The sequence below is a fragment of the Saccopteryx bilineata genome, chromosome 2 (genome assembly GCF_036850765.1).
Source record: "Saccopteryx bilineata isolate mSacBil1 chromosome 2, mSacBil1_pri_phased_curated, whole genome shotgun sequence".
Classification (NCBI taxonomy): domain Eukaryota; kingdom Metazoa; phylum Chordata; class Mammalia; order Chiroptera; family Emballonuridae; genus Saccopteryx; species Saccopteryx bilineata.
In genome coordinates this window covers 374278866-374349608 of record NC_089491.1, presented here as the reverse complement: position 1 = coordinate 374349608, position 70743 = coordinate 374278866, and the positions used below count along the sequence as shown (strand labels likewise).

Sequence of the window (70743 nt, the reverse complement as noted above, 5' to 3'; positions counted from 1 at the left end):
ACGCCCCGGAGGGCTGGAGCATCACCCCCTGGTGGGCAGAGCATCGCCCCTGGTGGGCGAGCCGGGTGGATCCTGGTGGGGCGTATGCAGGAGTCTGTCTGACTGTCTCTCCCTGTTTCCAGCTTCAGAAAAAAAGAAATGGTAGATGAAGGACTACTCCGTACTGTCTCTTGTCTTAACAGGTATGTATCACCCGTATTGACATGAGGGCGGGAAAGAGTCCAGGTTCCCATCTCAGTTCTGTCATTGTTCAACATGTCACCAATGAAGTCACCTGAGCCCAGTCACTTCATTGGTTGGCCATTACTTATTGAAGATTTTCTGGGAGCAGTCTATGTGCTCGGTGTAGGGAAACAAAGATGAAATCATATCTCTGCCTTCAAGAAGTTCACGGACTAGTTTGGGAGGCAGATCTTCAGGTTAACAATGATTACTTCATGGAGTCCTTACGCTAAAGGAGGATGTGTAAGATACAGTGGAAGTGTGGGGGAAAGGGAAATCCAGGTGGGCTTTCCAGAGGAGGCAAGGCCAAGCTGAGACTAGAAGGGCTATCGGCCAGGTGAACAAAGCAGAGGTTATTGAGATTAGAGAGTGGGTTCAGCAAGTACAAAGAATGGATACGTATAAGGGGAACGAGGAACAACTTAGAATAGATGGAGCATATGAGGTGGGAGGTGGTAATGACGGCGTGGGGAAATTCAGTGGGCTAGGTAGGGGGTGATACTAGATGGGAAAGACTCTATACCATACAGAGGTGTTTGGATTTCAGCCTCGGGGAGGTGGGGAGGCATGAACGATTTTGATCCTGGGGCTGACAACCAGATCTGTGTTTTGGAAGGTTCACCTGGGCTGCATCAGGGATAGCCTGGTGGGGGCTGGGGAGGGCAGCCAGGGAGCCAAGGCAGCGACCTGGGAGGTGGGGGGTGCGACACCCTCAGGCTGGGCAGTGATGGAGAGGATGGAGGAGAGACAGAATTGATGGCCTGTGATCGATTGGTTGTGAGCAGTGGGGAGAAGGGTGTTGGTTTCTGGCTTGGGTGACTGGGTCATTGTGTGCCATTAACCCCAAATGAAAATCAGATTTGTAGACTGGACAGTGGGAGCTGGAATTCATATGAGTGAAGTTTAGGGCCTGATGATTTGAGGTGATCATGGAACATCCAAAGGGAAACATATAGGTGGTGGCTGGTTGATATAAGGATTTGGAAACCAGAAGAAAAGTTAGGGCTGAAGTTAGAGATTTTGGGGTTAATACCCTAAATCAAATGCAGATGAGCGAAGGAACTGCAGACTGCTCTGAATGCGGTGTAGAAAGGACCAGTGCCCTGCCTGTCTCCCCTTGCCCTGCAGCCTTGCACCTTGCCAGAGGACTTTCTCTGCAGCAGGTGTGTGCCATAAAATGAGTCACCCGAATTTCTTGGTTTCCCAAGTGCATATAAAAGTTATATGGACACTGCACTGTAGTTTATTAAGCATGAAATAGTATTATGTCTAAAAAAATACATACCTTAATTTAAAATACGTTATTGCTAAAAAATGCTAGCCATCATTTGAGTCTTCAGCCAGTAATAATCTTTTTGCTGGGGGAGCTTATTGCCTTCAAGTTGTAAAAAACACACATCTGTGAAGTGCAATGAAACAGTGTAGCCTGTATATAACTGAAACAATGCTTAGCTTTATTATGTGGGACACAATGGGATTTTCCATTACATTCCATCTCATCTCATTTCATTCCACTGTGTATTTCTTTCTTTTTTTTTTTTAAATACCGGCTGTGACTCACTAAATGGATTGCTGGCTTGAAGGTTGAAAACCAGTCTGGACACTAAGTTGGATGCCTGTAGACACAGGAGAGTGGGGGCCGACCCACTTTTACTCACCACCGTATCCCCAGTGCCTGCCACACAGAAAGGTGCTCCATGGATATTTGCTGAATGACTGTAGGATAACGTACAAATAGTGAATGAATGGTTTGCCCCACCCAGACAGGAAAGTGTGGCTTTGATCAGATTCTTCAGTTACTGAAAGAAACCAGCCCACTTCCTGAGGCTTTGATCTTAGCCTTCATTCTAAACTGCCCTGCCTCAGCCAACAGCTCCCCACATCTCATTTCCTGCTCCTTGGCCACCTTATCTGTCTCTCCAAACACTCCCCAGCTCTCCCTTTCAGGGAGAGTGTGCACACCCCTGAATTTTTCCTCCCCACACCCTTTGGCTGGAAGTGGGGCTGACCTTTTGGGTCAAGAACTTCCCAAGTCTCAGCCCCTCGGGCGCAGGACATTTCTGGGTCAGGCATGTCCCTCTGTTAGGGCTGGACATTGGTCCACATCTTGCTGATGATCTTTGGGGCAGGAGAGGGAGGGTATGGGGGATAGACATTGATGAAACAACCACGCAAAGTATAATTACAAACTGAAAAATGATTACAGAGGGCAAGTCACGGTTGCCTTGAGAATCTTTTTTTTTTTTTTTAATTTTTTATTTATTCATTTTAGAAAGGAGAGGGAGAGAGAGAGAGAGAGAGAGAGAGAGAGAGAGAGAGAGAGAGACAGAGAGAGGGAGGAGCTGGAAACATCAACTCCCATATGTGCCTTGACCAGGCAAGCCCAGGGTTTCGAACCGGCGACCTCAGCATTTCCAGGTCGACGCTTTATCCACTGCGCCACCACAGGTCAGGCCAACACGGTTGCCTTGAGAATGTGTTAACAGGAACCTGCCCCTGGGGGACCTGGGAGGGCTTCCCCGAGAAACAGACAACCTGAGACCTGAAGACGTGGGAGTTAGAGAGGCAGCGAGGGTAAAAGAGAAAGAGCGGACAGGTGGTGAGAACTGCAGTTGCAAAGGTCCTGAGGTAGGAACAATAGTACTGTAGTCTCTTTGAGCTGAAAAAAAAAACACCTAAGTGCATCTGGTACTCCAAGAATGAGGGGCTCATAGTGACCGAGGCTAGAGAGGTAGCCAGCGGCTGGAGCTCGTGGGCCAGGTTAGAGATTTTGGATTTGTCCCAAGAGCATTGGGAAGCAACAGTGTTTGAAGAATTATATGACACTTTAGAAAGCTCTGTTGTTGGCTGTAACATGGCTGGAGGTTGGGGGTGGTGATCAGGCGAGGAAGCTGGGAGACGGGTTCCGAGGCTGTGGCAGCTCTGATAGACGGGCCCCTTTGGGGCGGCGGTGGTGGAAGTGCAAGCCCGGGATCTGCCTTAGGAAATACTGTCCTTCGTAGCTCATCCGTTCATTCAATGCTTTTCAACACCTACTGGGAGTCTGTCTGTTCTGCACTAAACTCCCTGGGGAGCCAGGCAGTGCGCACGCTGCCTTGAGGCAGCTCAGTTTCTCTGGGAGGACAAGTCATGGGGCAGATCAGCCAGGTTGAAAGTGCAAGAGCTCTGGGAGGGTCAGATGACACATGCCCCGTGGCTCATGCCCAGAGGGCGCGCGGGCACCTCTAGTGGGTGCTCTCCTGCAATTGCTGTTTGAGTTGGGTGAGAAGGCAGGGCTCTTCAATGTTCGTTCAGGTCTCCTCCCCCACAACGGCCTCATTTACAGAACTTTAGGCCCCAGGAATATTCCCTGTATCCCCAGAGGGCCCGTCTCCCTTTGCAAAGGCACAGAAGTCTTCCCAAGTGTCTCCAGGCCAGGTGAGGGCAGGAATCCAGCCCCGGGGTTCTCATTTTCCTCTTCCTGCCTCTGAGTCACTTTTCCTTGGAAGCAGAGTCCTTTTTGACCCTGCTGACTCAGGGAGTTTCCGTCCCCACACTCAGCCCTGCCCTGCCCTGGGGGCGGGAGTCCTGGAGGAGCCCTGAGATGTCTGGTGAACCAGCCTAGTCACCCTGCCAACCCCCAAGTAGGGCCTGGGTCTCCCCCTTTGGAGTGGGTGCTCCCTGAGAGCAGGGATATTGCTTTGCCTTGAAACTGGGGCTCCTGCACAGCTTTGAGGAGTGTCCTCCTCTTGTTGACAGTAACATCCCTGCAAGCCCCAGGCCCCTCAAAAGGCCGAGAGGAACCCTCCCACGTACAAGATGGCGCCCGGTGGGGCAGGCTTGTGAGGCTGCAGCTGCTGACCCCGACGTGTCCTCCTGGTGCTGAGGACTGTCGGGCGTTCCAGCAAGGCCCCCACCTGCGGGGGCTGTTCTCAGGTTTTGAGGTGCTCCCTCATCGAGCTCCAGGGCCCAGTCCTTGCTCTGCCTGGGAACACGGGGAGGATGGATGGGGCCGCCGGGGACACACAGAGTTCAGGCTTCTGCTCTCTGGGCTGGTTTTCCTGTCTGCCCTGCGGTGCCCACAGCACGTGCTCCCTCTTCTGCCTCCTGTCCGGCCTCACGGTCGGCCTCACAGACCAGGCGACCGACTTGCGGAGGAGGGGAGGGGCTGCCTCCTGGGAGCTCAGGGGGAGAGGAGACTGCTCCCCAGCACCAGGGGCTCGGGGGCCACCTCACCATTGGTCCCCAGGGCTGAGAGCTCAAGGTCATCCAGTCCAGCCTCCTCCTTTCCTGTTTGGGAAGGAGCCTCTGCAATGTGAGCTGTGAACTAAAGCAGCCCCCAGTCCTTGCTCTGGTCTTACTACCTCTGGGAGTTTCCCCCAAACCCCCTCAGGTCATGGGGAGGGGTGCTCGGGAGAGCAGGACACCTGCTTTCTCCGGCCCGGGTCCATTCCAGCCCTCAGTCTTGGATGGGGTTTCATGGGATCGTGAGACTTCCAAGGTAGTGGGGTTTTAACAGCTGTGCAGAGGTAACCAAGAGAAAAGGCAGCTAATTGCCAACGAGCATCCTAAGTGGAATCTTCTACAACTGGTAGGACCGGGAGACAGCTCCACAGGCGCTAACGGGCCGGACCGGTGAAGCAGAAAGGCCTCGTGGGATCCGAGGAGGCATTAGGGCTGGGAGAAGGTCAGAGGGCGCAGGCGCAGCCGAGGTCGTCGAGGGCCTCAGAAACTTCCCACACAAACTCCCTTCCAGAAGGACTGAACCGATTGGGCAGAACCAAGCAGGGTAAGAGAGAGGGGTCCAGTTACTGAGGGGGGAGGTGTCCAGTGAAGGTGGCCTCAAAGAGAGACTTCTGGGGCCAATACCAGGGAACCCAGGAGCCTGAACGTGAGAAAACTCTCTTGTTTTCCCTCCATCCTCCACCTAGGAACTTCCTCCTAAATCCCGACTTAAACACACACAACAGAAAAGGATTGCAAACAGATCCTGTAGAAAGGTATTCCTAAGACAGAAGGTAGGCTTGCCAAGCCTTTTCTTCAAACAGAGGTTTGCCAACGTGTCTACTGATAAAACATTGAGTCAAAGCTAATCCAGTTGAAGGGGTTGGGCATGGAGGAAGAGGATAAGCACCCTAACTGTTCAGCCCCTCCACCCTCCTACACGCCCACCCCCCAGGGTCCTATACAGTGTGATATAGTCTCACCTCCTCCTGGGCAGTGAGGGAAGCCCATCCTGGCATTGGTTTGTGGCATATCAGAAAGAGGTCTCTGATGGATTCCTGCCGGTCTGCTGTCATTGCCTGAACCCCTCCATTCACTGAGTCCCCCTTTCTTGCCAAACTCTGAAGAAGGAGCCAGAACAGGTTGCCCTGGGTCCCTCCCCAGGAGCCCAGGTCCGGGGTCACTGAGTGGCCCCAGAAGGAAAAACGTGTCAAAGCCCTGGCTCAGTTGTCCTTTATGGGTGGATTGGGGGACATGGGAATGGGGTGTAGCACTTCCTCCTCCTCTGGGGCCGCCTGGGCTGGCTGCAGGGTGCGGTGGGGGGTCAGAAGGTTCTGGTGGAAGCCTGGCCTGACTTCCCTAGGGCGGCAAAACTTCTTAGGGCCTCAGTTTTCTCCCATGTACTCCGGGGTGCTGCTTTCTGCTCCGCCAGCCTCACAGACAGGACCTTCACGTTCTGTGACAAGATGTCCTGAATAAATGGCACTCTCAGCCTGGCCTCCGGAGTTCTCTGGTTCGCTCTGACCCTTAATGTGAACCCCCTGGGGTCTTCCTCAGGGTTGGGGCACATCCTCACAGTCCTTCCTGAGCCTCTTCAGACAGAGTGCTCCCCAAGGAATGTCCTCCCACACTGCGAGCTGTAGGAAGTGGACCAAGACCGAAGGGAACTCCCTGTGGTCACCTCACCTATGTCCCAGACACACACACACACACACACACACACACACACACACACACGCACACACACGCGCACGCGCACGCGCGCACACACACACGTCTTGAGATATTGAAGAATCCGCCACACCCTGGACAATGTTTTCTACAGAGCGTTCCTTCAAAGCCCTGAGTCACCTAGCTCCTTCACTCTGGGTTCCCTGCTAACTGATGTTTGTCTTTTCAGTGATCCTATCTTCCCATGGACAGAAGTCAGAAGTCATGGGTTCAAGTCCTTGTCGCGTCAGTAATGGCATGCCTTTGGTCATGTGCCACTTGCTAAACTCTGTTTTTTTTGGTTCACGGAATAAGAACAATAGCACCAACCTTATCAGGAGGCTGTGAACCTTGAGGGAGATAAGATGTGTGTGACAGGACGATATTAACTGGCGTGTGAGAGCTCCTCCCTAGCTGCTCCCTCTTCCCTGCCTTTTGGAGCAGATTCAGCTTCTTGGCTTACTCAGTTCCATTGCTCCGCTCAGCGTCTAAGGAGGTGCTGACTGTCGGAACCATCCTGAGGTGAGGCAGAATTGGAAGGAAGGAGAGAAAGGATCAAGGGCAAGACTAAAGGCAGAGGGAGGTCTGAGAGCAGCCATGATTGTAGCGAGGAGGGTGGGGGGAGATAGATTTAAGGAGCACGGCTGTGACCTGTGGATCCTTTTGTTAGGGTTAAGGGGCTCAAGTAAACTGACTTATTTTATTTTATTTTATTTATTCATTTTTAGAGAGGAGAGAGAGAGAGAGACAAAGAGGGAGAGAGAGGAGAGAGAGACAGAGAGAGAGAAGGGGGGAGGAGCTGGAAGCATCAACTCCCATATGTGCCTTGACCAAGTAAGCCCAGGGTTTCGAACCGGCAACCTAAGCATTTCCAGGTCGACGCTTTATCCACTACGCCACCACAGGTCAAACTGACTTATTTTGAAATGATTGTTTATTAGTCGTCATCTTTGATGATGACACAACTTTGAGGCTGGACCACTGGGTGACGACCTTGTAGGTGATACATGTCAGATGCTTGGCATGCAGTAGGGACACAGTGGGCACCTTGACTGGTGCTGTGTCTGCTCAGTTATGCTTGATGCTTGTGTGCACTGTCTCCCACATCAGACTGGGTATCTCCTGAGTGTGGGTGTGACCACATCAGCCTGGAAGCTATTGGAGGGATGGGACTATACTTTGTCTCCCCACCCCCACCCCACCCCCTATTAGACTAGGGGCTCCTTGAGGACAGACACATTGCATTCTTTATTAGACCCAGTGACTCCCAGTGTGGGCAGTGTTCTTCCACCCCTAGGACCCAGGACAGGGTCCTGCTTACAAATTGGGTCATACCTCTATTTGCCTGACTAATGGCCTGACCCTGTCTGGGTGGGAGGTGAAGGTGGAGGGTGAAAGAGGGGAGAGGTCAGTGCCCAAGATGTTTTCTTCTGCTGTGTTGCCCAAGAAGGTAAAGAGAAGAATAACAAAGAAAGCATCCTGCCCCTGCCCAGCCCCAGAGCTAAACATTCATTCTCCCCACCCAGTGGGTTCCCATAAATCCAGGTGAGCTCTGTCTGGTCCTCCTGACTCTGTCTCATGGGGCGGGGCAAAGGATGAGCCAAACCAAGGTTCTGTCTTGTGGAGCTGAACGTGTTTACTGGTGTTTGGCAAAGTGGCAGAGTAGGGGGCGGAGGTCATTATGACAACAGCTCAGAAACTCCTGCAAGAAAAGAACAAGGTGTTTGCACTGCGGACAAGTTAGAATCTGTCTGTCTGGGTCATGGCTTGTTTTTCATATCCCAGCCTGGCAGTTGGTTTAGGCTCTCCATAATCTGCGAAACCTTAGTTGTTCATTGATTGCTTTCTCATATGTGCCCTGACCATGGTGGGGGGAGGCTTTCCATAATCTGGTTTAGTTTGTTGCAATTCAATTTCACTCTATCATTTATTGAGTGCCTACTATGTGCCAGCTACTGTACTGGGTGCCAGAGGGCATCTGAGGAACAAGATCAGGATGCTGCCTTTAAGGAATTCTTTTCCACCAGAGAGACAGAAGTGTACAGCTCTTTCTGTTGCAGAAAGATTGGAGCTATCACAGAGGTGTGAACAGATGCAGGGAGACAGTGAAGACAGAACAATGAATCTTCTGGTTTGGAGAAGCCTTCATAAATGTGGGAAGGCCTGATTTGAAACGTAAAGGCTGAGCAGGCACTCAAGGAGTGGAGAAAGAGTGAGGTGGAAATAGCATGAACAAAGTGGGGCATGTGAGTAACTCAGTATGAAGTGGGGAGGAGGAATAGTAACTAGCATGTACTGAGCAACCAACGATAGCCAGGCTCTGTGCTAGGTGCTTTGCCTGAGTGTTATCTCATTTAATCCCCTCAGTAATCTGAGGAGGAGTGCCTGGTGCAGGCGCTAACACTTGGAAAGAACAGATGGATCTGGACCAGGATATGAATCAGGTTTGTCTGACTCCAAATTCCATGATCTTTTTACTAGGCTAGTGGCTTCCTGAATATATTCTATGAAACTTTTAGGATTCTGAGAAGGTGCTTTAGGGACATGTCTAATTTTAGCTTCATATTTAAAATATATTTTAATCAACACTCATAAAAAAAAAGTTTTCCTTCCATCTCTGTGCATATTTTTGAATTTCTTGTAAATGTGTCATTGATGAGAAAGACTGCACAGTCTGCTCAGGTTTATCCCTGTAAAACTGTGGAAGAGAACACACCCCCATGCCTACCACCTGACATGGCAAGGCAGGTGAGACTTCCGGTCCATCACGGCCGACTAAATGCATGTGGGCTTATCTCTCTTTTCTCCAGAAATGTCTTAGGGATAAATAATAGACATATAAACTTTCCAAAAAGAAGAGTTATGGGAAGGGCATCTGTAGACAAGAGAAATCTCAACAAGTTTCTGGAGGAGTGGTGACTGAGGAAGCAGGACAGAGGGACATGCAGTCTGGAATGCACATAGCAGTGTCTGCAGCCACAGAGGAGCTGGCCTGTCCATGGGAGCTGGAGACTTGGATATGCTGGATGCAATGGAAGGAGGAAAGGGATGCTGTGGCTGAAAACAGGGGCTTAGTGGAAAGTCTATAAACGGAATAATAAACTTCTCTGCCTCTTGTATAAGAAATGGGATGATATGACTCTTTATTGCCCCTTCCCCTAAAATGGAAGGCCTTTAAAGAAATCAAACTGTCCAAGCAAAAGTAGGAGAGCTGGGTTTTAAGGTGGCATCCGAGAATATAAAGCACATTGCTGCTGGCTGACGTTCCGAAGTCCCAAGCAAGAAGATCAGCTCCCTCTGAAACAAAGACTGTCCGTCATCTTCTCTTATCTGTGTACACAAAGCTTCTAGAAAATTTCTACTGCTTTATTTTAAAATATGAATGTGCAACCATAAGCCAGAAGTTACTTGAGGAAACCTGAAAAATGAAATAGGAAGATTGAGATGAACAAACTAAAAATAAGACCTCTGAGGAAACAGAAACAATTTATAGGTAAAAGAGAACTTAAGAGAATTCAAGAAGATGCTGTATCTATAAGATATGAGTAGCCTGACCTGTGGTGGCGCAGTGGATAAAGTGTTGACCTGGGAACACTGAGGTCACCGGTTCAGAGCCCTGGGCTTGCCTGGTCAAGGCACATATGGGAGTTGATGCTTCCTGCTCCTCCTTTCTGTCTGTCTGTCTCTCTCCTCTCTAAAATGAATAATAAAAAATATTAAAAAAAAAAGATATGAGTAATGTTATGAAAAAGAAACAGAGAGCAAAAAAGCCCCTAGGCATAAAAATATAACTAAAATTCAGAGTAATGTTGAAAGATAAAGTAATCCCTCAGAAAATAAAGTGAAAAGGGAAAGAAACAAAATTTTATTAGAAAAAAGATGAGAGAAAAGATAAACTATGCAAGAGGTCCATGTTTGATTAATAAGCATTTTAAGGAAAAGAGAGGAAGCAGGGAAAAGAATTTTCAAATAAACAATTGACTAAAATTTCCCAGACCAAAAAGATTCAAGTCTTCAGACTAATGGAGTGCTCATCAAGCCGCCAACATAAAGAAAACACAAAAATTTTGAAATTTCAGAATACCCAGGAAAACGAGAAGACATCTCTTAAAAGTTTCCACAGAGAGAAAAAAAGTCTCTTGTAAAAGAATAAAAACCAGATTTTTCACTAGCAGTGTTGGATGCCAAAAGACAATAAAAAAATATCTTCAAAATTCTGATGGAAAATGACTGTTAATTTAGAATTGAATACCCAGCTAAACTGTCTATTAGGAATCAGGTCAGATCAAAGATATTTGTAGATACATAAAGAGTAAGAGAATTCAACTTCTCATATACTCTTTCTTGGTAAGTTATTTGAAGATGTGCTGCCTAAAACAAAGGAAAAACCAAGAAAAGTTAAAACGTGTCAGCTTGCAACTTAGCTTGCTTTGCCATTTTATTAATTTATTTGTGTATTTAGTTTGTGTTTTTTCTGTTAGGTTTAGGTATCAGGGTTATGCTAGCTCTATAAAATAAACTAAGTTTTCTATCTTTTTATTCTCTGAAAGTGTTTGCACAGGGAATAACATCTTTCCTCAGTGTTTGCCAAAAAGAAAAAAAACTAAACAAAACAAACCAAACCATTTAGATCTTTAAAAAAAAAACAAACCCAAACAATTCTTTGACAATATTTTCTGTGTTTTCTTTCATCGTTGTTTTGTAACCTTTGTGGCAGTTCATTTTGCTATCCAACATTCATTCTTTTTCTTTCTTTATTTGAAATAATTCAATTTGCCAAGTTAGAAATTAAATTTCATAGGCCCTGTTGCAGAGAGTGTGGGTAAGCAATACAGTTCTGGTCAATGAGAAAACACACATGTACTGAATGGAGTTTCCAGAAAACGGATTTAGCTGATCCTTTCCCCTTCTCCTTTCCTCCTGCCTGGAATGTAGATAAAATGCTTAGAAGTGGGGGAAAAAAATCCTATGAGCAGGGGGACAAAAGCCACATGCTAAAGATGGTACAAAATAAGGACAGAAGGAGCTTTGGCCCTGGGTGGCATCACAGAGCTTCTTATCAACCCAGGGCTGCTTCCCTCTGCATTTCCTGTTGCATAGGAAAAATATGTCCCTTATTAGTGTAATTTACCAACTGTTCAATTTTCTGTCTTTCTTCCCCCCACCGCCCCTCAGCAAATTCACCTTCAGCTGACACAGCCTTTAATCTCAGAGCAGCTGCCTGGAGCACAGAGGCCTTCAGATTCTATGCAAAGATATTGAGTAAATTGAAGGCTGTCACTAGCCCTATTAGTCCTCTCCCCATTCGCCTATCAGCTCATAAGAGAGGAACTTATATCCTCTTGGAAGTATTGGGAAGAAACCTGTTGACTTTCTAGGTACTCCCTTCCTGGTTCCTCACTGTGCTCTCAGTAATGACCCCTTGGGTTGTTAAGAAAAGCTATCAAGTGTGCATTACTCAGCCCACTCCTGGCTCTCTCTCTGGGACTGACCTAACCTCAGCAGCACGTGCTCTCTCTGCTCCTGCCTCCTCCAGGCAATGAGCACCTGGGCAGGCTTAGCCCCTGCTTTGGAGGACTTCAATAGTCCAGCTGCTCTGCTGGGAGTGGGTGGATGAGGTCAAATCAAGGGAAAAGGAAAAGGAAGCCTGTTTGGGCCTTGGGTCTAAGCCACATCCTCGTCTACCTGGACCAGCAATAAAGCTGACATTTTAATTCCTACTTGTCTCCCGTAACTATTTCTCAATTGGATCAGAACTCAGGGAAGGCCCTGTCTGGTTGGCTCAGTAGTAGACTGTTGGCCCGGCATGTGGAAGTCCCGGGTTAGATTTCTGGTCAGGGCACACAGGAGAAGTGACCATCTGCTCCCCGACCCTTTCCCTACCCTCTTCTTTCTCTCTTTCACTCTCTCTCTCTCTTCCCCTCCTGCAGCCATGGCTCGATTGGTTCAAGTGCATTGCCCCCAGGTGCTGAGGATGGCCCTGTGGAGCCTCCACCTCAGGTGCTAAAAATAGCTTCTATGCATGGCCCCAGATGGCAGAGCATCGGCCCCAGACGGGGGTTGCCGGGTGGATCCCGGTTGGGGCACATGCGGGAGTCTGTCTCGCTATCGTTCCTCATCTCACTTGGAAAAGAAGAAAAAAGAAAAAAGAAAAAGAACGCAGAGAAGTGAGGGGTGTGATTAACTGGCATCTGCAGACCCGAACACCTGCTGAATACTCAGCCCCAGCAGGAAAAATTGCAGTTTGATGAAAATAATGGTTTAAAATTTTGATCATTATTAGACAGCATTTTTCTATACTTAACTAATTATGTCTTTTCATATCACTATAAAATGTGTATCACATTATTGTTTATTTTCCTAGATAGGAGCCTGGATTGACAGTGATAAGAGCCTCCTAGGCTTCACTACCACTAACTTGCCCTGTGGCTTGACTTTTCTGGACTGCAGTTTTATCAGTTATAAAATGAGAGAGTTAGACTAGGTGATAGATAAGGGCCATTTAAGCTTTGATATTCTTTCACTCATTTGACATACTTTTACTGTGTATCTAGTTATATAACATTGTACAAAATAAATATGAACCCAGCATCTTGGAGTTCAGAGTCCAGTGGGAGAGATGAACATCAACTGAACACATAAATAAATCTCTAATTACATTTCACTCTTTTACTCAATGTAATTTTTTTTTTTTTTTGTATTTTTCTGAAGCTGGAAACGGGGAGAGACAGTCAGACAGACTCCTGCATGCGCCCATCCGGGATCCACCCGGCACGCCCACCAGGGGCGACGCTCTGCCCACCAGGGGGCGATGCTCTGCCCCTCTGGGGCGTTGCTCTGCCGCGACCAGAGCCACTCTAGCGCCTGGGGCAGAGGCCAAGGAGCCATCTCCAGTGCCCGGGCCATCTTTGCTCCAATGGAGCCTTGGCTGCGGGAGGGGAAGAGAGAAACAGAGAGAAAGGATGGGGGGGGGGATGGAGAAGCAAATGGGCGCTTCTCCTGTGTGCCCTGGCCGGGAATCGAACCCAGGTCCCCCGCACGCCAGGCCACGCTCTACCGCTGAGCCAACCGGCCAGGGCCTACTCAATGTAATTTTAATAAATGAGCGATTGGGTTGTATATGACATTCCTACAAGTCCTCACTTACCCACACTGAGGGAAAGCCTTGCTGGTTGGTCCAACAGCCACACATGGTGGTGCTACTGTGTCAGAGCCACTGAGCTCAGAGTGACATAACAAAGAAACTTTCAAAGGGCTGGCCTTCTGGATTAAAATCTGGTGAAATGTTTTTTTAAAGTTACAAATTAATAACATGCTTTCTATAAAAATTCAAGCAGTACAGAAATTAAAAAGGAAATGTCTTTTCCTTTTCCCCTCCAAGCTCACTTGAAAATAGAAAGAATGGTTAGATGTATATCCTTCTAGCAAGCTACAAAGTTAATTTTAGGCTCCAGGAGGGCAGGGACGAGACCTGCCTGATTCATTGCAGTATCCCTTTTGGGAGCTCAGTAAATATTTGTTGACTGAATACATGAATAAGTAACAATCACACATAAAGACTCATATGTAAGTTTTTTTTTTTTTTTTTTTAGTTCAGTGAGAGGAGGGGAGGCAGAGACAGAGCCCCACATGTACCCCGACTGGGATCCACCTGGCAAGCTTACTAGGGGGCAATGCTCTGCCCATCTAGGGCATTGCTCCATTGCTCAGCAACCGAGCTCTTCTTAGCACTCGAGGCAAGGCCATCAAGCCATCCTCAGTGGCTGGGGCCAACTCACTCCAATTGAGCCATGGCTGCAGGAGGGGAAGAGAGAGAGAGAGAGAGAGAGAGAGAGAGAGAGAAAAGCGAGAGGGGGAGGGGTGGAGAAGCAGATGGGCGCTCCTCCTGTGTGCCCTAATCGGGAATCAAACCCGGGACATCCACACACTGGGGTGATGCTCTACCACTGAGCCAACCAGCCAGGGCCTGTAAGTTTTTTTAATCAGAGAGAGAATCATGCCTTTTATACCTTTTTTTTTTTTTTGTATTTTTCTGAAGCTGGAAACGGGGAGAGACAGTCAGACAGACTCCCGCATGCGCCCGACCGGGATCCACCCGGCACGCCCACCAGGGGTGACGCTCTGCCCACCAGGGGGCGATGCTCTGCCCCTCTGGGGCGTCGCTCTGTCGCGACCAGAGCCACTCTAGTGCCTGGGGCAGAGGCCAAGGAGCCATCCCCAGCGCCCAGGCCATCTTTGCTCCAATGGAGCCTTGGCTGCGGGAGGGGAAGAGAGAGACAGAGAGGAAGGAGGGGAGGTGGAGAAGCAAATGGGCGCTTCTCCTATGTGCCCTGGCCTGGAATCGAACCCGGGTCCCCCGCACGCCAGGCCGACGCTCTACCGCTGAGCCAACCGGCCAGGGCCTATACCTTTTTTTTTTTAACTTAAATATTCATAGTGAACAGTCTTCTATGTATCAATGTCTAATTATCCATTCTGCTTGTTATGAGTTGAACTGTGTCCTCCCAAAAAGATATGTTGAAGTCTCCTACTGCCGGGTACCTGTGAATGCAACCTTCTTTGGAAATAAGATCATAGCAGATGTAATAGAGTTTGGATGAGCCCTCATTCAAAATGACTGGTGTCTTTATAAGAAGACAAGAAACAGAGACATGGAGGATGCCACGTGACGAAGGAGGTGGCAACTGGTACTATAAGCCAAGGAACACCAAGGCTTGATGGCCACCACCAGAAGCTAGGAAAAGGCAAGGAGAGATTCTTCCCAGAGCCTTGGAGGGAGCCTGGCCCCAAATGAACTTCCAGCTTCTAGAACTGTGAGACAATCAATTTCTGTTGCTTGAAGCCACCCAGGTTGTGGCATTTGTTACAGCCGCCCTGGGAAACGAATATACCCCTCTTGAAGGATATTCAGGCTGTGGCCAACGTTGAGCTATTATAATAATGATGACTGAGCAGTGTGGCTGGGGCCTGGCCTGTCTGGAGAGGTGAGCCCTAGGATGTGTTCTTTTTCCCAGAAATCCCTTGGAACAATCATGGACCCCAGCCCTGGTGCCTCAGCCTCAAATCAGACTGTGGCGGGGTTGCCAGAGAAAACACAAGACGCCTGTGTCATTTTTGGGACATACCTATTTTAAAACAGTCTTTGTTGCTTATTTGACATTCAGATTTTACGGAGCACCCGCATTTTTATTTGTTAACCCTGGCAACCCTAACTCTTCAGCTTCCCAACAATGATCCCAAACAGTAGGGTTGTGGGCAAGTCGCCGTGAACCGGAAGGAGGCCAGAGATCCTGGCTTTCGGCAGCAGCTCCAGCAGATCTCTCCGAGTCCTGGGCCCCCCGGCTCTCCCCTAGCACCCCTATTGTTGTCCTGCAGTGCTTGCCTCCCCCCAGAACCAAGCCAAACCCCTCCCCTGCCCACATCAGACACAACATGCTCACTCACTCCATCCCACCTTTAAACTGGCCGTTCACATCCCTCTCCCTCCAGCCTGTCCTCTCCTCTCCCCTCTCCCCCCCACTGGGCTCAGACAAGACAGATATGGCCCTGGCCTTTAGGGAACTAGCTAATCAGTTCCAGATGTGCTGAGTGAGACGGGAGAAGGAAGAGCCTGTGAGGCTGCGGGCAGGGTCTCCCAAACCTGCACTATTTAAAAAATCGCCAGGGCCTTGTTGAAAATGCAATTTCTGGTCAGATCAGAAATCTCCAGAGGGTGGAGTGGGGGGCTGACCTGGTCTGGAGGCCCTGGGAAGGCCTCTGCGAGGAGGTGATGGCCAAGGCCAGGCTGAAAGCTCAGTAGGAGTTAGGCAGGTAAGGCTTTGGGGGGCAGGGCCGGGGTCCAGGAGAGGAAAGATCACAAGCAAATGCAGCTCGGAGGGAAAGGCGGGTGTGGCTGGAGTTGGGAGTAGCGAAGAAAGCGGTGAGCGTGCCTGGAGAGGAGACAGGCCCCTTCTGGCCAGGCCTTCTGTGCTTGTTAAAAACAAAAGCAATGAGATCACCCGTAAAGCAGGGACCACCTGAACCTTTTGCAAAGGCAGAGCCGAGCCCTGGGTTGCCTCCCACACCCGACACTTGGCTTCTGGAAGTGTCTGCATTGCCCCCATCCTCACATAGCACCCTGGTGGGAGTCTGGTGGGAGTAAGACGCCGTGGATGTTAACATCATGAAGGAAGGGGACAGGAACACTTGAGAGAAGTAGGTGTGGGAGTTCACCACCAGATTTGGAAAATCTCCACAGTAGACAAGTAATGCTCGAGAATGCTGTGTTTGTTATTGAGAAGGTGTTGGAAGGGTTCAAGTCCGTGCGAGGCACGCCACACACCCACGTGTCATCTCCTCCTTCTGAGCAGACTTGCTTCTAATGAACAAAATACGGCAAAAGTGAGAAGATGTCACTCTTGAGGTCGGGCTACGAGACACTGTGACTTCCGTGGTGCTTGCACTCTCTGTGACTCCTGTCTCTTGTCTGCTCTGATAAAGCCCGTTGATGTTGGGAGCTGCCCCGTGGAGAGGCCCATGTGCCGGTGATCAGAGAGAGTTTCCCCTGGCCAACAGGCAGCGAGGAACTGTAGTCTAACAACCACATGAGCGAGCTTGGACAGGGGTTCCTCCCCACTGAAGCCTTGGGATGACTGCGGCCCTGCATATGACCTTGATTTCAGCCTGAGAGACCCTGAAATACTGGACTCAGCTGAGCTGCTCCTGGCTTCACGATCTTCAGAAACTGGGAGAGAATCACAGTTGTTTTCAGACACTTAAATGTTAGGGAACACTTCGTTCCTCTGTTTTGCAGCAATAGGGAACTAATACAAAATATAATTTGAAAAAGGCCAGTTATACTTACCATTATTTAACATATGTAGCCACATAGGTTGAGATCAAGTTAGGCATACTAATTTTGAAGTCTTTTTTATATTACTTATCAGTGTGGGGAAGAGACTGTACATCAGGGTCCATGGTCTGTGTATGTGTCCAGCTGGGTCCAGTCAGAAAAGAGAAAGCACACCAGTTATCTTCATAGAATTTAATAGGAAGAATCGCTCACTTAACTGTAGCACAGTACAATGTGAAAGGTGAAAATCACCGATGACCAACAATCAAAATCACTCTCCGAAAATCCTGTACATCTTTAGGACCTGGGGCCCTGGAAACTCAAAAGCCAAGAATGATTTGGTTTGATATTGTTGCATTTATGCTTCTATTTCCTTACTTCGGGGGCAGTGGAGGCTAAGAATCTATTTTGAACATGAACAAAGAGCTCTCTCTTTCTGATAAACAAGAGTAGTTGAATTAGCTAGTTCAGTGGGAGTGTGATGGTGACACATTATGTAGTAAAAGCATTTCCCCCGTTCCCGTCACAGTCACACAGCTGTGGGTTTCCAGGCCTGATTGCCCATTGTGTAAATGTCCCTATTTACTAAACCGCTTCCCTCGTCTGGCTTCCAGTTTCTGACCTTTAAAGAAAGACTTCAGCGCATGCATTTATGCAGATAACAGTTGGCTTCCGTTTGAATTATTTCCTTGGAATAAGTTCCCAGGAATGAAATTATTGGGTCAAAGGAACAGGAACAGCTTTACGGGTGTTGCTGGGAATTGCTTTATTGCTTTCAACTCAATATCAACAATTTAGGAGCATCTGAGGGGGTAGCTTCAGGGCAACAAGTTATTAACTCCTAGGAAATCGGCCTCTAGGTCCTTCAAAAACTACCCGAAAGGGCTTGAAGATGAGGGCACTAGGGGTCCATTGCGAGTTCTGGGTTGAGGAGTAAGGAGGTCTGAAGGCTTAGTGTCAGGGGAACAGAGTGAGCAGTCAACTGTGGGCAACTGGCTCTGAGTTCAGATTCTGGCTTCGTTACTTAATCTTTCTGAGACACTTATTTTGTCATCTATGAAACAGGAATTCTAGGGGGGATGGTAGAAGAAGGTGAGGGGGGTAAGTGGTGATGGAAAGAGACTTGACTTGGGATGGTGACCATGTAGTGCAATATACAGGTAATGAATTGTTGAATGCCTGAAATCTATGTAATTTTTATTAATCAATGTCACCCCCATAAATTCAATAAAAAATAAAACAGGAACGAACTATAGTAATACTGACTTCCCAGAGGTGAGATGAAGATTAAATAAGTTATTAATTGGTCAATGATTAGATCAGCATACGGGACAGTACATTTCTATTATTTAGTGCCTGAGTCTGGGTTTCCATCTCTCAGACCTGTTTTTCCAGGAGCTGACCATCTCTTCCTCTGCGTTTCTTCATAATACCCTCCCCACACTCTGCCTCAGCTTTTCCTTGTGAGTCTGTCTCCTTGTCTCTCCGAGGCCAAATAGATAGCATTCTTGGCTTTGAGACATTGAGTCGGACGGTCTGTGGATGCCCCCTTGTGGACAATCAGCTTTCTTTTGCACCCCTCTGGGCTAAAGGGGAAAACCAGACCTGCCTTTGGGAGGGACCAGGTGTGTGTGTCTTTGTGTGTGTGTGTGTGTGTGTGTGTGTGTGTGTGTGGCCTCTGCTTCTGCAGATAAAACAGGAAATATAGCACATCCTGTCATCCTCCTCACTGGCTGGCCAGGGGATGGGTCTGTATGTCTCTGTACACTTGCACATGTACACAGATGGGAGCTGCATGTATGTGTGTGCACATGTGCATAGGCTTGATGTCACCTCTTTTTTAAAATTAAAAAATTATTTATTGATTTTTAGAGAGATAGAGAGGAAGGAAGAGAGAGAGAGAGACAGAGAGAGAGAAAGAGAAGCATCAACATGTTGTTCCACCTATTTATGCATTCATTGGTTGCTTCTTGTATGTGCTCTGATTGGGGACTGAACCTGCAACTCTAGTGTATTAGGACAATGCTCTAACCCAGTGGTCCCCAACCTTTTTTGGGCCACGGACTGGTTTAATGTCAGAAAATATTTTCATGGACTGGCCTTTAGGGTGGGATGGATAAATGTATCACATGACCGAGACAAGCGTCAAGAGTGAGTTTTAGATGGATGTAACAGAGGGAATCTGGTCATTAAAAAAAATAATAAAACATTGTTTAGACTTAAATATAAATAAAATGGAAATAATGTAAGTTATTTATTCTTCCTCTGCGGACCGGTACCAAATGGCCCACGGACCGGTACTGGTCTGTGGCCTGGGGGTTGGGGACCACTGCTCTAACCAACTGAGCTACCCGGCCAAAGCCAATGCCACTTTTCTTGTTACAGGGTTCTCATGAGGTTCCATTGAGACTACATGTTTCAAGAAATGAAAGCACTATGTGATGTGAGGCCAATATTATGTATAGTAGCATGTAAAGTCACCTATACTCAGTTTATCTATTTACTCATTTGACTATTCAGTTCCAATAAATTTATTGAGTGCCTACTATGTGCCCTGTCTCCAGAGGTCTGGGGAGGCAAGAGTGACAGAGACAAAAACTGTTTCTGCTGTCTCCCAGTCTAGTGGGTGAGAGAGATGAGTGAGTAAACTATTGCAGTACAGGGGAGTGGTGAAGATGCCATGGGAGGCTGCCTGGAGGAGGTGATGTCTGAGCTGAGCCATGAAACTGTGGGTGTTCTAGCGTCTCCCAGCTTTGAGGCAGAGGGGTTGGTACAAAGAGCACTGGTGGGGTTTAGAATGTTAAGTTTTAACCCTAATGCACTGAGAAAGTTTCTTTCTTTGGGTCTGTTTCCTCTTGGGTTAAGCCAGAGAGAGGGGTTGGCCATAGTACTTACAGCATCTATTGACTTTGATAGTTTATGATCTTTTTTCCCCTAGCCTGAAAAATTCTCTTTCCTTCCACTCTTCTTTCATACTCCACCTCCTTCTCTAAAGAAATGAAATCCAGACGGAGTGATGGAAAACAGAAAAATATTAATATACTCACATAGGACATGTGCGTGCAAGTGGCTGCACACAGGCGTGCACACACGCCTTCCCTCGCCCTCTCCCTGCCCTGCTGGAAACCCCCAGCTGACTCCCAGGTCAGAAGTGACCTAACAAGGGAGGGGTAGAATGCAGGTGATGTCACAGCAGACCAAGACCCTTCAATACTTAGTTACTTGGGCAGGACACTTAGCTTCCCAGGGCTTGCTTCCAGATTAGCAGAGTGCCCGCCTGGCAAGTCTTCTGTGACGATCACAGTTGACAGATGTGAAGGGCTCCCCACTCTCTGTAGCACTTAGTGGGCTTGCAGAAAATGGGAACTAAAAAGCAATTGCATTTAAAAATATCTAGTATGGGCCAACACTTGTCTCTGCTGGTGGGGGGCGGGGTTTGACTGGAACACCACTCTGACCTCCCTGATGACAATAACCTGGGGAGGGATTTCAGACATGCATCATACTCACTCTAGCTGGCTATGCATTCTGGTTCCAGTTAGAATGCAGCTTATTAACTGGGTAATTTTGGCCAAATTACTTAACCTTTCTAAGCCTCAATTTCTCATCTTTAAAATGGGGACTTGATAGAAGCTCCCGCATCCTAGTGCTGTGAAGGTTACCTGAGACAACGAGTGTAAAAAACACTAAATATATATAGTTCCTGGCAAATAGGAAGTGCTCCATAAATTGGTAGTTACTGGTATTGGTCAGGGTAGCCTTACTGATGTAACAAATAGGCCCAAGAATGAACAATGGCTTAGAGATGATAGTTGGTTGTCTCTTGTTCTTGTAATGGTCTCAGGAAATACCAGTGTGGCTCATTCAGAGACCAGGTGGCTGACAGCTGTTCCTCCTCCTCCTCCCTCCCCCCTCCTCTTCTTCTTCTTCTTCTCTTCCTCCTCCTCCCTCCCCCCTCCTCTTCTTCTTCTTCTTCTTCTCTTCCTCCTCCTCCTCCTCCTCCTCTTCTTCTTCTTCTTCTTCTTCTTCTTCTTCTTCTTCTTCTTCTTCTTCTTCTTCTTCTTCTTCTTCTTCTCCTTCTTCTCCTCCTTCTCCTCCCCCTCTTCTTCTTCTCCTCCTCCTCCCTTCCCCCTCCTCCTCCTCTCCTCCTCCTCCTCCTCCTCCTTCTTCTCCTTCTCTTCCTCCTTCTCCTCTTCCTCCTCCTCCTTCTCCTCCTTCTTCTTCTACCTCTCTTCCTCCTCCTTCTCCTTCTTCGGAACATTGAGCTGCTCCTGTATGTGCCCTGACCAGGGAATTCAACCAGCAACCTCTGTGCTCCAGGAGGATGCTCCAACCAACTGAACTATCCAGCAAGGGCTTAATATATTTATTTTAGAGACAGAAAGAGAGGAGGGGGAAGGGAAGCATTCATTTGTTGTTCCACTCAGTTGTGCATTCATTGGTCGCTTTCCATGTGTCTTGACCAAGGATCGAACCTGCAACCTTGTTGTTTCAGGACTACACTCTTAACTGACTGAGCTAATCAGCCAGGGCTGTGCCATCTTCAAATATGTCTTCCAAGATCATTTTGGAATGTCAAGATACGGGGGTAGAAAACTAGGGTCATGTGTGGCCTTTCTGCAATGGGGTCCAGGGGAGTGGGTGGTCATGGAGACAAAAGAATGAGGGATGGGGGAGGAGGAGGCAAGGAAAGAGAAAGAGAAGAGTGTGGAAGAAAGTCGGGTTCACAGAGGAAAGACTGAAAGAAACGGAGGAAGGGAAGGAGTCTTTGACTGACCCTATCTCCATCCTTCTTCCAGGGGCCCCAGGTCCGCAGCTGCCACCTGGCAGCTTAGCTTCCCAGAGGTCGGCCCACTCAGGGCCCAGACCTCCACACCCTTTGTGCGGGGAGAGGCTTAATCTCCTATTTCTACTTTGTTTTCCTTCCAGGAAGGAAGTTGCTCCAGATGCTGTGGGTGGGACATTCCTTGGCTGTGCTCACTGTTCCCAGATTTCTCATGATTTCTGGTGACAGAGCTGGCCCCTCTAACCAACCTCAGAGAGCGCTAGACCCTTGCTTAAGAACACCCCGCACCCCAGGAAATCTGAGTCTCATTTTGAGCCACCCGAGCCTTCTAGGTGCAAGAACTGTCTCCAGGGAGATGCTATTACAATTCAATTCCACCCAGGCCTGCTAGGCAGCTGCTGCGTGCCGGGGGCTGGCAGGGCAGCAGCGCTCTGCACTCAGGAGCTCACAGCAGCCTGGGGGCATGAGACAGGCTTTAGAGAACTGTAAGCCCCATGGAGCAGGCCCACGGGAACTACAGGAAGGAGAATTCATGTTGAAATGTTGCTGGGAGGGGTTGGCACTTGTAATGGGTCAGGAATCTGACAGGTGGTGATGAATGGGAGGGGACTTCAGAGGGAACAAAGAACACATGCAGAGGTGGAGAGGAAGGGAAAGGCAGGCTTTGCTGGGGGAACACCGAGCCTTCCAGTGTAGCTGAAACAAAAGGAGTTACAGGAAGTTATGGGGGCCTGAACTCGGTAGCCTGTCGGGATTAGATGAAAAACTAGGGCTTGTATGGGAAGTTTGTGTTTCATTGGGCAGGCAATGGGGAGCTTGCAAGATTTCTGAGCAGAGGAGGGGTAATAAGGTAAATGATGGTCTGCTTGGTTTTTTTTTTATATGTGTTCACGCAAGGTGAGGAGAGACAGGAAGGGAGAGAGATGAGAAACATCAGATCATAATTGTGGCACTTTAGTTATTCATTGATTGCTCCTCATACGTGTTTTGAAGGGGGTGGGCGGGGTGAAAGGGTCTTCCACCGCGCCAGTGACCAGAGCCAGCCACTTGCTCAAGCCAGTGACCTTAGGTTTCAAGCCAGCGACCTTTGGGTTCAAGCCAGCGACTTTGGGATCATATTGATGATCCTAGGCTCAAGCTGGCGACCCAGTACTCAAGCCAGTGACCTCAGGGTTTCCAACCTGGGACCTCAGTGTCCCAGGTCAACACTTTATCCACTGCGCCACCACCAGTCAGGCAATGGTGGTCTGCTCTTTACGTGGAACGCATCTGCTCAGCTGCCCTTGCCCTGAAGTGAGATCCTCTGGTCTTCAGAAGTCAGGCCCAGAGGGGCACTGACCTGGTTCATAAGCCAGAGGACTTGGGAGCAGGAGACACTGCTCCTCTTCTCAAGGACCGAGTCAGGCTCACTCTTAAAGGACTGCGGTCCTGGAGGGAGAACTGGGGAGGCCTGGGCTTGCCTCTCAGCTTCAGCCCCACCAGCTGTGGGGCTTTGGGCCACCTTGGGAAACCCCTCAGGGCCTCAGTTTCCTCAAAGTGACATGGGATAACAGCACCGCCCACTCATGCAGGGAGAGCGCTAGACCCTTGCTTAAGAACACTCCGCACCCCAGGAAATCTGAGTCTCATTTTGAGCCACCCAAGCCTTCTAGGTGCAAGAACTGTCTCCAGGGAGATGCTGTTACAATCCAATTCCACCCAGAATTGAGATAAGCACCCTGGCTATTTTATGACTGTGTTCAATAAATATTTGTCTCCTGATTATTGGGGTTGGCATGGGTTCGGGGAGTGGCAGAGGATCAAATGTTCAGTGCTACTGGCGGCTCAGCCCTGGGGGTCACCCCTGCCCTTTCCACCCAGTGCTTGAACTGGCTGGGGCTCCTTTGCATGCCTTTCTGCTTACCTGGTGGGAGAGAGAGTGGGATAGACCCTTCAGGATGAAGGATCGTTTTGTCAGTTTTTGTCGCAAGTCCACGATGAGTGAAGTGTTTGAGCTGCTTGCCTCCTTCCACTGGTCTTGGAGTGAGAGCCAGGGTACTCATGGCCTTGCCTCTAGGCCTGGCAGGGAGAGATAGACAGCTTTAGGTTCCCACCTAGCTCTGCCACTTACCAGCTGGTGACCTTGTGCTCGTAGGTAACCTCTTCTAGTCTTAGTTTCCTTGACTGTAAAACAGGAATAATAATAGTACCAACTCACAGTGTTGTTCTGAGAACGAAATGAGTTAATGGTTACACAGTTTGTATAGTGACTCACATATATTAGGAATCCCTTCAATGTTTCCTTCCTTCCTTCCTTCCTTCCTTCCTTCCTTCCTTCCTTCCTTCCTCCCTCCCTCCCTCCCTCCCTCCCTTCCCTCCCTCCCTCCCTCCCTCCCTCCCTCCCTCCCTCCCTCCCTCCCTCCCTCCCTCCCTCCCTCCCTCCCTTCCTTCCTTCCTTCCTTCCTTCCTTCCTTCCTTCCTTCCTTCCTTCCTTCCTTCCTTCCTTCCTGTGTACCTACCTACCTTTATGGAGAATATGGTGGTTGCATTGAAAGCAGAGCTCTGAGTGGGAGACCTGTGAGTAGGTGGAGGCAGCCCTCCTCTTCGTGGAACCCCTCTGGAATCCCAGAAAACAAGAAACTGGCTGTTTGACCCCCAGGCACAGGCCTCTGGGTTGGAGGCTGCTCTTGGTCCCGTACCCTGGGACCAGTGGGGCTGAGACAGCAGGAGTAGCTAGTCTTCATAGGGCAGGAGGGGAGGACACTAGCTGGACCTGTGTTTTCCTCTGGCTGAGTCCAGCTTCTCCTATCAAAACATAAGCGTCCAGATGTCCCATCCCATTCTCTGCCAGCTAACTGAAAAAGAACCAGTAACTAATTCACACTGAGATGTTAATAGTAATAAATGAATCAATGATATTCACACCCTAGGGGTGTTGATAGCTTTTAATGGCTTTCCAGTTCAGCCAAACTGCCTTCTTAACCAACACAGTTCCCCTCCCCGAAGCCGGCTGGGCTCAGCTGGAGTGCTGATAGCTCACAGGGAGTGGTGGCCCAGCTTTTGGCTGTAGTTTGGGGTTGGGTAGCCAACCGAGGGGCCCCAGAGCAGGGCTAACTGGGGGACATAAGCCAAGATACAGGGGCATGCAGAACTGGAGCACTGAGTCACCTTTGTGATCATCAACTGTTAAGGGAGTGGGTTGGAGAGAGTAGTAGGTCAGACCAGATGAGACCTTGCATGTGGCCTGCTGCCCACCACTGCCCCTTGCTTCTAGAAGGACGAAGTCTGGCAAGTGGAGAGGAGGTGGGGTGAGAGGCAGGCTAGGACACGGAGTTTCTTGATGCCCAGGAAGGGGCTGTTGTTTCCTACCCATCTTCAACACAGGCAGCTAGGACCCTCTAAGGTTATGACCGTCTAACCCACCTGACTCTTCTGTCTGGAGGAGGAAGGTAGCAGTGACTGAGGTGCCCTGACTGCACTCTTGTGGGCATGGCTGAGCAGCTCTTTGGATAGAACATAGCTCTTAGGAGGTCTAGGCCTGGGCTGAGGAGTCAACAAGGGATCTTGTCAAAATGCAGATTCTGATTCCACAGGGGCCCGAGCGTCTTCATGTGTTACATGCTCCCAGGTGCTGGTGGTGCTGTTGGTTCAGCATGGTGCTTGATGCTCGAGTAGCAAGGGTGGATGAGTGGGAGTGGAGGGCTAGGGACTCCCCAGGCCTCAGGCATGTCCCTGAGGAGCTGGCCTGTGACCTCTAGTTCACTTCTGGCTCTGACCCCACGTATCTCTAAGACCACGTGTAGGTGGGTGGCCTGAGTGCTGAGCTCATTGGCTCAGCCCCTCTCCTCGGTGCTGTCCCAGGCCGGCAGGGAAAGACAGCTGCCCTTCACACTGATTAATGAGAAGAACAGTTAGCCATCATTGAGAACTTGCTGTGAAGAGACCTCATTACTTATAAGTGGCAGAATCAGGCTGCAAGATATTTTTGAGGCCTGTGGAAACATGGGTCTGGAGACTGTACAGGGATGGGAGACCTTTGTTTATTCAGCAAACATTTCCACCTAGGACTCCCGGGTGACTTGAGGGGGTTAAGGGTCTTATTATGACCCTTGTCAGGGTCCAGCACAGTGCCAGGGCTGAGGAACCTCAGGGGACACAGCTTCACCCTGCCCAAACTCATCGCCCAGGCAGGAAAACAGACAATTAATTCAGAGACTCGGGTCGGTTCGAGGCACTGTCCCCCAGCAGAGGAGCTGTCTCAGGTGGGAGGGCTCCCCACCCCAGCTACACACTGAGCTTTGTACCCCAGGAAGCTCCTGACCCGGAAGCTTCAGCCTCTCCCTCTTTCTCAGAGCTGGGTTCCTGTCCAGGAAACAGAGAAAGTTTCCATTGTACGTTTGCATGTGTGAGTGTGTGTGTGTGTGTGTGTGTGTGCTCGCGCGTGTGCGTGCCCACCTCTCACAGAGAAGTGCCCTATTATCTTTTCCTTTTTGCAGAAAATCAGGTCAGTGGTTTGACTGTTGTTGCTTACCGCATAGTGTCACGGGGAGGTGGCCCGAGCTGCTGTGGCCGCCAGATGCTGATGGGGGGTGGCGGGAGGGTGAGGGCTGGGTCTGTGGCCACCAGGCCTCGGGGTCCTCAGAAAGCAGCGGCCATGCCTGCCAATCTGGGGAGAGCACGTCTCTGGCCACATCCTGTTTCCCTTCCAGTTCCTCTCCCTTTCCTTGGGCCTCGGCTCCGGCCTGGGGGCTGAAGCTTCCCTGGTGGACGCAGTTGAGTGATCAGGGCAGTGGGCCCGGGGAATGGCGGTCGCCCTGTGTTGTGGCTGCAGGCCCCACAGTGCGAGCGCTCTGGGGTTAGACCGGGGTGGGGGGTGGTGTAGAACTCTCCGCACAGGTAATAATAATAACAACAACAAGGGTTCCAGCTGCCAGCACTTTCACACCAGTTTCCTCACCTCGCCCACAACACCCTTGGAAGGGGAGAGAGTGGGCGTTATTGTTACGCTCCATGCCGCTGACGCCAGCCTGTCCCTTCGTTCATTCGGGGAAGAGAGAGAGGTCAAGGTCAAGGACCTAGTTCAAAGGCATCCAAACTCCAGTCCTAGCCTCACCCCCCCACCCCCACTCCCTGGGGCTGTGTCACCTCAGGGGCTGAAGAGGGAACTTTCCCTTGCAGGTTGGAGGGAACAGCCACAGTCACATGGGGCCAGGAACCCGCAGGGCTTAGCTGGGCCATTGGCTCTGAGTCTCTTGCAGGCTGCAGTCACCTCTGGCCTTGACAGGGAAGACCCTGCCTCCCCAGGCTCTCAGCTTGAAGAGGATGGAGACAGAGAGCAGGGCATCTTCTGGCAAGGGCAGCCCCTCCCTCCTTTTCTCACCCTGACATTTAAGTTCACCATTGCCTCGTTCACCCATCATCTCCCTCCCCTCACATTCCCAAGCCCTTCTCCACTCAGTGTTTGCTTCCCTGGCTGTTTCCTCTGGGGCTCAGACAATAGAGGCTGATGTTCCAACTGCTGAGAGCACAGCCCCTCCCCCTGCAGCCAGAAACCATCTATTATGGATCGCTGGGGCCCAGGCTGCCAGACTCAGACCTTTTACCTCCCTCCCACTTCTTACTGGAAATGAGCCTCCGTCAGTCCCCCACTTCTCTCTACCCCTCACGCCTCCCTCGGGGAGGTTCAAGGGCTCCTCTCTGGCACTACCCCTGTGCCAGGCACCCCTATGCAGGGCAGAGGCAGTTGGGGATGGGTGCCCACAGCTCTGGGGGACCTTACGGGAGGGGCACCTTGTTGTGACCTCTGCGGGTCAGCTCAGCCGCCTCGGAGCAGCAGCTCGGCTCAAGGTCACCATGCTGGATGTTGACATTGCACGGCTGCCCGTGCTGGAAATTACAGAGCGCCTTGGAGGGGAAAAACAAACTTGGGTTTCAGTTCCTATGGAAACTGCATCTACTTGCAGAGGAGCCCCGCGTCAGGGCCTGGACCCTGTGCCTGAGGAGGGGGTGGACGCTGGAGGACAAGGTCGTCTGTTTACTGTCTAGGACTCTTTCGGGACAGCCAGTCTGAAAGGGCGCCCTTACCTTTAGCTTTGACTCACAGCCCTTCCTTCTGAGAGGCCCATCTGCCTGAGCATGTCTCTGCAAGGCAGGAGTTTTTGGGTAGTTTTTAAATTTATGAGTCATGGGCGTGGGAAGACCCCAAATTCACCATTCATACGTTTATTCCACAAATGTTTTTTGACATAATTCGGTGCCAGGCACTGAGCTAGGCCAGCCTGGCAGGAGTTGGTCTGTGCCTGCTAAGTTTGGTGGCTAAATCTTCCCTTCCTGGAAGGAGCTGTGGTCAGAAAGGGTGCAATGAGGACCTGTTGGGAACCTCATGACACATGTGAAAGAATGCCACCCACCTTCTACAGCCAAAGCAAGTGACTTCTTTTCTCATGTGTCAGGGAACTATTCTTATATCTCCTGGGGAAAAATTACTCCTAAGTGGTCAAGGCAGGTACCTACATGAGGGCGGACTATTCCAGCCATTGTCGTGGGGAGGGTGCCGATCATGACCCTCCCCAAAGACGTTGTCCAGGCTGGCGGCCATCTTGTCTAGTCACCACCAAGTTGAAGCCTCTCCTTGTCCTAAGTTAATTTCCCAGTTGGATATTATTAACCAAGACAATAAAAAAAAAAAGAGTTTTTTTATTTTTACATCACTTTACTCCTGCAGCCACCATCCTATTTAATGTAGTTCTGTCAACAGCTCTAAGAAAGCTGTTGGGGGCTCTGGCTGGTTGGCTCAGTGGTAGAGCATCGGCCTGGCGTGCAGAAGTCCCGGGTTCGATTCCCGGCCAGGGCACACAGGAGAAGCGCCCATCTGCTTCTCCACCCCTCCCCCTCTCCTTCCTCTCTGTCTCTCTCTTCCCCTCCCGCAGCCGAGGCTCCATTGGAGCAAGGATGGCCCAGGCGCTGGGGATGGCTCCTTGGCCTCTGCCCCAGGCGCTAGAGTGGCTCTGGTTGCAACAGAGCGATGCCCCGGAGGGGCAGAGCATCGCCCCCTGGTGGGCAGAGCGTCGCCCCTGGTGGGCATGCCGGGTGGATCCCGGTCGGGCGCATGCGGGAGTCTGTCTGACTGTCTCTCCCTGTTTCCAGCTTCAGAAAAATACAAAAAAAAAAAAAAAAAAAAAGGAAAGCTGTTGGAACAATATCACGCCCATTTTCAGATGGGGAAATGGAGGCTGGGGGAGGACAGGGCACTTGTCAAGGTTACACAGGTGGTAGATAGTGAAGTCAGGATGGGAATTGGATGCCAGATTCACCCCCTCCTCTCAGTCAAGGGGTACCTGGTGACCAGACCTCCCACCCTGTCTGGCCTCCAACCTGCCCGGGGAATGGGAACCAGATGTGCCCCAGAGAGAGGCGGCGGGTAGGGAAGGGCTGCTTGGTACCTGGTCTCATAGGGGCTGTGTATCAGAAATACCAGAGGCCCTCACTCTTCCCCGAGTCACCCCACCCTTCAGGGCCTCCCTTTCCTTCTCAGTGAATTGAGGAGGTGTATGTGGGTCTGAGTGACCGATACTATAAAATTCCAGGGAGGTCAGGATTCTTGCTGGTGGCAACCCAGGTGGCCATTCCCCTCTCCATGTGGGTGACTACAATGGGGACAGGGCGCGGTGCACAGGAGACACCCCTTTGAACTGACTTGTTTTTGATTAACTTCATAGTGTCTGGGAACCCCTGACAAATTATTGATCCCCCCAGGGAAGGCCAGAGTCTGGAACGGTTTTAAATAGGAAAGATTAGGATTGGGAGAGAAAAGTCGAGGAGGAAGAAAAGTTTCCAGGCCTTGGGGTCCTGCTTGGCTTGATGGGGGCACAGTGGGATTCAAATGGGGGCCTAAAAGGGTGGTGGGTGATTGGTTGTGTCGGCTCTCATGTGCACATCTGGCCGGGAAGGGAGGGCAGGAGAAGAGAAATAAACACATCTGAACATCTGCTGTTAATGAGGGCTCTGGAGTCTCTGAACCAAGGATCAGATTGCAAGGCCTGACAAGGAGACAAGATGTCTAACGGAATCGGGGCCAGGGTGCGGGGGGGGGAGGGCAGCCGCAGCGTCCATGCGTACCGCACAGCCCAGTGTACACACTGTTACCCTCATTCACAGAGGAGGCGGAGGCTGGGAAGTTCAGTGGTTGCCTAAGGCCACGTAGCTAATAAGAAGCAGAGGTGGAGCTCTGTGTCTACCTCATGGGAGCGCAGGGGCGGGGGTGGACAGGGCCATTGTTCTCACTTCTTTGGGTCCAAGACCATCTCAACTCTTATGGGACTGCTGCTCATCTGGAAACTCCATTCTGCCCTTCTCGCTCTTTCTTGCTGTCATTCTCCCTCTGCACCCCCGGCCCTACCCCCTCCCCATCAATCCCTTCACTTCCCACGCTCTCCCTTCCTCCTGGTCCCAGCAGCTGGTCGCAGGCCGAGGAGAGAAGCCAGCTGCAGCTGTTGGGGAGGTAGGGGGTAGAGGAAGAGAATCCGTTTTCCCACCATGCCTGGTCCCCAGGGCTTAGTTCTGTTGCCCCTCAATGTGAAGTCAGTGTGCCCATGGGCTGCAGGTGAGCCGCAGGCCCTCTGGGTCATGCGTGTGTGCTACACCAAGTGTGCCTGAGGGGTGAGGGGACTATTGCCGTGTGTAGGGAGGTGTGTGTACGTACTTGCACTACTGTGTGCTGTGCACCCTCATCTGTAAGTGCTTGTGTGTTTAGCAAGCATCTTGTGAACATATACATTTATAAATGTATACCAGCAGGACTGGCTGTGGAACTTGCAGGGCCCAGTGCAAAATGAAAATGCTGGGCCTCTTGCTCAAAAATTATTAAGGATTTTAAGGCAGAGACAGCCAAACGTTCCAGTCTGGGCCCTTCTGCAGGCAGGACCCTGTGTGACTGCACACATCTCAGGCCTGTGAAGCCGGTCATATATGTGAGCCAGTGTGTGACTTGTGTATGCGGACTGTTGTGTGACTGTGTGTGTGTGCGCGCTCTTGGGCATGAAATCTGAACCCTTTTCTCTCACAACCCCAGCAGCTGCTGGCGGTGCCTATCAAAGGAAAGGCGTGTGTGCGCTTTATTTTTGGCGCCTTTGCTGCCTGCTCCCATAGTGCCCGGGGAGACTTTTGTTCTACTGCCTTTGTTGGGAGGGTGACAAACACTTCTCTCCGCCTGTTGCCACGGTGGCCCCACCAGAAACCACAGCTGGGGGTGGGGCAGCTTCCTCAGCCCCTCACCCACTCATCCTGCACCCCTTCCAGGCACCAACCCAGGGCTCTGCCCGGCTGACACCACCCAGACAAACGTGCCTGCAGCGCATCAAAGCTGGAAGGGATGACAGAAACCTTTGGGTCCAACTTCCTCATCTCACAGCTCAGGCGATGGAGGCCCAGAGAGAGAAAATGACCCGCCTGTGATGCCCAGGCAGGGAGTCCGTGGCAGAGCCAGGATACCTGCTTCCCAGAGTGTACAGCGCTGCAGGGCTGCCTACGGAGGGGCCTGCTGAGAGGCAGGCCTGCAGGGGAGCAGCACACACAAAGCTCTCGGCAAAGACCAGGTTGCTGTCTGGCTGTGGGGTCACATCCCTCAGGCAGGGGGCTGTGTCTTTGTTAGTGGATTCTCACACCTCTCAGGTCAGACAGAGCTCTGCATCCAGTAGGTTTGGAAAAATGTTGGCTGGCACATTTTGAGAATGTTGGCATATTGCCTACTACCAAGTAAACGCTCCATAGACATATTTGATAATGAATAAACAGCTATTTAGTTGGCCTGTGGAGTGGAGTGGTGAGAGCATGAGATTTAGAGGCCAGCTAGAACTAGTTAAAATCACTTGGAAGCTTTGTTATGTGGTAACTGTGTGACTTTGGCAAAGTTACTTAACCTCTCTGAGCCCCAGCTTCATCATTGGTAGAATACGACTCTGGTAGGGTTGTTGTGAGGATTAAATAAGATATGATGTTGAGTACAGTGTGAAATACATGATAAAATCCTACTGAGGTTGTAATTATTTTTGCTAGCTGTGTTAACGCAGGTAAGTCACATAAAACTCTGTTTCCGTGCCTGTTGTCCCTGGCACGTCATAGGCACTCAGTAAATGTCAGCCCAGCCCCTTCCTAGGCTAGACCCCCCTCTACTTCCTCAAGGTCTCTTCCACCTGAGGCTCTGTGACCCCTGCCCCACTCCTGATGTCTGACTCTCCCAGCATGAACTCTCACGGGTCTCCCCAGGTTTGGGAGTTAGGGGGCGTGGGAATGGGTGGGGGTACTGAAAGGAGGCTGGGCACAGAGCAGATAGAGTTCTTGGACAAAAATCGAAGTTGTGCCTTTACCAAAGATTGAAGGATTCCACATGGGCCTGGGCCTGAGTCTTGTTCTGAAGATGAAGACGAAGGCAGAGAGAGGGGTTTCTCCATGAACCACCGGGCTCAGGGCTTCTCATAGTTCTCCCTGCTCTTCTTTCCTTGGCCTCCCAAGTCCAAAGGTTGCCAGCAGCACCCCTCGGCAGCTGGGAGTCCCTGAAATGGAGTTACGAGGAGAAGGCAGATGGTGGAAAGAGACGCTAGTGGAGGTAAGCTGGTTGCGTCCAGGCTGCCAGCTGTGAGCTAGGAAGCCCAAGCCCCTGGGCCGGAGACAGAGCTGGCGCCATGGAGGCAGAGCTGACTCCTGGCCTCTGGCTTGAGCACAGGCTCCTTGACGTGTCATAGGAACAATCACCCCTCCCCCAGCCTGGTAAGAGCGCACCACTCCGTCTTTGCATGTGATCACATTCCTGCTTCGGCCACTCGAGAGCAGTTTACATAAACCACACAAGATAAATGCGTGTGCATTTCCTTTTTAAACATTGGAAAAAGGTTTGGGGGCATTCTGTCCGCAGCATCTGTTGAACTTCACATCAGCTATTTACTCAGAACAAATGCGAAGCGTTCTGGCCCAAGCAAGCTCTGACACAAGCACCGGATGGATGGCCAGAATTTCCTCATCTGCTCTCCTGCCAGTGGGCACGGAGGTCTGATGTCAGGGACTATTGCACCATCAGGGAATGGAGCTGGTCAGAGCCAGGCAAATTCTGCCCCCGCCCTGCGCCCTGCTCGTGTGGGGAGATGTTTATTTATGGAAAGATGAGAAGGCGGAGGCCGAACTTCATAGCGGTCACTGTGACACATAGAACAACCGAGTGAGCGAATTCCCTGGGGTTAGTGAACAATGGACAAGAATAAGGTCATATTTGTCGAGTGAATGTGGGAGGGTAGAAACTGACAGCAGCGGAGAAGTCTGAATCGGGCCTCGTGCACACACAGAGGAGCCTGCGGGAAGATCCACGTTTCTGATTTCAGACGGGATCAGTTGAGTCGTGTTGGTCTAGGGCTGCTCTGGCCGTGAGCAAGGGCTGCGGAGCCTTTTCTACATGGGTCCCTGGTCTGTGTCTCTGGGTGCGAGACAAGACAATGCAGGGATGGCGTGGGGGCCGTGGGTAATGAGGCTGCTACTCCCTGCTGTACCTCCAGGACATCTGTTCCTGTGGCGGAGGTGGGGTGGGGTGGGGGATGCTGGGAGGCTTCGTTGAAGGAGAGGCTCCACTCTTTTTTTTCCCCCTGGGGTTTTCCCAGGAGCTCAGACCAGGGAAACTGGGCCATTTCTAATCCCTCCTCAGCAAAAAAGCCCATGGTACCACCTGTCTGAGACTAATGCAGCGCCTTTCCCCCACCTGGAATTGGGAGGCCTTCGGAGCTCTGTGTGGGCATGTGCGTGTAGAGGGGCCATCTTCCTACCCACTGAGAATGCTCTCTCAGTCCAGCCCCAGCCTTGTAGTCCCTGGGCCCAGAAGCTAGCTCTGCCTCACCTTCCCCTGTCTTCTGCTCCCCTTGCCTCCTGAACTCTTTTGCCTTCACCCCCACCCTGATCACCCCTATAGGTCTGTTTCTTCTCCCTCCAAGTGTTCACCCTCAACAGAGGATGCAACTGAGACCCTAACTCCCAAAGGGGCTCCTTTCTTTAAAATATCAGATGTCTGATATCCCTTGGGCCCGCTGCCACATTTCTATCGCAGTTTGTCCTGTCAGACCTGACGGCAAGGACAAGGGACTGTGTAAGAGGAAGGGGGGGGTTCTCCTTAGGGACCTGGCCCCTGGACTGCCCGGGAAAAGTTGGAAGGATGCAGGGGGTTTGGGGAAGAGCTCTGGGGAGCTTGGAGCCCAGATTCAAGTTCTAGTGTTGCCAAGAGTTCTGAGAGATCTCAGGTGAGTACTTCCCCTCTCTGAGCCTCCTTGACTCACCTGTACCATTGGTGGCAGGACAGACTAGGACAGACTAATCTCAAAGTTGCCTTCAGGCTTGACTTATAGAGTGTAGGGGGATGGAAATGAGGTTTAGGGATGGAATTTGGTTACTTTGTGGTTAGCAACTTTTTTGTTTTAAGCTACCACTTATAAAACATCTCAATGATCATCAACAGCAATTTTATAAGAATTTCTAAGCATTTTTACATACGTGAATTCTTTTATCCCACACCACAACCCTAGGGGGTAGGTACTGTGGTTACCCCCATTATACAGATGAGGAAACTGAGGCACAGGAAGACTAAGTAACCAGCCCAGGAGGTGCAGCTTTGATTCAAACCAGGCAATCTGGCTGCAGAGTCCGTGCTCCTAACTGCCACACTCAACATTCCAGGCACTGTGCTAAACGTTGGCCAGATCCTTTCCATCTTGCAGTTCGGAAATCTGAGACTCAGAGCAGTTGAGCAAGAGCTGAAGGTCACACAGCTGGGAAGCAAGAGAGATGAGACCGAAAGTCGGCCGGGCTCCAGAGCCTCTGTTCTCCCCCGCCGACCTCCTGCAGTCCTCCTGCCAGCCCGAGCCTCAGGTCCCCAGTGCAACTTCATCCAGTATCCCTGCATGCCTCTTTAAGCAAGTCAGTCCCTCCCTCTGGGTCTCAGTTTCCCAACCCGGAGCATGATCGGGGAGTGAGCCAGGAGAGCTTTGAGTTCCCTTGCAGCTCTGGGAGTTCATGCTTCGTGAAGTGTGGTCCTTTGGCTGAAATGACAGATTTGTGGCCTGGGGTTGTAGCTGGGGGAGGTTGAGGGGGCAAGGGGCTGTCAATAGAAAGAAGGGGAAAGCTACCAGAGTCATGGAGGCACTGTGGGGGCCATGAACCTGGGATGGTGGGGCAGGGTATGAAGCAGATAGAGATGAGGGAAAGAGAGAGAGAGAGAGAGAGATATGCCCTGGGGGTGCTCCCCAGTGAATCCGTTCTTTCTTCCCAGGGGTCCCCAAAGCTCAGGGTAGGCATGTAAGAACACTGAACAAGAGAGCAGGGCCAGGCTAGCAATAAGCCAAGATCTAGCAGTTTGGGGAATTAACATTGCTGAGGGTTTTGTTGTCTTTGTAAATACTTGGAGATGTCCAGTAATTTTAGAAATCGTATTTGGAGCCGAGGTGGCATGTTTGTGGGGTGGCCTGGCTTCCTGTTCATGACCTCCCCTTCCTGTTACATTTCTCCCCTTCAGGGAAGTAGGGTCTTTTCCCCACTGGGAACCTCATTAGGATGTGCACACCAGCAGGCTCACACCCACACACACCTGGCACGTCCCCCTCGGATCCCACAGGCACACTGGGACCACCCTCGCCCCACACTCGCTCGCATGCACACAGATGCAGCTGCATCTTTTATATTTAATGCCCCCGCTGTGCTGGCTTGCTGCTCCACATCCGTGCCAGGCTCATTCTTCCCGGGGCGCCAGCTCCCAGCTCGGAGGCTGGCTGACAAATTGCGCCCCGTGCAGCCCTCGGAGGATGGTAATATAATGTGCTTATGAGATTAGAGAACGGGCTTCATTACCAGGCTCCATTTTTGACAAGGCTCTTTTCACTTAGAAAAATTGATGGAATCACCTTTTGCATGAGTGTCTCAGCTGCTGTGCCCCTTCAGCCCCCCAAGCTATTATAGTGCTGGGCCCTTCAGCTTCCTCTTCATACATCACGGCTGGACTAACCTTCTCTCTGCTGGAAGAAATCGGAGTGTTGGGCAGACATCAGGGCACCCAGTGACTTGGCTCCTGGGCCTGTGTGGGGCAGTGGCTGTTTCTCATCCCTTTCCCTCCCATGGTGAGTATCTGCGCCATGGAAAGCCATTGCTACAACAGCGGCCAGTAGGGAGGGCTATGGGTGGGCGTGGCTCTCGAGCACCCAGCAGAGAGTGTAGCCTCTCTTGTGGGTCCCATCCCAAATCCCCTTAATCCAGCATGCCATGGTCTCTGAGCCCAGGGAGAGGCCCTCCCTCTAATCGCCAGTTTTGGAGCCTGAATGGGACTAACAAAAGGTTAAGGACTGTAGTTCCAGCCCCTGGACTGATCAGGGACAGAGGAGCAGACCAGTGTGCATATGCCGCTAAGGGTCAGTGAGAGTTCCCAGCCACAGAGGTTATAGCGACAACTTCGTTCTTTCCAAAAGCTCTGCTCATACCAGTGTCCCTGGGTCACTGCTGACCACAAAGACTTCAGTCCTGTCCCATGAGCTCTGGAAGGCTACTTGCAAGTTGGACACACTGCATGTACTTCCCGTCTCCCTACCTTTCAGCCTCTTAGGCCTGCGTCGCTGGATGGGCTCAGGGCATAGCTCGGTAGGCCTCCTGGCTCTGAGCATCTCTGAGAAACCGAGGCTGGCAGGGGCAGAGGGAAGTGGGGGTGGTCGGGTGGGGCGCGAGGGTTTGCAAAACAAGAACACACTCATTCGTCATTTATCAAAAATCGTTTTTCTTTTCTTTTCAAGCTGTTGTGTCCTCAGAGGAGAAACTTTTATTTGTATAAGAGTAAAACGTACTCTCAATGAATTGAAAGCAGGACGGGATGCCAGTATTTTGTCTCTGTGACAAAGAACAAAGAAGCAGCACGCTGGCCTCTGGCAGCCAGCATTGTCACCCACACCTGGGCCCCTCACTCCGCTCTCTGCCCTTTCCTACAACCTATAGCAGAGCTGGGACACGAGAAGTTCTGGCCCGCGTCATCCCTGCCCCAGAGCCTTGGCTGGGAACAGGGCCCTGGCTGGCTGGAGGCAGCTGGCCTGCTGGAAACACCACCCCTCTCCCCGCAGAGGGCCTGCGAGAGCGGCAAGTGAGAGGCAAGTGTGCTTTTACGGAGGCTTGGAGGCTGCCATTTCCTGCTGGCTCGGATGACAGTGGAAAAAGAGATGGAGGGAGGGATTCAGAGAGTTAGTTGACCCACTGGCGTCTCCCTTTCCCTGCCAAGCCAAGAAGTCTCTCTACCACCTCTGGTCTTGGAAACACAGCCTTGTTTTTCTGGAAGAGCTCGTCCCAGCCCTTGAAGCTTCATTCTGAGATCTCTCCAGCCCCTTGTCCTGCCCTGGCTCTCAGCACCTTCACTCCAGGATGTGTGAACTTTCTCGACTTTCACTTTGGTTTTTGGTTTGGGGGACAACAACTTTGGTGTCAGGTTGTTGCCGGATCTGGTAGCTTATCAGCCACGTCTCAACAGACTTAGTTGAGGTAACGAGGGTTGGGCTTCACCTGTCTTTTGTGGCCCGGGTTTTCACCATGAGATAAAACCTTACAGGCCAGAACTGCCCTTCCCTCAGCAGCTTTTGTCCCTGAGTTGTCATCAGTTCCCTGTCCCCAATCCTGGGGCCTTGGGAGAGGTCCTACGAGTCCAGGCAGAGGAGCCTCTCTCAGGGGTCCCCAAACTTTTTACAAAGGGGGCCAGTTCACTGTCCCTCAGACCGCTGGAGGGCCGCCACATACAGTGCTCCTCTCACTGACCACCAATGAAAGAGGTACCCCTTCCGGAAGTGCGGCAGGGGGCCGGATAAATGGCCTCAGAGGGCTGCATGCGGCCCGCAGGCCGTAGTTTGGGGATGCCTGCTAGGGGGAGAAGGTGGTGGTAGTCTCGGCCTCCACACTCATCGAGGAGCGCCGGGTGTGTCGGCAGGAAGACCACTGCCGGAGCTGCTCGTGGCTGAGGCAGCCCAAGTCCTTGAAGAGCTTAAAGAGGTCATTGCGAAACTTGACACCAATGAAGGCGTACAAGAAAGGGTTGACGCAGCAGCGGACGCAGGCCAGGCTGTAGGTGATGTCGTAGGCGATGTTGAGCTGCTTGCTGAGCTCACAGCTGCTGGTGGTGGTGATATTGAAGTTGGCCACCGTCTTGGCCAGGACTACCCCGTTGTAGGGCAGCTGGAAAGCTATGAAGACCACCACGACGGCGATGATCACCTTGATCGCCTTGTTGCGTTCGAAGTTGCGCGCCTGGAGCAGGGTGCGGATGATGACCAGGTAGCAGAAGCTCATGGCCACGAGGGGGATCAGGAAACCCACCACCATCTGGGCCACCTGGGTGGTGATCAAGGTCTCCACGTGGTCGGTGATGAGAGAGCACCGGAAGCTTTCCTCGCTGCTGCTCCTCTGGATGCCGCTGTACAGCACCTCCGGGGTGGAGAGCACCATGGCCAGCATCCAGATGCCCACACAGGAGAGCTTGCTGATGAAAAGGACGCGGGCCCGGTGGCGGTGGGCCGAGACGGCCTGGACGATGGCCACATAGCGGTCAATACTGATGCAAAGAAGCAGGAGCATGCCGCTGAAGAAGCTCATCTTGTTGATGCCAAAGATGAGCTTGCAAATGTAGATGCCGAAGGCCCAGGACTTGGCTGCACTGTAGGCCCAGAAGGGAAGGGTCAGGAGGGATAGGATGTCTGCCAAGGCCAGGTTGAGCAGGTAGGTATCGGTCATGGTCTTGAGCCTCTTGAAATAGATGTAGGTTAGTACGACCAGCCCGTTGCCCAGCAGACCCACTATACAAATGACAGTGTACATAATCGGGAGGAACCAGGCCTTAAAGTTCCGCACGTCCTTCTTGAAGCACACAGACTCGAACAGCGTATAGTCCACCGTGGTGTTTTCTCCGATGTAATCGTCCGTGGCCTCATCTTGGCACAAGCACACCTGTAAGGAAGGACACCGGGGAACACAATCCAGCTTAGCTAAGTGGGTCAAAGTCTCGGTGCCCTGAGATTGCTCAGAGCAGGGGTTTCAAAGTGTGGTCCCCGTCGTCAGCATCGTCATCACTGTCACCTGCATATTCTTAGACCCCATATGACACCTACTGCCCCAAAAACCTCAGGGAGCGGGGCCCAGGAATCTGTTTTTCTTTTAGATTTTATTTATTGATTTCTAGAAAGAGGAGAGAGAGAGAGAAAGAGGGAGGAGAAGCAGGAAGCATCCACTCATAGTAGTTGCTTCCTGTATGTGCCCTGACGGAGCAAGCCCAGGGTTTCGAACCGGCAACTTCAGCGTTCCAGATTGATGCTCTATCCACTGCGCCACCTCAGGTCAAGCAGGAATCTGTTTTTCTAAACTTTTCAGGTGGTCCTTTGGTTTGAAATCAGCGCTTCTCAAATTTTAACACACATATAAGTGACTCGGGCATCTTGTTAAAGCGTATGTCCTGAACAGGCTGGGAGGGGGCCCGAGATCCTGCATTTCTAACAAGTAGTCAGGCTCTGGTTCTGCCAGCTCTGAGGGACCCCACCTTACATGTGCTGACAGCGGACCGGAAACAGTCTGGGCTTTGGGATCAAATGGGCCTTGAGACAGTTAAACACACTTCGTCTCTCTGGGCCTTAGTTTTCTTCTCTGTGAAATGGGGATGAACGTGATCTCCTTCTCAGGGTGTTGTGCGTACCTAACCCAGGCTCAGGCATCCACTTGTCTCCACAGAGGTTTTATTTTGTGGGAGCCTGTGTCTTTATTCTTGAACCTCCTTCAGAGTCTGGTAGAAAGAGCTTTCCAGAAAGAAACCTACAAAAATACTTCAGCTTTTGAGGGAAATCCACCGTGGGGGTAAGGTTGAGGAGGGCCTGGAGTGGGAAGGAAGGGAGACGCAAGCTCTGCTAAGAGACTTCTGAGCCCTGGTTCGGGGCCAGCTGCCGTGACCATGGGTGGCGAGTGACTTGGAAGAATATTTTGGACCCCTGGGGCTGGGGGCACAGTGCCCAGGGCGCTGCAGGGGCTCAGGCTGCGGTGCCCAGCACGCTGAACTTCACACTGGGCTCTAGCAGGGATGGATTCCAGGCCCGCAGGCCGCTTCCTCCTCAGCTGTGACCCTGTCCTCTCTCGGAGCCCCTGGGCAGAAGCACAGCTGTCTCCCACCATCTCCTCCTTCCTCTCTGCCTCTCTCTTCCTTGCAGTCTCTTCAGGCAGATCCCAATCAACAGGGCTCAGCTGCTCAGGGCTTTTTTTAGCCTGTCTGCAGAGTAGGGTGAAGGTTGAAACGGCCTGCTGTGATTTTATCAATGAAGGAGGGCTCACGTGTCGGCTCATGCCTCTGTGCACAGTGACACGGTGACAACCGAGCCCGGGCAAGGCTGGGAGCTGGGCTGGAAGCTGGCGCTCCCTCCTCTGGGGCTTGGACTCTGAGCATTGAACATGCTGGACTTTCATACAGTTGGAGGACTGGGACTTTAACAATGAGGAAAGAGAGGCAGGCACTCAGAGAGGTGAGGTGGCTCGCTCGGGGTTACACAGCCTGATGTGGAATCCAGTCTCCCACGTCCCTGAGCCCGGTCTCTGTCTTCCTCATTTCAATTCTGGGTTCATCACTGTCCTGCTTGGGGGGACAGGATGAGGAAAAACAGTGTCCAGGAGTCTTTTCTCTGGGCATTGTTATCTCAAAAAGAAAAGTCAATGGCAACTCATTTTCCCTCACTGGGGCATGACTACAGCCCGGGAGGACCACCCGTAGTAAGGCCCAGGCCTTACATCTGGGGCCCCTGGATGAAAGGGGGTTCTGGGCCTTCCTAGAGGGCTGTATATCCAGCCTTTACAAAGTGTGCTCCCCCCACCCCTGCCTTCTCTCTCCCCCTCTGCTACCCCCCCATAAGCCACCAGGCTCGACGCCTCTGCAGCCCACAGCCCCACCACATCCTGCCCCATCTGAGCCAACCCTATCTACCCAAGTGAAGAGAAGAAAGAGCCCCAGCTGTCCATCAAGCCCTCCCCCACCTTCTAGCTCCCCCCCCCCCCCCCCCCCCCGGGAAGGGGGCCAGCTGCAGGCTGCGGCCCAAGCTCCGGGGGGCCTCTGGGATGGGGTTTTGGGAGCAGTGCCCAGCTTGGGGCCTGCCTCTGGCCAGAGCTCCTGGAAAGTTGCCCCTCTGGCCTCCAGACCTGGAGAAGAGCCAGATCCCAAGCTGCCTCTCCAGCTCTTGTTTCAGCTGCCCCTCACCCTCCAAGACGGCTCCCACCCGCAACAAATGGAGGAGAGTGCACTCCACCAGTTACAGTTTCTTCTAACTCTGACACTTGATGGGGGCAGATTTTCTGTTTCCACTTCTGAGATTGAGAAGCAAAGCCTTGTAAACTGGAGGGCTTTGCTCTTGCAGAGTTCTGGCCCTAAAAAGTATAAGTGTGTCCGTCCCCCCCTCACACCCCAGGGTCCTGGGCCCCATCCTACCCCCCAGTGGGTTTCAGATGGGTCTTTTATTTTACAAAAAGAACTAGGCTTCCAGGGGAGCCTTTGGCTGGCTGTTGGGGAGGGAGGCAGCCTTGGGGTAACTGGACAGTAGCCTGGCCACCACACCGAAGGTCCTTTCCTCAGCCCATTAAAACATATGAAGCTTTACGTGCATGGGTGCGTGTCCATATGTGCAGAACTCGGTACTCCGACAGCCTGTGCTTCTGCAACTCCCCTCTAGGAGCTCAGCCGGAGCCCGCACGACTCTCTCTTAGACGGGGGTATTGGAAGTGGGTGGGGAAGGTGGTGGTAACTTAGTTCCTTCATGTTTTAATTTAAAAGGAGTATAGGCTCTCCAGGGTCACTCAGCATTTGGAGAGGGCTGACCATCAGCTTAATGAACGGCGAGTGGGTTTAGCGTCTGGATCTGTTTCCTTTCAGCAAACGCCCAGCTGCTCCACCGGAACCCGGACTTGGGAGGGATGGGCTTGGGGACAGGGCTGTGGAGGAAGGAACAGACCTTACCTGGAAAATGACAAGGAGAACCACCACCAACATGCTTTTCATTGGCTTCCCTGCGGGAGACAAGGTGAGAAATGACTGCTTGGCAAGGCCAGCTCCCCGTTACGGGCGAAGGCGCGGAGACGGACGCCGACGGAGCTTTCATCACCAGCTCTGGGCACTGCGCTTGCCGAAACAGAACATCAGAACCAGATTGTGCCTCGGAGCCCCTGGCCGGCTGCCCGGCCTCGCTGCCCTCACCCCCTCTTCTCCTCTACTGTCAGGTCCCCAGAAGGAGCAGATTAGAATGCAGGCCAGTCTCCCCCTTCTTGGCTCTTCAGGGCCTCTTTGGGGGGGGAGGCTGGAAAGTCCACCCTGGCCCAGACCGACCCTCATGGTTGAACTTCAGCTCGTCTTGACTCCTCGGTCTCAGTGGCCTCCTCCCGCTCTAGGTTATGCAGGAAGCAAGGCCTGGGGTGGTGGTAGTGGACGTGTGTGTGTGTGTGTGTGTGTGTGTGTGTGTGTCCCGCACTGCCCCCGTGCTGAGGTGAGTAGGCAGCCACATACGCATCCCATCCCGGAGTGTCCCCTGAGGAAGGCCAGCTGGTCTCACGGGGCCTGGTAGAGCAGTGTTACCGATGGACCTCTCAGGAACAAATGGGAGAGTGTTTTGGGGACCCACAGGGCTCCCCAACACCTCTTCATTCAGCTGACATCCATCCAGCGTGGACGGGTGCTGCCCCTGGCCCACCCCTCAGCCTGACTTTGGGGCAGGGACCCCTTTGCCTTTGCTCAGTGCCAGTCCAGAGTAGAGGGGGTGCCCAGCAACTGTGCGCTGAGGAATATGTCAGAGAATGATGCCCTGCTTGCCCTTCGAGGTGGCCTGAGGGGACGCTGTCCTGTGGCAGTCAGTGTGGCAGGATGGAGACTATTCCCTGACAGGACTGCCTTTTTTTCCTCCTTTTTTTTGTTTGACTGAAGTGTGCATATGCTTTCCCTTCTTTAAATTGTTCCTAATTCAGAGCCTTGGGATATGGGAGGAAGGGAACACGGGGTTAGCTGCGGGAAGAGACCCTGCCCAGAGCAGGGGTCAGAGCCTGGCACGTTACGGAAATCAGGGGGCTCTCCTTGGGCCTGAGCAGCAGGTTGAGACCATGAGTTAGCACAAGGCCCGCATGCTGCACACGGAGGACAAGCGCCTGGCTGCTCCGTTCTGCCTGGTCTGTGTTTGAGCTGAAGGCCAGACAGGGAACTTAATTCCTCGGAGGGCCAAGCAGGGGTGGCAGTCCACGGGGGCATTTATGCAGAAATCTCATCTCACCTGACAGCCTGGGAGCACCGTGAAGAAAAGAACCTTTGTGTCCCCCTCCCCATTACTTGACCCTCAGGCCTGGCCCACAGGAGGGTCTGTGATGCCATCTATGAATGCCAACCCAGGACTTGCAGGCCAATCACACCTATAGTCTCAGTAGGGACGGGAACTGGTTGGAGCCCTGCTTTAAACACCTCTGGAGGCTGGTGCCTCCCTCCAGCCAGCAGTCTCTTGCTTCCCAAGAGGAAGCAGCACATTCCTGGTGAGTTTGTGTACTTGGCCACAGCACCACCTGCTGGAAATCCTGCTGCATGATATGCAAGTCACAGTTACTGTTTTCTAGAGGGACTGCCTACCCAAGGCTGGGGATTCAGGGCTTGGGGGTCCCTAGGGAAAGGAGGAATGACATCAAACCACATACATAGATATTTCTCCCGCCTCAAGCAAGTTATACTGCATGCTATTGCTAGACATGTCTTCCTAAGCATAACTTGGATGCAACCCGCCACTGCTTCCTCCCCCTAAATCATTAGGACCTCTCTACCCAACCCTAGGGAGGGAGCCCCTGATGCTTAGTTCGCATGGCAGTCATGCCCTCTGCTGTCTACTTGGACCTGCCTTCCTGGAGGTATTTCTGGGGACAGGCACCCACTGTCCCATTGTCCCCAGCTTGTGCCTGAGTATTTGCAGCCCTGGGAGGAAATAGATCCTTATGCAACATCATAGCTCCTCTCTCATTCCCCTTTCCTTGCTGAATTACCCCTTGAGCCCCTGAGCTCATGTCCACATTTCTGCCCTAACCACACTGTCTTCATTCTCCAACGAATTCACCGCCCATCCTCCACTGACTCATCTGCTGCGAACCCTCGAGGTTTCTTTAAACACATGACTCTTTCAGTTGCTCTAGAGAAAGCCCGCTCTGACTGTCAGTGAGAACTGAGAAACCTCAAAGTTTTGATAAGTCACAATGGGTAAAATATGAAGAACACCAACGGTGTTTCTGTTTTACTCCGTTAACCCCCTTTCCTGGGCCTTGGCTCATTCTTTTTTGCCACTATCTAGGGTAAGGGATAGGGGGTGGGAGCTGGTGTGTGTGTGTGTGTGTGTGTGTGTGTGTGTGTGTGTGTGTGAGAGAGAGAGAGAGAGAGAGAGATATTTCTCATTCCAGGTGTGTTGGAGATGTCAAATGAGCAGGGATCTTGTAGGACCAGAATAGGCCACTTTCAAGAAAGGCTACTAAATGGGAACTTAGGGGAACTCTGGCATGTGGCAGAGGGGGCCTGGTTGGTGGCCATGAGTCAAATCATTTCTGTCTGTTAAAAAGTCATAAAGCAACCGACTTTGGCCAACAGTTTAGATGAGACCAGTGAAGTCGGAAATCTCAGGAGCTGAAGAGTGGTCTACTTATACATTGGGTATTTACTGAGTTCTTGAGTTTCTAGTAATGATCATAATGCAAAGAAAATTCCCTAAAACTCCAGCCTAAGTGCCCAGCAAGAGAAACTCCTTTTTTTTTTTTTTTGTCTGGGAGGAGGAGATCGCTGGCTGGCTGTCCCCCTCAAACCCTGAACTTCTATCCCCACATTTTCCAGGCCCTTCGGGCCACTCAGGGAATCATGGCTGCCCATCAGCTATCCCCAAAAGCCACCTCAAACTTTCTCTTTGTAATTCCTCACCTGCCAACACAACTTTTCTATTTTGGGAGGTGGGTAAGGGAGGGGGAAGGAAGAAGCAGAGAAGTGGTAGGAATCTGGAGAGAAGGTGGGAGGGGCTGGGGACTCTCTTTCAGGCAATAAAGAGGGATGGATGAGAGCTGCTTGAATCTTGCAGTCACTATGATAGCAATTGCTTTACCCCGTGATATAATTCATATTTATTGAGCTCTCACTATGCACCTGTTTCCATGTATGATTATTTCATCCTCACAAAAGCCCGATGAGGTAGGTACTGCTATTATTTTCATTTAGCAATGAGGAAGCTGAAGCGCAGCGAGATTAATAACCTTTGCAGAGTCACAGCTGGCTAGCAGTGGGGATGGCTTTTGAACCTGTCTGATCCCAGAAACGGCACTCCTGATCGCTTTCTGTGTAGCTTCTTAGTCTTTATGTATCCCTCTCTCATAACATTTTGTGAGTTATCCCTTGTTATTCTCATTCTATATTTCAGAACACAGAGGCCCAGAGAGGTTAAGCCACTTGCCTGGGGCCACACAGCTGCTAATAGATGGTTGTGAGATTTGAATAAAACTCTCACTACTGTGTAACCCTGTATTTCTGATAAGGCTGCTGTAGACAGGGACCTCCATGGAGCATGAGGGGAATCTTCACTCCCCCACGTCCCACTGATCACCCAGTTCTGTTGCTTTTCTCCCCCAGTATAGAGCTGGTCCCACCTCTGCCCTGATGTAAGGCTTTGCTGCCCCCTTGCTGCCACTTCTTCTGAAACAGAAATCTTGTCTTGTAATTCAACTAATTGAAAAAGAAAAAATTTTCACCGGCTTCCCATCACTTTCAGGATCAAGTCCAAACTCCTTAGCAATACCATACAAAATCTTCGGGATCAGCCCTCCTGCCTCCCTCCTGCCTCCCTTCCTAATTTTCCCCTTCAGATGGCCAGAACTGACCATCTGGGAGCCTGCAGGCTGAGCCCCCAGGACACTCTGCTTTGCTGCATGGAGTTTACAAAATTTAGATTTGACTGCCTGTAAGTTGGGTTTGCACCTTCTGGTTTACTCTGCTCCCTTCCCTTTACTCCATCTTATGCGCATTCCCACATTACCTTGTTGGCCTCTAATGGTAATTGAATGTGCTATCACTGTCCCATCCCAGGCCTCTTGCTCCGTCTCTGGTTTGCTAACTCCTACACATCCTTCAAAACCCAACTTAAATGTTCCTCTGACTCATGGTGACTATTCCTTCCTTTGAGCTTTATAAACATCTTTCCCATTACCCCATCAGCACTGTATCTCACTCTGATGCATTGGCGTAGTGACATATTGTGTCTTTCTTCCCACCAGACTGGTCATGCTTGAATTCCTCGATCAATAATAGCTGATTGAAGGAAAGTACCAAGCGAAGGGGAGAGATTTTCTGACAGCTCCCCTGGGCTGCCTCATTCCCCTCCTCCCCAACCGAGCTCCCAGAAGTCCAGGAGAGACTGGCCCTGGATTCTATCAGCATCCCCTCTGCTGCCATATGCGACCAAGCTGTGAAGGGAGACTCTGGCTGGTTTATTTATTTATTCTCTGCTTTGGGGAATTCTGAGGTCTTAGGTCTCATTTCTTGAAGGGAAGGCACCTCCAGCTGCTCATTCAAATTGTGAAAAAGACCAACTCAGCCTAGGTTTCGCATTTTCATTTCATGTAACAGAAACTCAGCCCCCTCACCCACCTCTTGCTCCTGCTGGGCAGATGAAGACAGAAAAACAGACCAACGGTCCATAGCCTATTCTGAGCAAAAGCTTCTCAGTGACTTCCCCTCTACCAGTATTTTGGGCTTGACTGTTGGCGCTCTCAAGTTGAGCAAAGCAGCAAGAGCATCCCCTTCTCCTGGACCAGAGGTTACCCTCCCTCCCCACTTCAAAGCCTGTGGGTTTAGCACCCCCAAAACCTAGGTCTGGAGGAGGACCCTCAATGGTGTCCTGGAGTTGGCTTTCATAGGCTCGTTAGCCAGTGCTGAAATCTCTCTCCGATTCTGTGTTCAGTCATTTCATAGCTTGACATGGGCTAGAAGCTTGAAATCAGCTATGGTGGGAGAATTTATACTATAGAAATTGGCAGGCACTACAAATCAGGGTCATCGTCCACCCTGGGGGTGTTTTTCTAACAATTACCAGCCCACCACCAGGACGCTGCTTGGTTCCCTTCACAGAAGTCAGAGAGTCAGGAGCAGGGTCTGCAGTGGGTAACAGCTGTATCCGGTGACTGTGGTTAATGGGGGTAGATGGCTGGGGAGTGGGATTAAAGGGTACGCTGCTGGGAGGAGAAGAAGTTGGAAGAGATTTTAAAACACTAAAACCAACTCAGAGTTCTTGACGTCATTCCACAAACATTTTCTGCTCACACTTCCAAAGTACCTGGGATTCAGAGAGGCAAGAATCAGACCCTGCCTTCCAGGAGCTCAGTTACTGTGTGAGGTGGCCGCTTTAGCCCTGCCACAACCGTTTTCTGGGTCCACCCAGGTTTCTGGGCAGGCAGGAAAGGCAGAAAGGAAGGCAAAAGGTTGTGCTGTGGTGGGGAAGGTTGTGAGGACAGCAGAGGGAACCTTCACTTTTTAAAGTAAACTCTTGTGGCTTTGAGGCCACGGTGGTGCTTGCTTGCTGGTGAGAACGAGCCATCCAGGAACCTGGCCTTTGTAACCTATGCAGGGTCTGACTCCACAGCTGAGATTTATAAACCAGGTATCTGGAGCTGGATGAACCCCACCCCCCCCAAACCCAAGGCTTCTCTTGTACTCTCTCTAGTTAAGACCAAGGTTAGATGGGAAGATGGGCTTTTTAAAGGGAAGAGTCATCTGCCTGGGTAGAAAATGTAAGTAAGTGAGGCAGGGCTGTGCCCTCTCCAGCTAATGCCCCTTGCCATACTGTTTTGCTTACCCAGCCTTTAACCTGCAAGAGGCACGGGCGAGGCTGGTAGGGTGTGAGGCAGAAAAGCAACAGCCCAGCTTTCATTTGCATGGCGAGTATCACTTGTACAATGCAGTTACCTTGAATTTGCTCCTCCTCCTCACCCCAAGAGGACAGAGATTCTAATCCCTATTCAGCAGAGGAGAAAGGTGGGAATCGGAGGGCCAGAACCCTCTGAGAATTTCTCCCTGATGAAACAGGTCTGGAGAGCCTCACCCTTCCAAGCCAAGGTGAGAACAGGTGCCTGCCAGATCATCACCAGCCCCAGCCCTGCCACCTTCTTCTGTCACACTGTTTTGCAAAGGCATGACCTCAACCACTTGGTCTGCCCAGGTACCAGTGGTTACCTCCTCCCCCAGGTCTGAAAGGTGCACCTGTCGTGCCTGGGAGAACAGGGTAGCATTCTGACCCCCACCAAAGCAGAATGGGACTTCTTTGGTAGGCTTTTCCATGCCTGCCATTCCCACCCTCCACCCCATTCCACCAAGTCAGTCTGGGTGTCAGACTGGCCCCGTACCGTGTTCTCTCACACAGGAAGGTTCACTTACCCAAGTCCATACTCTCAGGGCAGCTGAAACCACAAAGGAAGGCTGTGCTGTCGCTTGTGCTCCCCTGTCTGGGGAGGAAGTGAGCGATATGAGCCCCTTTTAAGTTGTGCCCCTCCCACCCCTGCTCCTCCCCCAGTCCAGCCTTCTGGGACTAGAGGTGTAAGAAGTGACAGTATGCAGGCACATTCACTGGTCCTAGGATCGTGAATCATCAATCACTGACTTTCAAAAAGCCCCCTATGAAAAAAAAGCCCCCTGTGAAAAAAGAAGTTCCCTATGCAGCTCTGAAGGCAAAGAAGAAGGGCCCAGCCCAGGGCGGGGGAATAGAGACCATTTATTGATTCAACAAGTATTTGTATTTATAGCCTGTGTGTGGGCGGGGGCAGAGTCAGAGACCCAGTGAGAGCTGTATCCCCATCCTTCCCCTGCCCTGTTCTGTGTCACAGGGGACTACATTTCCCAAGCTACTTTGCAATCTGACTTCTGGGTAGATTTGGTCAATAAAAGTCACTGACAGATAATGGATAATAGAAGAGAAGGGATATGCCAAATGTATCTCCTCTTTCTTTTTTCTCTTGTCTTCCTTCTTCCTTTCCTTTCCATTTTCTAAATTTTTTTATTTTTATTTTTTTAGCGAGAAAGCAAGCGAGAGAGAAACAGAGAGCGATATGGAAGGACAGACAGAAACAGACAGACAGGAAGGGAGAGAGATGAGAAGCATCAACTCATAGTGGTGGCACCTTAGTTGTTCATTGACTGTTTCTCATGTGTGCCTTGACCAGGGGTTGGGGGTGGCCTGCAGTCTTGCCAGTGACCTCTTGCTTAAGCCAGCGACCTTGGGCTTTAAACCAGTGACCTTTGGGCTCAAGCCAGTGACCATGGGGTCATGTCTATGATCCCACGCTCAAGCCAGCGACCCTGCACTCAAGCTGGTGAGCCTGCGCTCAAGCCAGAGACCTTGGGGTTTTGAACCTGGGTCCTCAGCATCCCAAGCTGACAGTATTTACTGTGCCACCGCCTGGTTAGGCCCTTTCTTTCTTTTATTATAGCTTTGTGAGATATACTTCACATGTAAAATTAGCCCTTTTCAAGTGCACTAGTCAGTGGTTTTGTATAGTCACTGAGTTGTACAACCACTACCACAATCACTTTTAGAGCATTTTTATCCCCTCCCCATAGAACTTCCTATACTCATTAGCAACGAGCCCCCCCATCTCCCCTCCACCTTTGCCTCTAACCCCTGGCACACACAAATCTACCTTCTGTCTCTATAGATTTGCTTATTCTGGACATTTCTTACAAATAAAATTGTATAACATGAGTCTTTTGTATCCGGCTTTTTAACTTAGCATGTTTTCAAGGGTATCTGTGTTATAACAGGTACCATTTCCTCATTCTCTTTTATGACCCAATAATATTCCATTGCATGGATATACCACATTTTGCTTATTAATCATCATTTGAACATTTGGGTTGTTACTGCTTTTTGGCTGTAATGAATAATGCTGTGAACATCCACGTGCAAGTTTTTGGATAGACACAAGCTCTTTTCTCTTGAGTATGGTATACTCCTACAAGTGGAATTGCTGGGTCATAGGGTAACTACATGTTTAACATTTTGAGGAGCTATCAAACTGTTTTACAAAGTGGACTTACCATTCTGCATTCTTATCCGCAATGTGTGACAGTTCCACATTCTCCACAAAATTTGTTATCGTCTGATTTTATTATTCTATCCATCCTACTGAATATGAAGTAGTATCTTATTGTGGCTTTGATTTGCATTATCTTCATGATTAATGATGTTGAGCACCTTTTCATGTGCTTATTGACCATTTGTATATATTTTTTTGAGAAATGTCTATTTAAATCATTTGCTCCCCCCCCTTTAAGCGAGACAGAAAGAGAGGGAGAGAAACAGAAAGGGAGAGAGATGAGAAGCATCAACTCATAGTTGCATCCCTTTAGTTGTTCATCGATTGCTTCTCATACATGCCATGACCGGGGGGCTCCAGCTTGGGGGGCTCCAGTGACCCCTTGCTCAAGCCAGTGATCTTGGGCTCAAGCCAGAGACCATGGGATCATGTTTATGATCCCATGCTCAAGCCAGTGTCCCTGCATTCAAGCTGGTGACCCTATGCTTAAGTCTGATGAGCCTGCAGTCAAGCCAGTGACCTCAGGGTTTTGAACCCAGGACTTCAGCATCCCAGGCTGATGCTCTGTACACTGTGCCACCACCAGTCAAGCAGCCTTTGCCCATTTCTTTTTAAGTGAGAGGAGGGGAAATAAAAAGACAGACATGCACCTGAACTGAGATCCACCCAGCAACCCCCGTCTAGGGCTGATGCTTGAATCAATCGAGCTATCCTCAGTGCCCCAACTGACACTCGAACCAATTGAGCTACTGGCTGTAAGAGGGGAAGAGCGAGAGAAGGGGGAATGGGTGGGGGAGAGAAGCTGATGGTCACTTCTCCTGTGTGCCCTGCCTGGGAATCGAACCCAGGACATCCATGAGCAGGGTCGACATTCTATCCACTGAACCAGCTGGCCAGGGCCCTTTGCCCATTTTTAAATAAGGTTATTGTTACTGTGTTTTCTTATGAGGAAGTACCCAGGACTGTCAGGAGGCAGAAAGGGCAGAAGGAATGCATGGACAAAGGGCTTTATTGGGGATTTCAAGAGGAAGAATGCATGAGGCAGGGGGAACGAGCTGACTAGGTTTGGGATTGGCTAGTTGGAACAACTTTAGCAAGCTCTAGGGTGTAGGGGCTGCCCCTAATTGTCTGATGCCTGTGCCTGGGATAATTAGGACAGAGAAATACTGTCTTCTGAGGCATAAAACCAGACAGAGGAGGTGGTTCATGGTATAGGCGCTGCATTGGTGGGTTTGCATATCAAAGGCATGCATGAAGGCAAACCATTTACTATCTCTAAGAGGCCCCAAGATGTCAAACTAAAAACACAGTAAGAGCTGTCCTCCACAGTGTGATATATGCATTGAACCACTAGCTGATATGCTATACCCCAACAGCTAGAATTCAAATGTTCAGGAACCAAGGATTGGCTCCTCTCAGATCACTCCCAGTATCCCTAGAGGGATTTGTGCTTTACCAGACCTGCGACCCTGCTCCTAGGGTCTGAGGAAATACTTCCACTAGAAAACTCTTTACTAACAGTTCTGCAACTATAAATGTTATTTATCACTTTGGGTTTCTTATGATAGTGGAATAGAAGACAAAGGAAGGAGTTACTGTACTGCTGCGGGCAACTGTCTTTGATTGGAATGAGGAAGCTGGGTTGCTGATACAGAGCATAGGGGAGAGAGTGTCTGGAAGTCGAGGGCTCACTGGGATGTCTCTTGGTGCATCTATCGATGCCTGGTGATACAAGAAACAGGTGGCAATCATGGCCTGAAAAAGACAAGGCCACCAGGGCTCAGATCCCTCAGGGATGAGGGCCTGCATCAGGTTATTTGTTTTTTAATTGTTGAGTTGTAACAGGTCTTTTTTTTATTTTTTTTTTTTTTTTGTATTTTTCTGAAGCTGGAAACAGGGAGAGACAGTCAGACAGACTCCCGCATGCGCCCGACCGGGATCCACCCGGCACGCCCACCAGGGGCCACGCTCTGCCCACCAGGGGGCGATGCTCTGCCCCTTCGGGGCGTCGCTCTGTCCCGACCAGAGCCACTCTAGCGCCTGGGGCAGAGGCCAAGGAGCCATCCCCAGCGCCCGGGCCATCTTTGCTCCAATGGAGCCTTGCTGCGGGAGGGGAAGAGAGAGACAGAGAGGAAGGAAGGGGGGGTGGAGAAGCAAATGGGCGCTTCTCCTATGTGCCCTTGCCGGGAATCGAACCCGGGTCCCCCGCACGCCAGGCCGACGCTCTACCGCTGGCCAGGGCCTGTAACAGGTCTTTATATAGTCTGTATACAAGTCGTTTCAGATACATGATTTATAATATTTTCTCCTATGATTATCTTTTCATTTTCTTTTTTTTTAATTCAGTCAGAGGAGGGGAGGCAGAGACAGACTCCCGCATGCACCCCACTAGGATCCACCAGGCAAACCCACTAAGGGGCGATGCTCTATCCATCTAGGGCCCTTGCTCCATTGCAACCCGAGCCATTTTTATTTTTTAGCACCTGAGGCAGAGGCCATGGAGCCAGTGCCCAGGCCAACTCACTCTAATCAAGCCATGGCTGCAGGAGGCGACGAGAGAGAGAGAGAGAGAGAGAGAGAGAGAGAGAGAGAGAGAGAAGTATTCTATAGCTATATATCTGTTAGGTTCAGTTTCTTCATAGTGTTATTCAAGTCCTCTTTTTCTCTGTTGATCTATTATTGCCTTGTTGTATCCACTGTTTAAAGGGTCCTGAAGTCTTTCACTAAGATGACAAATTGTGTACGTCTCTTATTTCTCCCTTCAATTCTGTAAATGTTTGCTTCATATATTTTTGAGCTCTGTTGTTTAGGTGCATATATACTTACTTGTTATGTCTTCTTGGTGTATTGACCCTTTTATCATTATAAAATGTCATCCTTTATCTCTATAAACAATTTTTGTCTAAAAGTCTATTTTGTCTGATATTAATATAGTCTTTCCAACTCCTTTTTCGGTACCAAATATGCAAACACATGGTATATATTCTTCCATCACTAGGATGTTTCTTTCCTCTCTCTGCTCCCAGTGGCATCCTCAGCCAGCACCTGGTGGGTAACCCGCACCTTGGCTCCAGATCCTGCCCTAGTTTCTGGGCTCTGGGGACACCACCTTCCCCTTGTGTTCCTCCAACTCTAGGATAATGACAACTTCCTGCTGTTACTAATCTTTGGGTGACCTTACCAGCTCTTGTTGACTTCTTAGCTCTTCCATCACCTGTATAACTATTGATAGCTGCCTGTGTTAAATCCCTTTTGTTTAAAATACCTAGAGGGGTTTTGTTTGCTTCAACCTTGATACAAGGTGATACCTGTCCCCAAGCACTTGAAGGTATAGAAGAAATTAAGGTTAGATTAAAGCCCTGTTGTGTAGAGTTATGATGAAGACCAAGCATGACATGAGGCTATATCTAAAACAAAGGAAGAAAATCTGAGATCGCATAGGGCTGAAAGAGAGGTGGACCAGTAGTTAGAATAGTTTTTATTCTCCCCAGGGCTATGAAGAACATTCAGCTGGGTGTGTACTGCAGTGAGCTTAGCTCTTTACCAACTCTTTATATGATCTTGGATAAATTGCCTCTCTTTTCTGGCTCCCAGTTTTTACAACTGTAATGTGAAGAGAACGAACTACCTATGAGATACCTAAGCTCTGGCATCTGAGACTATGAAGCGCAGGACTTTCTTATGGCATCCTGCCCATCACTTAACCATTCTCTGTTATTCCAGATTCCCCAAGAGAGGCATAAACTCTCCCTCCAGCTCATAGGTTTTGGCTTTGGCTGCTCTCATCATTGGCATGTGGAGCCTATTGGCTTTTATAAATATTGCCAATCTCTTGAACTATGTGGGAAGGACTGTCAGGGTTATATCTGGGCAGGATGTTGGTAAGGAAGGGCAAGGCAACCGCAGTTTGGAACTATTCCAGAAGCTTCCTCCTTTTCCATGTGTCAGATGCTTCTAAGAAAAAAATTCTCTCAGAGCAGAAGACCTGTGTTCCAGTCTTGCCTCTGCTATACTCACTATGTGACCCTAGGCAAGTCACTTACTCTCTCTGGTTCTTAGATGCCTATCTAAAAAGGTAGAAGGGTGGAATTGAACCATATGAGCTCCAGGCTTCCTTCTCCAGATAATCCTCATTATCTTCAAGGATTTTCTTGGTTCTCCAGCTGGTATAGGCCCCTATAGAAGATCCCTAAAGTGTCTGCAGTAGGTTCAAGAGTGTCCACAGTGGCCAGGGCAGGACTGGAAAGCCTTGTGGTAGATGCAGCATGTTGTCAGGGAGATAAAGGGCTGCTCCTGATTCGAATCTCAGCAGCCTCAGTTTGGTGCTAAGTGGTGGTGCCCAACCCAAACCCTTTTCCTTTTCTCACTATCCTTCCCAATCTCTCCAACTCTGGTTGCATGGACATTTGCACACTTTGGCCTGGGAGCTTATAGTTTTAGTTTCTTTGCTGGTCTCTGAGTCAGACAATGGGGATTCCCTAGTATTTTCCCCCTCTATATGCTCGCATGCCATCAGTGGCTGTGAATCCACTCTCTATGAGAGAGGGAGAGCCTAAAAGGAACCCAGTGTGACTTTTCAAATCCTATCCCATCCTTAGAGGCCCAGGCAGGCCTACCTGCACTGTCCTCCCTCCTTTGAACTCCCACAACACTTAACTTTAGGGACATTCAAATTGGCATGTACAGCAATGGCACGTGAACTACTTTCTATTCTACAACAGACTTTGTTTCTTTTTTTAAATTATTATTAATTTTAATGGGGTGACATTAATAAATCAGGGTACATATGTTCAGAGAAAACATCTCCAGGTTATTTTGACATTTAATTATGTTGCATACCCATCACCCAAAGTCAAATTGTCTTCCGTCACCTTCTATCTGGTTTTCTTTGTGCCCCTCCCCTTCCCCCTACTCCCTTCCTCTCCTCCCTCCCCCTCCTCTATAACCACCACACTCTTGTCCATGTATTTTAGTCTCATTTTTATGTCCCACCTATGTATGAAATCATGCAGTTCTTAGTTTTTTTCTGATTTACTTATTTCACTCCATATAATGTTATCAAGATCCATCCATGTTGTTGTAAATGATCAAATGTTATCAATTCTTATGGCTGAGTAGTATTCCATAGTATATATGTACCACATCTTCTTTATGCAGTCATCTATTGAAGGCCTTTTTGGTTGTTTCCGATTTTGTGTTTCTTTAAAACAAGGTTGTGCTGTGTACTTTTGTGGTAGTCTTTTCATTACCTCAAACAGTGCTATGATTTTAAAAATAGAATTTTTAAAATATTGTTTGGCATAGTTCAGTAATGGGTGATATCCTCTATTACAGAAGGTTCTGTCTCATCCCTCTTGTTAAGAGCATGTATTGCTGGCCTAGCAAGGGACTAGAGTCCAGCTCCTTAAGACCATTGCCTCTTTCCCACTGGAGAACCTTAAAAGTCAAATCAGGGACTCAAGAAGTGAAGCCCCTTATTGATTCTCAAGGGCGTGTGAGAGTGGGACCATTGCAGCCAAGCTGTGCCAAGGATGTGGATTGTTTCATAAGGAAAGGCAAGCTTTCTGATTCCATATTCTCCAATTAGAGTGCCATGGATACTCCCAAGTGTCTGAACAAAGAATAGGACCATAAGAGAGACAATTGCATTGTGATTGCTCATTTCCTGAGCATCTTTGGACCAGTTGGTTTTTGTTCTTTTGTTCTTTTTTTTTTTTTTTTAGTGAGAGAGAGACAGACAGACAGGGACAGACAGACAAGAAGGAAGAGAGATGAGAAACATCAATTTTTCATTGTGGCACCTAGGTTGTTCATTGATTGCTTTCTCATATGTGCCTTGACTGGGGGCCTCCAGTCAAGCCAATGACCCCTTGCTCAAACCAGTGACCTTGGGCTCAAGCCAGCAACCTTTGGACTCAAGCCAGTGATGATGGGATCGTGCCTATGATCCCATGCTCAAGCTGGTAAGCCTGCGCTCAAGCTGGCAACCTCAGGGTTTCAAACGTGGGTCCTCTGTATTCTAGGCTGACACTCTATATCCACTGTGCCACCACCTAGTCAGGCTGGCCTTTGTTCTTTCAAAGACTGATTGCCTTATGGAACTGGAGGCTCTTCAACACTGAATACCTACCAAGTAGGTGCTTAATAAACATTTGATTGATTGATGATGTGACTTCACCTTTTTTCCAAGATGTCACCACTCTCCACCTCTTTCTTGGGAATTCCTTTATCCTTTGAAATTTATTATGTTAGGAGCTGACTACAGATTCTGGTCTCAGCAACATCTTAAATAGGACCTGTATCATGGCAGAGCAGAGAACACTCTGCTTTCAGGGAGCAGACCCTAGAACTAGTTTTGCTTCTGCAGTGACTTCATTCAACAAATATTTGATGTGCACTGCACTGATGTGCTAGCCATGGTGCTGGACTCTGTAGAGACGGAGATGAACACTCATGCACCAGCCTCACCAAGCTCACATAGGGTATGGTGGGTATATTAGTCACCACAACAAATACCACAGGCTGAGTGGCTTAAACGACAGAAGTTTATTTTCTCCAGGTTCTGAAGCTTGGAAGTTTCAGGTGAAGGTCGCGTTGGGTCAGCCTTTTTCCTGGCTTGCATATGGCTGCCTTCTTACTATGTCCTTTCATGACCTTCTCTCATGTGTGCCGGGGTTGAGAGAGAAAAAGAAAGTGAGGTCTCTGGTTTCTCTTCTGTTACAACTTCTTTTATGGTTCGGACTCCAAGGAATAAGACACACCAGATGAAAGCAGTATCAGCAGAGGGCTGAGACTCATAAGGTGGAATCAACCCTGAGAAACTGCGCCACAGCATCTTTATTGAGTTCCAAAAGCCACAGCTCAGCAGATAAGGTTAGAAAGCTACAAAAGCCTTTTCTCCCATCCTTACCATCCCCAATCCTGCACATCTACTGTTTCCTTCATGATTAAGGACACGAGAAGAGCCAGAGTCTCAGAGCTTATCCATCATAAAGGACATCTGCTTCCTGAAGGCATTCCTCCAAGAATCCTGTGTACTTTCATTCAAATAAACCCAGGCCAGTCTCCTGTTATGGTTAATACACCCAAGATCTCTTGTCTCCAAGTAACCCCTGCTCTGAAGTTAACTACCATTTATATTTATGCATGGTCTTTCCCTTCATACCCCTCTTTTTTGTTTAGCTTGCACTTTATGTAGCATAAGAGAACATGGCAGATTGCTGCTCTATTTTGCTTTGATGCTGATTTCCTCTTCTTCTGATTATATATAATAAAAGAAATATAAAGCAAATGATTAGTATAATGCCTCCTACAGTTCCTCCAAAAAACCTTAAACTGTTTTAGAGGATTCAAATTACTGATTCCATCAGAAATAGCAGTTAATAAATTTTCTCCATCAATCAATTTCAACTGATCCTTAAAAGTAGTGTCAATATGCTTTTGTAAACCTAAAATTTCTATAGTTAAATTTCTATGATTTAACAAGTGTTTTTTAAAAACATTTTCCCAAGGGAAATGAGTGTGATTCCAAGAAATAGGGTAATACAAAAAGTAGTTACATTCCAATCGCATTTTAGTTTAATTTCTCTTTGCAGACTAGCAATTTGATCTCCTAACATAATCACAGTCTAAATCATTAACCTTAGCACTAATTTCAGTATCTATACATCGTCAAGAAGTCCACAGTTCAGAATTTTCATGCTATTTTTGTACAAAGTCCACAGTCTGTATACTTTGATGTAAGGCAACTCCAGATACAGCAGCCAAGGTGGTTCCAGCTATTAATCCTATAAAGATGGTGATGATCAGTCCAATTAGTCTCTTGGATCACTTCAAACACTTAATAAGCTGTTGTAACAGCATCATAGAAGGGGAACTGTGCCACATCCTTTGCATTTGTACTGGAATCCATACTCTTGTTTTGGCTCTTAAAATGTATAGACTTTGATGGAATTGTTACCAAGGCAATCATTGCTAAGAACGGATTAGTAGCATTTTGTTCTTTTCCAGTAGTTTGTAGCATCTTTTTACCCTCAAAGGTCAGCTTTTTAAGTTGACTTCAACTTGATATTTTAGCTTTTTCAGTACTAAGCAGTGGTACCTTTAAGGTTCTTCTTCCAAGGTTTAGTGCTTCCATCTTGGCAATGGGCGGATATGGAAAGAATCTATTTCTCTTACTCATGTTGTTAGTTTAATTCTGTGGGCAGGGATCCAAAGGACTTCGCCAGATTCTGAAATGACACAAGCAACCCTCTTCCCCAATGTTGTACTACACCAGGTACCCATTGATTCAATTCATTTTTATAATGCACAGGTTGATTAATCTTAGAACTATTATTTTTTGTCCAATGTCTGTCTGCAACAGTCAAATTATCCTCTCTTGTATTTAAGAAATTTAAAGTAAATAAAGCTTTGTGTAACATAATTCTAAGGGATAATCTCCTTTCTTCTCCCCCCTTTTGTTTAAGTAATATATTTTTCAGAGTGCAATTACTGCACTCAATAATTGCTTGTCCTTGTGGATTATATGAACTTCTAGTAGTATGTTTAATATTCTAAAAGGCTAAGAATTCTTGAAGTTTACCAGAGGTATAGGCAGGACCATTGTCAGTTTTAATTGTTTTAGGAATGCCCGTAACATTAAAAGCTTCTTTAAGATGTTGAATGACACAATCAGTCTTTTCTCCAGGTAAAGATGTGGCCTATCGAAAGGAGAATAAGTATCAATAGAACAGTGTACATAAGATAGTTTTCCAAAGGAAGAAATATGAATTACATCCATTTGCCACAGGTCATTACTGTTTTGTCTTCTAGGATTCATTCCTTCTGGTAATGGAGGAGCATTTATAATACTGCACTGAGGACCTTTTCTAACAATATTTTGAGCCTCTTACCTGGTTATCTTAAATTTTTGCATTAAACCTTTTCTATTCGTATGGGTCTCTGAATGAAATTTAGCAGCTATCTCTATTGAACCAATATCGAACCTCCTTGTCAGAAAGTTTAGACTGTATTTTAAAAAGTCGCTCCTGGCCCTGGCCGGTTGGCTCAGTGGTAGAGCATCGGCCTGGCGTGCAGAAGTCCCAGGTTCGATTCCCAGCCAGGGCACACAGGAGAAGTGCCTATCTGCTTCTCCACCCCTCCCCCTCTCCTTCCTCTCTGTCTCTCTCTTCCCCTCCCACAGCCAAGGCTCCATTGGAGCAAAGATGGCCCGGGAGCTGGGGATGGCTCCTTGGCCTCTGCCCCAGGCGCTAGAGTGACTCTGGTTGCAACAGAGCGATGCCCCAAATGGGCAGAGCATCGCCCCCTGGTGGGCAGAGCATCACCCCCTGGTGGGCGTGCCGGGTGGATCTCGGTTGGGCGCATGCGGGAGTCTGTCTGACTGTCTCTTCCCGTTTCCAGCTTCAGAAAAATACAAAAAAATAAAAAATAAAATAAAAAAATAAAAAAAGTTGCTCCTTTAGTTGTTTAGAAGATAAATGGTTTTCTCTATCAGAGGCCAAATGTCCCTTGTTATCTTCCCATTGTAAAAAAAAACTTAGAGCTTTGTTAGAGTCTTTGTTCTAAGCCAGGGGTTCCCAAACTACAGCCCGGGGGCTGTATGTGGCCCCCTGAGGCCATTTATCTGGCCCCCGCTGCACTTCTGGAAGGGGCACCTCTTTCACTGGTGGTCAGTGAGAGGAGCACTGTATGTGGTGGCCCTCCAATGGTCTGAGGGACAGTGAGCTGGCCCCATGTGTAAAAAGTTTGGGGACCCCTGCTCTAAACCTTGTAGGTTAGTGACCACTGCACAAGTGGGCCAGGAAGAAAACTAATGTTGCTTAGCAATAACAGATGCATTAGTTTCTATATCTCAAAGTCTTTTGTTTTTTTAAGTCTATTTTAGGTCATCAGAGGAGCCAAATTCCTGCTTTCCTTGGGGTCCCTTTTGCAGAATATGGCCTGACAAGTAGCCAACTGCCTGAAGCTAATTGAGACAAATTCTTGAAATGACTTATCAGGGCCCTGCTTAATTCTTTTGTTTTACATATCTTTACACACAAACAAGACAATTTTCAGCACAGAAACACAAGTATAACATATAACTTTGATTAATCCTAATACTTGAATTACTACTATTTGACTTCTAACTTTGAATACACCTTACAATGCATTAACCAAGTTAGCAAGTCTTAAGGATCCATATTCTATTCAGTTTAAATTTAAATGAGTGTTCCTTACAAGTTCTAATTTTAAAACAAAAAAATGTAGGGATGAAACTAGTTTTTCAATAAAAGAACTGGCATTTCCAAATTTTGCATCCAAGAACTTAATTCAGGCCTTAAAAAAGGTCACATTTTAGACAACATCAAACAAAAACTGAACAGAAACTAGAATCAGACAAACCAGAGAGAAACCTGGGATTTCAGAGCACAATCAGATTAGAAAGATGCTTGCCTGATTTTAGTCAGGGCATTTTCTGACAGAGACTAAGGATGGATGAGACTAATCAAAATCTCTCCGAGAAAAAAATAAAACTCGGTGGCCACTAAGAGATGTTGTAATTGGATCCATCAGGAGTCTCCCATCTAAATTTCTAGGCAAAGAATAAGAAAAAAAAAAAAGATAGTTCAGAGGACTGTGGCTAAAGCATTAAAGAAAGTCAGTAAGCATTCTCCATTTTCCAGATTTTTTCTTTATTACAAAGACTGGAGAATTCCAAAGATTTTGTGATTCCTCTATATGTCTTAATTCTAACTGAGTCTGTACCAATTGATGTAAAGCTTCAAGCTTCTCTCCTTTTAGCAGCTACTGCTCAACCTATATTTGTTTTTCACTTAATCATAATCAATATCAGACATTACCTGATGAGCTGGAGGCTGTGAGGATTCAGAAATCAGACTGTAATGGTTGCAAAGCCAAGGAAATTGAATTACAAAGAGACCAAACAGAAAGAGGAATAGTACCTCCTTGTTGATGAGTTTGCCATAAAACTCTCATTTCTTGTTTTCATATTTTCAAATTTAAAGCAGTTTTTCCTTGTGGCTGGAGCCAATTAACAATGCTTCCTAATATTTTTAAAAAGTAACTTACATTTTTTATCTTTAACAGTTATACCGGACCCTTTTAACAATGCTTGCAGTATTTTTATATACTGGGTCTCAACTGATGGGGAATTCCCCATGACTCTGCCTAAGATATCCCGAAGGTTTTGCTTACCTACCGAGCAGACTTTTATCCCCTTCGGTCTGATGATCCTGAGAATGCAAACTCACTCCCTTTCAAGCCCCACGTTGGACGCCAGATGTACGATTTCTTTTATGGTTTGGACTCGCACGGAATAAGACACATCCGATGAAAGTAGTATCAGCAGAGGGCTGAAACTCATAAGGCGGAATCAGCCCCAAGAAACTGCGCCACTGCATATTTATTGAGTTCCAAAAGCCACAGCTCAGCAGATAAAGCTAGAAAGCTACAAAAGCTTTTCTTCCCATCCTTACCATCCCCAATCCTGCACGTCTACTGTTTCCTTCATGATTAAGGACACGAGAAGAGTCAGAGTCTTAGAACTTATCCATCATAAAGGACATCTGCTTCCTGAAGGCATTCCTCCAAGAATCCTGCGTACTTGCATTCAAGTAAACCCAGGCCAGTCCCCTGTTATGGTTAGTACACTCCAAGATCTCTTGTCTGCAAGTAACCCCTGTTCTGAAGTTAACTACCATTTATATTTGTGTAGGGTCTTTTCCTTCACTCTTCTTCTAAGATCATTAATTCTATTGAAGCAGAGCCCCACTCCTGTGACCTTATTTAGCTTAATCAGTTACTTAGAGGCAACCACGTTGGGGTTTAGGGCTTCTATATATAAATTTGAATTTGAGGGGACACAAACATTCATTCTATAACAGTGGGAGAGATGGAAAAATAAAGAGATGTTATTCATAAGCAATAAAAGTGTAAAAGATGCATGAGAAAGTACACTGAGTTCAAGATGGGGAAGGAAGCCCTGGCCGGTTGGCTCAGTGGTAGAGCATCTACCTAGTGTGCAGGAGTCCTGGGTTCGATTCCTGGCCAGGGCACACAGGAGAAGCACCCATCTGCTTCTCCATACCTCCTCCTCTCCTTCCTCTCTGTCTCTCTCTTCCCCTCCCGCAGCCAAGGCTCCATTGGAGCAAAGTTGGCCCGGATGCTGGGGATGGCTCTATGGCCTCTGCCTCAGGCGCTAGAATGGCTCTGGTTGCAACAGAACAACGCCCCGGATGGGCAGAGCATCGCCTCCTGGTGGGCATGCCGGGTGGATCCCAGTCGGGCGCATGCGGGAGTTTGTCTGACTGCCTCCCTGTTTCCAACTTCAGGAAAAAAAAAAAAAAAAGATGGGGAAGGAGGTGGTTGCAAGTGGAGACCCAGGAAACTGTGTTGATAAGGTTTGGTTTGTGGTGGACAAAGTCTTCCTGTATTATTCTTTGTACTTTTATGTATTAAACACTTATTAATATTTTAAAAATAGTGGAAGACAAATTTATAGAATAATGTAGTAAGAGCTAATGTTGGGTGCCTAGCAAAGCCCAACACACCCTAGGAGCACAAAAAAGGGGAATATAGAAGGCTGTGGATGAATTGTCATCTAAGGAAAGTAGGAGTAACCCAGGCAAAGAGAGGAGGGTAGTGGTGAGTGATCAGTAGCAAGTGCCAAGGCAGACATCGAACAGTTTGCCTACTTGTTCAAAATCGCTCAGTTTGGGAGTTCAAGAGACAGAGAAAACCACGCTCTTAAACTTGGCCTCCGTGCATTAAGCCGTGGGCAACTCACATCCTCAGCTAATGGAAAATAAAATAATGTCTCCACATTTGTATGGGGCTTCCATATTTCTAAGGACATTCTTATATCTTCTCTCATTTAACTTTCAGGGTTACTCTCTTTGGTAGGTTTCAATTTTCTGATTGAGGAAACAGAGACCTGAAAGAGAAGAAGTGGCTTGACCTTTGACTCCCAGCTAAGGGGCTTTTCCCACTGTGCCAGGCTGATGCTAGGTATGACCTGAAGGGCTCAAGCCATAGCTGTTCTCTCCCTGCCTGGAAAAGAGGCCCTCAGACAAGGCTTCTTGCACCCCGGCCTGCTCTTTGAGAATGTACACACTGTCTTTGGGGAAGTGCTACCCATGAACAAAGATTTCTAAGAAGGAACAGGGATCAGAACCTGGAAAAAATCTTCATAGTCATTCAGCCCAACCCTGACAAGTTGGTGACGTGGGGGAAAAAGCCCCCACATAATTTAGCCTACCATAGACTCAGCCTCCTGTTATTGTAAGACAGAACAGGGCAAGTCTTGGACAAGAACAAAGACCTTATAGAGAAGGTCTCTGACCTAGAGAGACTCAACAGAAGGAAGTCTACCCAGAGTGCCCCACTGTTGCCAGTCTCTCTGGGCTTGTAAATCAATGGACAAAATCCAAGATCACACCTCTTAACCCCTGCCCTGACTCCTAACCTTTGTTTTTTTTTCCCTTGGGTACAATCTATTCCCATGTGATGCCAAAGAGAGTGGGCCCCCACCAATGCTGGGTAGCCCCAGCAGGCAGACCTGGCACAGATTTAGGGCCCCAGCCCGATAGGGATGTTCCAAATTTGAGAAAGGTTCTGCTTTGAACCTACCTGAAATTATGTAGTCAGAACAATCTAAAAAAGAAGGTCTTTTCATTTCAGCGTATGTGTGCAGTTCATGCTGATGAGTATTAGGAATTATACTATATTTGGAGAGAGACTGTAATCTTTTTCGGGTTTACAGTCTTCTAAAGTCTTACTCAGAGCTTGGGTCACCATGAAGTAAAGGACTAACAGGTGTGAGGTGAGGAGGTCATCAGGCTGCAGGGAGGAAGGAGGTGGTTCTCTAGGAGGAAGAAGAAGGAAGGACACAGGGTGGGCACAGGCTAGTGGGAGGCCTCAGGTCACCCTGCCTGACACCTGTTGTCACGGCCCGGTGGCAGTTTCCTGGATGCGCGTGCACAGAGAATACAATGGGTTTGTCTCGACAAAAGGATGCTTCCTGTTTTGCTGCATGGGCTCATTGTCGGGCGTCAAGAGGAAGGGTTTCGAGGTCTGTGTTTTTCATGTTGCCAAGCTCCCTGCGGGAAGGGGTGGGGGCAGGTGAGTATGGGGGTCTGAAGGCAGGTGAAAGGGAAAGCACGAGAGCAAGTTATTCTTCCAGAATTGCTCAGCGAAACCTCATGCCATTCTAGTTTCTGCCAACTGGGGATGAAGGAGCAGGCTGGCCACATTGCCCTACTGTCCCAATAGCTTCAAGCCAGAACCCTTTGTGTGGCTGAGGGTTGCCCAGGGTCCCCCTGGCTCGTATTGTCCCTCAGTGAGGTCTGGTGCTGGCTTCTGTGGTGACCTTCGTCTTGGCAAGGTCACAAGGGCTATGGAAAACTTGGACTGAAATAGCCTCTGTAGTAAAAGCAGGAGCAGGAAATGACGACATTGGTCTCATGGCAAATGATGAGTGAGAAATTGAAAGCCCACTCTCACCATCAGACCAAGCCCATCACTGGGCCAATCCTGCATATTTCTCAATGGAGTTTGTACACTGCAGTTGTTAGAAAGCCCAGGTATCCTTGGCCGGTTGGCTCAGTGGTAGAGCGTCGGCCTGGCATGTGGAAGTTCCGGGTTCGATTCCCAACCAGGGCACACAGGAGAAGCGCCCATCTGCTTCTCCACCCCTCCCCCTCTCCTTCCTCTCTGTCTCTCTCTTCCCCTCCCACAGCCAAGGTTCCATTGGAGCAAAGATGGCCCGGGCACTGGGGATGGCTCCATGGCCTCTGCCTCAGGCGCTAGACTGGCTCTGGTCGCGACAGAGCGGCGCCCCAGAGGGGCAGAGCATCACCCCCTGGTGGGCAGAGCATCGCCTCCTGGTGGGCGTGCCGGGTGGATCCCAGTCTGGCGCATGCGGGAGTCTGTCTGACTGCCTCCCCGTTTCCAGCTTCAGAAGAATACAAAAAAAAAAAAAAAAAAAAAAAAAAAAGAAAGCCCAGGTATCTTTATGTTTGCTTAGCTTGAGGCTGTCAGTTATGGTGGAAAGGAGTGTGGGGTTCGAGTCTCGGCTTAGCAGTTTCCAGAAGCCCCTCCTCTCTTGTTTCCTCCTCTGGGGACTAAACCAGATGATCTTGGATGTCTTCTCTGGACACACATTTTGGGATTCCACTGGTCATCCCCTGGAGGGGCTGTGGAGAAGCGACAATTGTGTACATTTAGGAAATCCTAGTAGAGCTTTGGTCAGAAAGGAAAGCTTGGGGGAGTTCTGAAACCATCCCGCTCCTTCCCACACGTGGTGGAAGGAGCCCCTGCTGCTGCTTCCTCCCCTGGTGCCCTCTTCATGGCATTCCAAGCCCTTCCTAATCCAGCCCATTCACTGGCTCCGGCCTCAGTCTCTGACTTCCCACCCGTACTCACTTCGTTCTGGGCCAACTTTGGGTTCCCACAAAAGCACTGAGCACTTTAATTCTTCTGGGCTTTCCCACATGCTCTTCTCTCAAACTGAGATGTTTCGGCTCTTGGCTCTCCTCCTGTTAGATTCTAACTCATCATTTAAGACCCAGCTCAAAGAGCCCCCACCTCCTGAAGAAGTCCTGACTCCTCATGCCCACAGTATGCCGCTCATTTGCTATGATAGCATCTTTCTTGGTGCTCACCAATGGGTGTTAAACTGAAGCATTTTCTGTTGACTGGACCACAAACAGGCTCCAGGCTCCACTTAAAGCTCATGGAACAGGGGTCAGTCCTTGAGATGGCTAGGGAAGAGCTGGGCAGAGAAAGAAAGCTTAATGGGTATGTCTGAGATATCTGTACGGTTTACAGTCTGTGCTTCTGGAAGGTAAGTGCCGATTATGGCTTTTTTTTTTTTTTCTGAAGCTGGAAATGGGGAGAGACAGTCAGACAGACTCCCGCATGCGCCCAACCAGGATCCACCGGCATGCCCACCAGGGGCAACGCTCTGCCCACCAGGGGGCGATGCTCTGCCCCTCCGGGGCGTCGCTCTGCTGCGACCAGAGCCACTCTAGCGCCTGGGGCAGAGGCCAAGGAGCCATCCCCAGTGCCCGGGCCATCTTTGCTCCAATGGAGCCTTGGCTGCGGGAGGGGAAGAGAGAGACAGGGAGGAAGGGGGGGTGGAGAAGCAAATGGGTGCTTCTCCTATGTACCCTGGCCGGGAATCGAACCCGGGTCCCCCGCACGCCAGGCCAATGCTCTACCGCTGAGCCAACTGGCCAGGGCCCGATTATGGCTTCTTAGTAAAGCTCATGGGGTCCCTGTTCTGGGGCAATGCCTGGGTTGATAAGGCAAGCCACCAATTTCAAGGACCTTACCTATTGTTTGAGGAAGGACTGGACCTACTGTATGCTAGACCCTGAATCAACTCATTTATTCCCACAATCATCCTATGAGGTAAGCACTGTGATGCCCATTCTATAGATGAGGAGATAGAGACTTAGAGAAGTTAAAGACTTTCCCAAAAGAGCTCACAGCCAGTGTCACAAAGCAGTGTCCATCCTCTTTCCCTTACACAACACTGGTTAGTAACCAAGAACTCAACCTCACAACGAGTGAAAGCCCTAAGTCAAAAGTCTCTGCTGTCACCACGTCAGCAAAAATGGAAGCCATAGATAGAGCAGGCCTGGTGTCCATATAGTACTCACTTCTGAATCAGTCTTCATGAGTGCTTCTGATTGGTGGAGAGTAGGTCATATGCCCAAGTCCTAGCTGCAAGGGAAGCTGGGAGTTTGAGTTCTTGATTTCTACTTGGAGAGGCAGGACCACAACAAAGGAGTTTCCTCCAAAAAGAAAGGCTATCCATAAGAGCAGGGGTCCCCAAACTTTTTACACAGGGGGCCAGTTCACCATCCCTCAGACCGTTGGAGGGCCAGACTACAAAAAAAACTATGAACAAAACCCTATGCACACTGCACATATCTTATTTTAAAGTAAAAAAAACAAAATGGGAAGAAATACAATATTTAAAATAACAAACAAGTAAATTTAAATCAACAAACTGGCCAGTATTTCAATGGGAACTATGCTCCTCCACTGACCACCTATGAAAGAGGTGCCCCTTCCAGAAGTGCGGCGGGGGCCAGATAAATGGCCTTAGGGGGCCGCATGTGGCCCGCGGGCCGTAGTTTGGGGACCCCTGCATAAGAGGATAGGCAGCTAAGAATGTGACAGATCTCCATTATACTGACTCACCCTAAAGGTTGTACCAAAAGAAGTTATTTTAGATGCCTGAACACATTTCTCTTTCATATCCTGCTCTTTTCTTAAAATGCACTCTGAAGAAAGAATTTTTATTACATAATTTTTGAAATATAATTTACATACAGTAAAATTCACCTAGTTTGGTATACATTTCTAGGGGTTTATATAAATTCATATGGTTGTGTAACCATTACCACAAGCAAGATAGAGTATGTAACAGTTTTATCCTGGCCTCCTCCAAATTCCTCCGTACTTGTTTGTGGTCAACCCCTTCCTCCATTCGTAGCCTCTGGTAACTACAGATCTGGTTTCTGTCTATAGTTTCTGGAGCAAAAACTTTTTTAAGCAAAGAACACAAATCGAACTGAGGCGATTCTACGTGTGGAAGTCAGAGGCTCCTTCTCTTTGGCTCCTCTTCCAGGGGTGGAGACAGACATGGATTATTGCAAAATGAATTAACTGGTCAAAAGCATAATTTCCTTTCAAACGTCATGTTTGGGGCTCTGAGAGGAAGAAGGATGAGGTCACTGTTGTGGCTCCAGTTCACTGCTGAAATTGCTGCAAATAACACCTCCAACGGATGCAGTGTTGCCCATCAGTCCAGGTAGAGGAAGGCCCGTCTCCAGCCTTCTACCTGCATTCCCCTCTGTCAGCTGAAGAGCTGGCCCAGGGCAGGTCTGTATCTCCCTTTCTGTGTCCTGTTCTAGGTTCCAGGATCCAGAAAGTCCTAGGCTCAAGAAGTGGCCCAAAGCAGCTGTTTATGGTGGTGGGCTGTAGACAGAGCTTAGCTCGCAGGCGGGGCGTAGGAAGAGAAAGGGTGTGAGCTACAGGCTGGGCGCTGGACGCTGAACGGAAGTTCTTGAAAGGAGCCTGAGAATTCTAAACTTGAACATGGCCTTCCAGATCACTATAAAATACATTTTTCATTATAGAAACATATTTTCAAAATGGGATAGAACCTATCTTATTGAACAGTTTACTAGCATGGTTTGGATGTAAATATCTGGACACGTATATAGGTCTCTACTGGTTCTTGCCTGGGCCCTGCAGATGTTCCAGCAGTCCTAAACAAATCTGTGGGCTTTCTCAGAGATACGCACCAAAGTTCCCTACAGGCCAGGCTCCCTGGTGGCAGCCCTGTCCCCTTTTCTTGAGGAGGTGAGAGGAAGAGAAGGAAACATTTAATGCATGAGGTTTACGTGCTTGAATCGGACCCGGGCCCTTCTCTCACATCGTCTCATTCTGGCCTCTCAACTACCCTGCCAATTGGGAATATCGTCGCCAATTTATAGATGAGGAAGTAGAGGCTTAGTGACATTTTAAGGTCCTTAAGTGTCCAAGCTGGGATTCCAACACAGATCTATGTAGCTCCAAATACAGTAGTCCCCCGTGTTGCTATTAGAGAGTTCCAACTCACTTCGGCTCTTCCCCCACCCCCAGGATTCACAGGGGGCAAGGACTCAGTCATTTAAATGGGTCCAATGAGGCCTGTGACACTGAAATTTCCTGAACCTTCTCTCTGGTTGACCTATCTTTGTTCCAAACCAGAAAAGGACAAGGTACAGGTATCTAGGGCAGGAAGAGTGTGGACACTCGGGGAAAGAAGGCACATGTGGACCTGCTGTGAGGACAGGAGAGAGACAGAGATAGGGGAGGGTTCAGCGTGAAGGTCTTCGGAGTAAATTCTGGTTTCGAATCCCAATTCCACCACTGACTCGTTGATTTTGACCGAGCCACTTATTAACTACCCAGAACCTCAGTTTTAGTATCCGTGAAATTTGATCAATAATAATTATTTTTCTTCTGAGTCCCCGTGAGGGTGAAATGAAGTGGAATTAGTGAGGCACGTGGCCCAGAGCAGGTCCTGGCCTGTCTCCCCCCTCCTTCCTCTTGTTGACTGAATCACAGGAGCCAATTTTGGCATTGGTACATTTCTACATCTGAGAAATCTAAAAATAAGTTTGAATTATGGTGGGTTTAACGCAGCGGTCCCTGGTAGGCACTTCTGTGTAAATAGCAGAAGTGAGAAATAAAAAGGGCCATTTCATTTCTAAGTATTTGAAACTTGGCTTAAGAACCCCGATTGTGTGGGTGTCCCATGGTGGAGTGGCAGGGGTGGGAGGGGGAGGTTTGGTATTTTTTCTTTGTTGTTTTTGTTTTTGTTCTGTGATGATGTGGGGACTCTCCAGGGACATGTGTCACAGAGCTGGAAGGAGAAGAGAGAGGTGACGGCATGGCTGGTGGGAAATTTGATTCTGTCCCTGATGTAATAGGGCAGAATTAGAGAAAGGGAGAGTGTTCGGTCAACAGGCCAAAAATTAGACCCAACACTCAAAGGTCCCATAGTTTTCATGCCCTTCCCTGCTCCGAGTCAGAGTTGGGCAAGTTCCTTAAATTCATTTTTAGCAAGCTTCTGAAGAAAGGTCACATCTGGGGACATGTCTTATTCCTGAAATGCTAATACGTCAGAAACTTGGTTTCAAGGGTGTGTATGTGTGCGTGTTTGTGGGTTACAGATAATCATGAAAGGAGAAAGCCAGAGGGTGGCTAACTTGACTGTGAGGCTACACAGATGGGAGTCACAGGCTATCCTTATTATTGTTATTTTAGTACTATCCTATCCCTCAAATCTAATTTGTCACTGTTCCTATAGTTTGTGTGTTTTTTTTTTTAATAATTTAAATAATTTTATTTTTTAATGGGGCAACATCAATAAATCAGGATACATATATTCAAAGATAACAAGTCCAGGTTATCTTGTCGTTCAATTATGTTGCATACCCATCACCCAAAGTCAGATTGTCCTCTGTCACCTTCTATCTAGTTTTCTTTGTGCCCCTCCCCCTCCCCCTTTCCCTCTCCCTTTGCCCCCTCCCCCCCGTAACCACCACACTCTTATCAATGTCTCTTAGTTTCACTTTTATGTCCCACCTACGTATGGAATAATGCAGTTCCTGGTTTTTTCTGATTTACTTATTTCGCTTCGTATCATGTTATCAAGATCCCACCATTTTGCTGTAAATGATCCGATGTCATCATTTCTTATGGCTGAGTAGTATTCCATAATGTATATTATAGTTTGTGTTTTATAGGCTCAAAGAGATAAAGTGGATTCTCTCACAGTCCTCAGTGGGAAAGCCAGGACTTAAACTGGCTGCCTCCTTCTTTATACAAGGCTCGCATTAGCCATCTTAAGAATGGTGTGTAAGTTGAGCGTGAAACCTGAGGCCTGGGGAATCCAAGTCACCCCAACTTTTGCTCTGTGACTTGGACTTCTGCTACTCTGTTTTTTAAATGAACATAATGACACTTTATATCATGGTTGTTATTTTTTAAAAGGAGTGAATAATCCAAATAAAAATGTAGCATATTATTCTTGGTATTTGTACTGATCTAGAAGTCTCTAAAGGTGACTTTCTGGAGAGCTGTCTACTGTTCCCTGCAGATAGCCAGAGGGAAGGGATTTAAGCTGCCCTAGGAGGCTGTGAGCCAGATCCAAGGAGAAGCTTCCTGACCATAGAGGTTGATCAATGCAGGAGTTGGAAGTGACACCTTTCCTGTCCTTTAAGCCTCCAGCACCTTGTGGTGTTGGCCAAATACCTCACCTCTTATTGATTGCCAGTGCCTGGTGTCACCCTTCTGGGGCCAACTCAAATGC

General features: G+C 49.1%; 1 protein-coding gene across 2 annotated transcripts; it reads right to left on the bottom strand.

Moving 5' to 3' along the window:
* Nucleotides 1-36496: 36496 nt before the first annotated feature.
* Nucleotides 36497-61122, bottom strand: CCR7 (C-C motif chemokine receptor 7). 2 transcript variants are annotated; one of them, XM_066255458.1, is made up of 3 exons: nucleotides 61066-61122; nucleotides 41749-41798; nucleotides 36497-38717 (listed from the first exon to the last, which is right to left on the bottom strand). In XM_066255458.1, exons 2-3 carry the CDS (start codon nucleotides 41788-41790, stop codon nucleotides 37638-37640), a joined length of 1122 nt encoding a protein of 373 aa, XP_066111555.1. In that variant the 5' UTR covers nucleotides 41791-41798; nucleotides 61066-61122; the 3' UTR covers nucleotides 36497-37637. The 2 variants fall into 2 exon arrangements, with proteins under 2 accessions (XP_066111555.1, XP_066111554.1); XM_066255457.1 differs by lacking the exon at nucleotides 61066-61122 and adding an exon at nucleotides 48208-48294.
* Between the last annotated feature and the right edge of the window lie 9621 nt (nucleotides 61123-70743).

Excerpts from the sequence above, each read along its gene's own strand:
- CCR7 (XM_066255457.1), bottom strand. Across the intron at positions 38,718-41,748 it reads TTCTCCTTGTCATTTTCCAG|GTGTGCTTGTGCCAAGATGA; the intron begins GTAAGGTCTGTT and ends CCTTCCTTACAG.